This window comes from Myotis yumanensis, unplaced genomic scaffold (assembly GCF_028538775.1).
Source record: "Myotis yumanensis isolate MYYU_CA2020_CCGP unplaced genomic scaffold, mMyoYum1.0.hap1 SCAF_1, whole genome shotgun sequence".
NCBI classification, from domain to species: Eukaryota; Metazoa; Chordata; class Mammalia; order Chiroptera; family Vespertilionidae; genus Myotis; species Myotis yumanensis.
In genome coordinates this window covers 4,096,633-4,166,692 of record NW_027223752.1, presented here as the reverse complement: position 1 = coordinate 4,166,692, position 70,060 = coordinate 4,096,633, and the positions used below count along the sequence as shown (strand labels likewise).

Below are 70,060 nucleotides of genomic sequence, written 5' to 3'. Positions count from 1 at the left end.
CTCTTGGGCTCAGCACCCACGCGCAGCAGGCCAGCCATAGACATCTGTGGGGCGAAGGAATCCAGGCTGTCACCCCCTTTGGGGTCGGTTGTTTGGGACGATCCTCTCTCTACCCCTTGAGTGTGAGAGAGAGAGAAAGCAGGAGGGATGGAGGGCTGGCTGCGGAACTTCTGGACAAACAGGGGAACCCTAGATGTGTCTTTCTGGGGCGTCCTAGGGCGGGGGAAAGACACACAGCGCCCCGGGGAGGAGGCTGCGTTGAAAGAGGCAGGCCGATGCCTGTGGGTTACCATGGCAACAGCAGCTGGTGGGGAAGGCAGCCAGAGGAGGCCGAGAGCGGCTTTTTTCCTTCTTGTTTTAAAGGACCAGCTTTCTTACTGCATGGGAGAGGGAGAGGGAGGAGGTAGTGGGGAAGAGAGACTAAACAGAAGGGAGGCCCAGGGTGAGGGCAAAACTCCCCTTTAAAACTGTAAAAAAATCATCCCCCTTTAAGCAAACCAGCTGAGCCTGTTTCATGATTTGAGGGCGCAGTACATTTCCACAGCTGCAGTGACTGCCCCGCAGCTCCAGTGGCAGGATTCCTGGAATGTTGGCGCTAGAAGGAGCCTCCAGGCTCCAGGGTCAGGTCAGGAGGGAGGGCTACCGAGGAGGAGTGGGGCCCTTGGGAGCCTCCAGCAGAGAGAGGGGGAGTCAGGTAACAAGTGTGGCTCAGTGGATAGAGCGTCGGCCTGAGGACGAAAGGGTCCCAGGCTTGATTCTGGCCAAGGGCACATGCCTGGGTTGCAGGCTCAATCCCCACTGTGGGGCGTGCAGGAGGCAGCCGATCAATGGTTCTCTCTCATCATTGATGTTTCTCTCTCTCTCTCTCTCTATCTCTCTCTCTTCCTCTCTGAAATCATATTTAAAAAAAAAAGAAAAAAAAGAGAATGTACTGTATTTAAAAATACAGTGGCTTAAAAAAAAGGGAAGTTCCCCTCCCTGAGGACCTACTAAGTGCTGGCACTGGCTAGGAGTTTCTGTACATAATCACTTGCTAATTCTTTGTGGCTAACTCTTTTTAATCCTTGTTTTGCAGGATCAGGAAACCGAGTCTGGGAAAGAGTGTCGGAAGCTCGTCCACCGTCAAACACGCATTTCGGTGCGAACTCCTCTGCTCCACCACGGGCTGGGCCTGGGGGGGCCTAGGAAGGCTGCGCCCTCGTCCCGAAGTGGGAATGGAGCAGTGAGTCTTCGTGATCTCTCCCTCAAAGACTGGGCGTGGGTTTCCCAGGGTGAGAGATAAAAGGTCACGCCTTTCACTGGAGCCAGTGTGGACCTGGTGGAGGTGGGCAGAGTGTGGTGTTGTACACGGGCTGGCAGGGGCCAGGACTGACAGAGCTGGCACCCTGGCATCCTGGGAAGACAGGAGAGGAGTCCGCTGGGCAGCTGCCTTCCACTGGTCCATGGCACGTCTCTGGCGGAAAGATTGTTGCATTAGAAGGTGTTGTTGCCGTTGCTGGTTTGTCTCAGTAGATAGAGTGTCGGCCCATGAACTGAAGGGTCCCGGGTTTGATTTCGGCCAAGGGCACCTACCTCTGCTGTAGGCTCAATTCCTGGCCCTGGTCAAGGTGCATGCGGGAGGCAACCAATCGATGTTTCTCTCTCTGTGTCTCTCCCCCTCCCTTCCATTCTCTCTAAAAATCAACGGAAAAATATCCCCAGGTGAGGGTTAACAACAACAGAACAGCAAAAGAAGGTGTTGTTGCCATGGTACTGTGTTTGCAAACAGGTCTCGGTCACTCTGAACTTGGGGTGTATTTAGTGCACGTTCACTAGTGCCGAGCGTGAGGCGTCTTGGGGACACCACTGAACGGGGACTTACTGCGACAGAACAGAGATGCTCTGGAGAGTTATGACGTGACAATATTTCTTTTAAAGGGTGTGGAGCTCGGCCGGTGTGGCTCAGTGGTTGAGTGTCAGCCCATGAACCAAGACGTCCCTGGTTCGATTCCAGATCAGGGCACATGCCCGGGTTTTGGGCTTGATCCCCAGGATGGGGTGTGCAGGAGGCAGTTGATCTATGGTTCTCTCTCATCAATGTTTCTATCTCTCTCGCTCTCCATTCCCCTCTCTCTAAAATCAATAAACACATATTTTCTAAAAGGATGTGGACACTGAGACCCAAGAAGGTTCTGTGACGTTCTTAAGGTCATCCAGACAACTGGTGGCCAAGCCCAGACTGAACCCCAGCTCCCCGACTCTGAGCCGGGTCAGGAAGCAGGAGGCCCTGGGGTTCCGAGGCAGAAGGCTGACTCCTATGAGTCCCGGGGGAGCTCCCTGGGTCACCGTGAATGGTCCAGAAGTTACTTGGTCCCAGCTGCGTAGTGATGGAGCCAGGATATCGACCTGGGTCTTCAGATTTCCAGTCAGGGGACCCAACCACTTACTATCCCTGAAGTTGGCATATAAGTCCCCCCCCCCCCCCCCCGACTGTCAGCTCATCCAGAGGGAGTATTCCAGCTAAATCAAAGTTCTGAGTAAATGGTATAGGGCACCTTGGTCCTATAAGCCAACATGTCAGAGCACTTTTTCTGTATTTGCAGTACTAATTGCCATATTTTGAGTCTATTCCCCAAGTAGAAGCCAGACGTCAATTTCCTAGATATTATTAGTTTTTAAATAATGATGACTAGCACTTGCATTTATTTATTTATTTATTTTTCATCCTTACCCACGGATATCTTTTCCATTGATTTTTAGAGAAAGTGGGAGAGAGGGGGAAAGACAGAGAAATATCGATGTGAGAGAAACACACCGATTGGTAGCCTCCTGCATGTACCCTGACCAGGGCCCAGGCAGGGGAGGAGCCTGCAACCAAGGTACGTGCCCTTGACTGGAATCGAACCGGACCCTTTGGTCCGCAGGCCGACGCTCTGTCCACTGAGCCAAACTGGCCAGGGCCCCACCTATTCTTGAAGCTGAGAATGTTGCCTGGATGGGACCACCAGAGGCATCCCTGCAAGGTTTCGATTGGGAAGGAAGAAGCCTAGGAAACAGACCCCACACGGAATCCTTTCCTGGCGAGGATGGCGAAGGGCAGGGGCAGAGGGAGCAGCCGGATCTCAGAGCCAGCAGAGCCCAAGGACACAGCAGCTGCGTCCTGCTCGCAGCATCTGCGAGGCCTGCCCCAGCGGCCATGCGGCCTCAGTGCAGGGGGCGGATGTGCATTCTGTTGCTGGACATGTGGCCTCCAGACCCCAGGCTCTGGCTCTCTGGGGCTCCTAGGAGCTCCTATCGGCCTATGAGCTCCACTCCCACTTAAACTGGACAGAGCGGGCCGTCTGGTCTGCAACTCAGGGCCCTAACCAGCTCAGATATCCTCATCATGGTTGCATTTTGTGTTTTGGATTTAAAATAACTTGAGAAGAAAAATGTCCTGGTATCTTTTTAAAAATATATTTATATAACATTGTTGACCCCGAGACGGCTAGCTATGCAGGCCTAGGTGGTGTTCAAAAGCAATTTGCTGGCTGCTGGCTCGTGGGTAGAGAGAGGGATGAGATTCCCATGATAAATTACGGCACGAGCCTGCTCTCCCATTCTTGGTGGGTGTTCTCATTAAGAAATCTCGGCTGCCTATGATAGATGACCCCATCAAGAGTGCGCACACAACAAGGGTCACGAGTCATTTCACATAACCAGGCGTTAGAGCCGAGCCAGAACTCGGGAGGAGTCAGCATTGCTGGAGTCAGAGGCTCATGACATGCTCGGGCCTTTTCCCTCCTTCTCCTCCAGCATCTACTCCATCATCTCTGCTGGTCTTGTTCTCGAGCGTAGCCCTCATGGTCACAAGATGGCTGAGCACCCGCGGACATCGCAGGAAGACACCAACACCCAGTAATACGAACACCTCTGCATTCATACACTCCCTCTGCGGTGTCCACTTGGCCTTTGGACAACCTGATGGGTTGACCTTGCTTGGGGTCCTTTGAGCTGAAGGTATTTAAATGTTCATATCCCTCCCAAGATTTGAGAAGTTTACAGCCATTATTTTTTAAAACCTTTTTCTTTTTTAAATCCTCACCTGAGGATATTTTTCCATTGATTTTTAGGGAGAGTAGAAGAGAGAGAGAAAGACAGAGAAATATCAATGTGAGAGAAACATAGTGATTGGTTGCCTCCTGACCAGGGCCTGGACCAGGGAGGAGCCTGCAACTGAAGTACATGCCCTTGACCTGGAATTGAACCCGGGACCCTTCGGTCCTCAGGCCGATGCTCTATCCACTGAGCCAAACCAGCTAGGGCCATGATCTCATTAAATAAGCTCTCTGTCCCTTTCTCCCATCTCCTCTGGGATTCCCGTAATGTGTATTAATTGGCTCATTTGATGGTGTCCCACAGGTTCCATATGCTTTCTTCTCTCTCACTCACTGTCGAGAGTTCAGCTGTCTCAGCATCCACTTTGTTCGGCCAAGCCGCTTGTGGGCCTTTAAACGGACACTGGCCCCTCGCATGAGCTCTCGTCCTAGAAAACAGCCTGCAGAGTCACATGCAAATGACGTGACTTCCCAACAGCCCTGTGGTCAGCAGTCCCCCCTGCTCCCCAGCACCTCCCCCCTGCGTGCCCCTTAGGTAGCACCCGATGGAGTTGACCCAAACCTGCTCTTTTTGTTTGAATTGACTGATCTGAACTTAGCATAGGACCCTCCTCCCACACATACACACCACTGCCACCGAGAAAAAACAAACAAAAAACTCCACCCACAGTTCCTAATGAAGGCTGTGCCCAGGTCCTATTGCTCTCTCTTTGGCTGAACCCTGCCTTGGCCTTGACCTTTCTGTGTGGCCCTGTGAGGGGTACCATGTATTTCCCCAGGATCTGTGAGTAATGCACTTCTTTACCTCAGTTTCCCTTGTGGTCTCTTGTTGAACTGTGGCTCCCCTTCTGGCACCCTGGGCTCTACTTAACAAATGTCACTTTAACGAAGTCATAACCATTACTCTAGCACAGGGGTGGGCAAACTTTTTGACTCGAGGGCCACAATGGGTTCTTAAACTGGACCAGAAGGCCGGAACAAAAGCATGGATGGAGTGTTTGTGTGAACTAATATAAATTCAAAGTAAGCATCATTACATAAAAGGGTTCGGTCTTTTTTTTTTTTTTCAGTTTTATTCATTTCAAACGGGCCGTAGTTTGCCCACAGCTGCTCTAGCAGCTGGTTTCAGATGGCTTGTCTTTGAGTTCTCTGATTCTTTCTTCTGCCTGTTTAAGTCTGCTGTTGAAGCTCTCTGTTGAATGTAGCTCTGTCATTGTGTGCTTCAGCACCGGATCTCTCCCCTCCCCTCTCCTCCCCTCCTCTCCTCTCCTCTCCTCTCCTCTCCTCTCCTCTCCTGTCCTCTCCCCTCCTTTCTGTCTCTCTCCCCCCCCCCCCCCCATGTGTGTGTGTGGTTTCTATTTCTTTGTTAAACTTCTCCTTTTGTTCATGCATTGTTTTCTTGATTTCATTTCATTGTCTATTTATGGTCTCTTGCATCTCATTGGGCTCCTTTAAGATGGTTATTTTGAATTCTTTGTCAGGCTGTTTGTAGATCTCCATTTCTTTGGGGTTGGCCACCGCAGCTCTGTTCATTCCCTTTGCTGTGTTACGTTTGCCTGATTCTTCACCATCCATGTAGGCTTGTATTGGTGTTCATGCATTTGAGGATCAACAATCTCTTCCAGTCTTTATAGACCGAGTTTGGCAGGTAAAGCCCTGTCCTGTCAGACCCCCAGCTGATGGATTGTCTCCAGGATTGCGGTGGTGAGGCTGTTCCAGGTTCCGCAGTGGGGCCCTGGTTGGTGGGTGTGTCTCCTGCCTGGTCACTGAGGGGACGGGACTGGTGCATTACAGGGCATGGAGCCAGGTCCTGGCCACTTTAGGGACCACAGTGGGAACTGAGGTCAGCAGACCCGTTACACGGGGCACAGGTGGGCGTGACTCCTGTAGGATCCTTTGTGGGATGATGTTAATCACAGAACCAGGGCCCATTGGAGCTGTCGTTGAGTCCACAAGGGGATGAGGTTGTTTCTAGGTCTGTAGTCAGGGCCAAGGTCAGCAATTCTGCTCCCCAGGCCTTGGTCCTGGGTCCACCAGGATATCACAGTCTCCTGCTGGACCCCAAGCTCCTGCAGAGGCACTCCTGTCATGGATGGCTAATGATTGTGGCTGAGGAGGCACACAGGTGGGGGACCCCCTGACACCATCTTGCTGATGTCACCCCCTGAGGTATCCCTTTTGGACGTGAGGTTATCTTTCCCAGAGCCCCTCCACGCCACCCTAGGCTGTTTCTCTCATGTCTCGTTGGCCAGTGCTCTTTCCTGAACCAGTCACGAAAGGGGAATGGGGTGACCAGGATGGTGTGTACCAATCAGGAGTCGTGTCTGGGCTGGGAAGACCAGGTCTTTTATCTACGAGCACCCAGAGCCAGGGAGCAGGCTGCGGAGAGGAAGTGGGTGACGACTTTGGGTGGCCTTCAGCATGGCAGCCCTGGAGCTGGCTACTTCCTTGTTCTTTCAGTCACCAAAGCCTCTCCCCCTTTTCCTGAACTTGAAGCCCAGAGAGTCGAACAGTGCTTTGCCTAAGGCCACACGGCTGGTTGCTGGGAGAGCTGGGACTTAACTCTGATTTCAAGTCAGGAACCTCCTAGGTCCCTTCAAGGTGGTGGTGGTGGTGGGGGGGGGGGGGAGCGCTCTGCCCCAGGTTCACGGTTTATGCAGAGGCCTTGCTAAAGCAAGGAAAATCCCTCCGCGTTGACATAGCTCATTGCAGGAGGCAGGGGGTTGGGGTGGGGAGGAAGCCGACCCCACTGGAGTTGACCACGTATTGTAATCACCAGTTTAAGGGAAAGAGAAGCGGCTTCCGTGGGCTGTGGAGAAGCCTGGCTCTGGGCTCTGAAATATTTCCTCTCCCGTCATTGCTGGCCACCCCGCAGGCTGGGCCAACGGCTGTGCGGAGGGAGGAATTCAGTGGGACTCTCATGGGCAGGAACCCCTGTCGGTGGTTCACTAATGGGCTCCTTGGGGTGCTCATTGGTGACTTATTGCTGCAGAATTAATTTCTGTTTAGAGGAAAGATTCTCAGCTGCCTATTCTGGAGGGAGTCGGTGGATCTTGCGAACCTTGTTTCTGTGTGGCTGGCGGAGGTCCCCCCGGCCCTGGGCTGGGCGGGCAAGTAGCTTTGGATTGTAAGGCCGTTTTGTTTCTGATTCAGGTGAGTTCTGTTGATTTTAGCTCCCACATACTGCGAGCATCCTGGGCCGGCACTCTCGGGGAGGGCCTGTCTGTCCCAAGGGCTCCCCCATTAGCCGAGGAAAGATGCTGATGGCCCAGACACGTGTGGTCCAGTACAGTGTGGAGGCGGGGCTGTGGGTGTCCTCAGAGGTCACCACTCCTAACTCCGGGGTCTAGGGGCATGAAAGGAAGGCTTCCTAGACGAGATGATACCCCGCATCAAAGGAAGTGTAGGGAAGGGTAGTGTCTGGGGTCAGTGCTCCCTGGGACTCCAGGTCGCCCTTGACTTCCCTCATCTCTGCAGTTCTTACTACTCCACAACGCAACGTTCAGCATCCTTGCCTGCATCCCACCAAAGAGATGGGGTGGGGAGGATGAGGGTCCCTGACAGGCTCTCTGTTGTATTTCCATGGTGCCTGGCAGCCACAGAGCAGGCACTCACTGGCTACCTAACTGAACAGCTAAAAGGGAACGTATGCATGGACTTTCTAAGCAACAGAAGACGACATGCACACATGTCGTTCCCATTCTTCTCCCTGAGGACTGCGGAGGCTCTCCTCTTCCTGCCCAGAGAGCTGGCCCTCGAGTCCCGAGTCCATTCTCCTGACTCTTCTTTTTTTTTTTTTTTTTTTTAATATATTTTATTGATTTTTTACAGAGAGGAAGGGAGAGAGATAGTTAGAAACATCGATGAGAGAGAGACATCGATCAGCTGCCTCCTGCACATCTCCCACTGGGGATGTGCCCGCAACCAAGGTACATGCCCTTGACCGGAATCGAACCTGGGACCTTTCAGTCCGCAGGCCAACGCTCTATCCGCTGAGCCAAACCGGTTTCGGCATCTGACTCTTCTGTATCACATGAATGGTAGCCCTTCCCCCAGTGTCTACGGAGCCCATGGTACTTGTCAGGTACCCTTTTAGCACCTTGTACACATGAGCTCATTGCATCCCTAGAACAATCCTCTGAAGTGGGAGCTGTCACTAGCATCATCTTCATCTTCTCGGGAAGGAGAGGGAGGCACAGGAAGAGAAGGAGCCAGGGCAAAGTCATCCATCTTCTGTATCAGCCAAGGTTGTGGTAGGAGGCCACATACACAAACTGGCAAATAAAGCCCTAGTTTGTTAGGTTCAAACACGTGAGACTGCCGATGTTTGGTCATTGTTGACCTTCACGACGGCCATTTTATAAGATGGAACTGAATACAAATGTAAGGGCAAGGGTCAGGGAAAGCAACTGGTGATGATGCATTAAGTGCCCTGGGGCGAGTAGCCAAGGGAGCTGTGGCCACCACTCGGGCAGAGGAGGGAGTAGGTACCCAAGCCCAGAGGGACAGCTGGGCATCTGAGAGATGTGGCCTTCGGATGAGCCCATCGTGGTCCATCAGGGAGGGGTCTGGGGTCTGGGTAAACTCCTCAGCCTGCCGCCTGTCCACTCCTTCCCTCTCTCCCGGGGCTCCCCGTTAGCTGAGCCCAGCTGGAAATGAGAGGTCAGGGTGCCTGTGGCTGTGGCCCACAGCGGTCAGCCTCTTGGAGCACAAAGCCGAGTGGGAAAGGTTAGAGAGTGACCTGGAGAGACAGCCAGAGCCATTCAGCGCAGCTAGTGGTGATGGAGCTGGCGGGCAGCCCCCGACAGCCTGGCTCCCGGGCCCGTGCTGGGAGCCAGCACCTCCCACTGTGGCCTTGGTGGAAGAGCAGGGTCTACAGAGCACCTGGTGCTCCGAGAGCTCCTCTCAGGGGGGCCGCTGAGCTTCTCGGGCACTCGGCCTCATCAGCGGATTATTCGCCGCTCCTATTCGTATTTGATTTTTAACGGAAGGGCCGGTTTTAAGAGTGCCCCGGGGCTGCAGCTCTTTGCAGGTCTGGCTCACCCTTGGAAGTTAAATATTTCAGAGGGCATACAGGGGCCCATGCCACGTGTCATAAACTTTGTAGAAGCTGAGGCTGGCTGTCAGGATGATGCTACATGTGTGAACATCGATGGCATCCAACCAGTTGAAGGGAGTTCACCCGGACCACAAAACGTTGACCCTGCAAAGAATCATGGAGCCAGGAATTGAAAAGCCCACGCTTTGAGGAAATTTTGAGATAAAAAACACCAGGTTCTGGGCCAGCCCAGTGTCATTAGACAGTGGCAGAAAGAGACGAGTATGTGTGACGGCACTGTGTCTCCTGACTGCCTGTCCTCACAGCCGGAGACCCCGTCACAACCCTCTCGGGAGCCTCTGAGCTCCCACGTGGCCTGGGACGCAGGAGGCACCCCGAACGTGCTGAGTGAATGAATAACCGGGTCCATAGATCCTGCCGTTCAGAGGAAGGGCTCACTGGAGGTCTGGAAGCTTCCACTGAACACTGCTGTGTCCATTCTGTGGGTGCAGTGGGGGGTGCCAGCTGGAATTCTGAGGGCCGGATGAAGGCAAGCAGTAATGGGAGAGATTTGTGCTCTGGGACCCCAGGTTCTTGCCTGGGAGGCGTGTGTGATTCTAGTCTCATGGGGTCAGTCGACCCCTCTTTTCCGTCCTGGGGAACAGCTGTGGGATTCCTCAGCAACATGACGCCAACATCCAAAGCCTTTGGTGTCGGACAATCCTGCTTCAGGTTCCAGCTTCGTCGCTCACTTGGCAGATGACCCTCCATGTGCCTCAGTCTCCCTGTCTATAGCAGGAAGATGACCATCCCTAGTCCCCTGAGCAACTGAACGTTTTCAGAGCTAATACGTGCACTTGCTGGGCACATCTTCAATGAGGATTGGTGTTGCCTCTCTCCCTCTTTAGGCTGTTTGACCCAAAATCAGCCTCATCGAGTGCAGAACTGTATGTGGCATTGGCGTTCAGACAAGAACTTGGGTTTTGTCTGTTACCGCAGCTAGCATCACTTACCCTAACAGACCAGAGGTGGGGAAGAGAGCAGAGTTTGGATTCTGGCTCTGCCGCTGCTCAGTGACATGCCTGGTCAGGTTGCATAGCCTCTCTTTTCTCCCTCTGTGGGACTGGGGAGGGGGACGGGGCGATGAAGGCACCCGCCTCCCAGGGAGCTTGCGTTTTGAACGAGGGCCCTCCAGGTGCCTCCAGAGGCTGGGCTGCCCAGGGTGTGCTCGTGGGCTCCACTCGAGAGAAGGGAAATAAGAGGCGAGCTCGAGCGGGGACAGAGGCGGCCTTCGGTGGGCAGCTCGAACCGGCAGCTTTATTACCAGCCCGTGGGCGCGGACAATCAGAACCACCGGGGAGCCGTTCAGACCACTGCACACGCGGTCTTCCCCTCAGTATTTTCAAATGAGCATCCTAGCAAAGTCACGGGGCTCCTCCCGTCTAATGAAAGTCTCCGTTCAACAGTCGCATTCAGGGGTTTCTTTAATAAAGTAAGAAGTGTATGGCCACGCGAAGGAATGAGACAGAAGTGTGAAAGCACCACGAGGCTGAAGGAAAAGGGCTTCGAGACTTTTTCCATGGCACCTTTATTGTTCACTGTCACTGTTCAGCATTTCCATACAGTCGTTCTAGAACCACACAGACCGGCAGAGCGAGCCCACCCCGGCACCCCGTTCCATCGCCAACCAGCAGCCTCCCTTCCGGCGTCCTCACCGGGGTGCTCTTCTGCCCGGCCCATGGAGTTCCCGGGGCTGTTTAGTCTCACGGGGAGGGGAGGGGAGAGGGGTGTGCAGAGCTGGCCCTCAGCAAAGCCATCCTGACCCCAGGGCCCTGTCCTGCGACGGCCCCTCCCCCTCTCTCCCCAGCAGCCTCCAGGCCCCGCGGCTAAGGCATCAGGCCAACCGAGGTCTGCGCCCTGACTCACTATTGGGAGCCACGTGCTCTCGGGGACTCTTCCTGGCCTCTGGGCCTCCCTGCTCCAGTGGGAGGGAGAGACACTCCCTCAGGGTCACTGCGGGATCCAGCGACTTAAGGACTATGAAGTGCTGGCGGGCGGGCGGCGTGCCCTGCCTGGGCCTCAGCTTCCTTCCTTCTACAGGGACGCCTGATGAGTCGCCGGCAGGGCCAGGGGCACGGGGGCCTTTGCTTTATAAAGGAGTCTGGGCCCTTAGAAGAGCCCAGGAAATGACTCTCTAAGAGTGGCATTTCAGACCGCACACACGGCAGGGACACGTCTGGCAGCAGAGACCTCTGGGCATCCCTTAAACCAACGGGGCAGGCGGCTGCTGCTTTCGCCCACGGGCAAGGCTGGCGCTGGCTGACTCTCCTGCCAGGCCACGCGGCTGCGGCCGGGCCAGGCTGCCTCGGGGAGAATCGGGCCCCTTCACTTTACTCAGCCGCCCCTGCCAGGGAGAAAGTAGCTTGGTGTGGGTGGCAACCAGGGTGCCCAGCGGCGGTCGCTATGTCCCTCCTAGTGCCCTTGGAAAGCCCCTGTCCCAGGGGTGTCCTCACAGCCTGAAGCGAGCTCTCACAGGGGAGTCAGGGTCATTTATCCCCCACCTACTCTGAAAAGGACCCCAGGCGGCTCGCTAAGGAAGGGGCCACCCACCTACCGCTGAGCTCCCCCCACCCCCTGCTCTGTCCACCTCTCACGCACACGGCCCTTAAAACCACCATCTCATCCAGAAGGTCCGAGAGTGGACCCAGACGCGGCCAGCGAGCCGCCCTGCGAACCAGCTGCGCTTCCTCAGCGGAGTCCTTCGCAGGGTCCTGGCGGGCCTGTCCCTCAGCCTCTGTTCATGCATGAATCCCGGGAAGGACACGGTGCGCCCGAGTCCGCATGCCCACAATCAGTTATATCCAAGCAAACAGAGCCGCTCCACGGACACTCTTAGACATGCACCAGCCAAGGCATGGCCGGTATTACGGGAAAATGTCCTCCAGACCAAAAAGAGAGAGAGAGAGAGAAGGTAAAAGACTCAAGGTCAGAGGAATAGGATGAGAATGACTACACAACAGGGTGTCCGCGCTCTAGGGGGCGAAGCGGACAAAACTGGAGAAAGCGCGGCGAATCCGGGAGCGCCTCTCCGAATGTGTGGTTCATGCTAAAAACAGAGCACATTTATTAAAAATAGATATTTATAAACCCCGATATGAACAGACACACACGTCAGGCCAACGCCAAGGAGAAAAGTCAGTTATCTCCCCTGTATCCAAGGGACACTTGTGACAAACAGAATGCCGGCCAACGGCCCTGTGGCTCTCCGTTCTCAACAGCTCCCGGAGCAAAGATGAAACGCGGGCCCCGGGAGACCCACCATGAGCTGCGGTCCACGCCCTGTTCCTCTTTCTGAGGACGTGGTTCCGGTCAGTGATCTGGGGCGATGAATTCCGGCGCCCATCCGCTCACCGACGGGGCCAAAGGCTGGTCTTCCGTCCCTCCGGGCCCCCAGCCAAAGACACGGAGTTCCTTGCTGTGTGAAGGAGTTGTTTTGGATTCATTGTGCTTTAGTGGCCACTCCTGGCAGCAGGACCGGTTCAGTATGGCGACCTTCTATGAAGTTCGAAGGTGCATCTGACCGAGTGGCGTGGGTAGGTCGAGCCTGCTTATTGGCGCCATGTCCGCTCACCGGTGGGTCCACACCGGGGCCGCCCCGAGGCCCGCTCACAGAGTGGTGTATATGTACACGAAGATGATCACGATCAGGTTCAGGATGGTCCCCACGATCCCCAGCATCGCCAGGACGCTCTCCTCCTTGCTCTCTTTCTCTTGGCCTCCTCTGTCTTCATCATTGCCGCTCGTGATGACCATCTTGGTTGCCAATGTCTTTATCTTCCTCCCCAGGCTAACCTGCAATTGGAAAGAGGCAGCAGAGAGATTACGGTTTATGGACACCCTCCCCACAGCCGGGCCCATCTGGTGGGGGTGGGGGTTTCATGCCCAGGGTCTCGATCACGGGTGGGAGGAACAACAGCCTATGGGTCCAATCTTGGGACTCGCTGCTCTTGGCCGTGGAGAAAGAGCGGAGTGTGGCTTAGCCATGTCAAGGATGAATGTCCGGCACGGGCAGAGAGAGATCAGCCCTGGAGTCTGGCCTGGGCACCTCCCACTCTATTGAGAGCTGACTCATTCCTTTTCCTTGAAGCCGAAATGGAGTCACATGACAGTCACACTAACACATGGCACACACCACACACTGGATCACACCTGCATGTGCACCGAGTGTGTAAGGGGCATCACTGTTGTGGCCCCTCTGAGCGCTGGCTGCCATGTGGGCAGGGGTGGATGGGACCTCCAGAAGGCAACTTACTGAGACCAGATAGGTCAGGGTAGAGGAGCATAAATTGGCACAATCATTCTGGAAAGTTCCTTGGCATTACCGGGAAAAGTGAAGGGCATATTCTACCACAGGGCTGGGCACCTGTTCTCCTAGGTGTATACCCTAGCGCCGTGGTCGGCAAACTGCGGCTCACGAGCCACATGCGTCTCTTTGGCCCCTTGAGTGTGGCTCTTCCTAAGCCTTAGGAGTACCCTAATTAAGTTAATAACAATGTACCTACCTATTTAGTTTAAGTTTAAAAAATTTGGCTCTCAAAAGAAATTTCAATCGTTGTACTGTTGCTATTTGGCTCTGTTGACTAATGAGTTTGCCGACCACTGCCCTAGAGGAATACTGCACCTGTGCCCCTGGAGACAGGGGTAGGGGAGCTCCTAGGACAGTGGTTCTCAACCTTCTGGCCCTTTAAATACAGTTCCTCATGTTGTGACCCAACCATAAAATTATTTTCGTTGCTACTTCATAACTGTCACGTTGCTACTGTTATGAATCGTCATGTAACTATCTGATATGCAGGATGGTCTTAAGCGACCCCTGTGAAAGGGTCGTTTGATCGCCAAAGGGGTCGCGACCCACAGGTTGAGAACCGCTGCCCTAGGAGCTCTGTGATAGCGGAGGACTGGAAGCCACCCAAACATGCACCAAGCGTGAGACAGATGGACACATGGTGGTCCGGACAACGGCCACGTCCACACGATGGAACGGTGAACTGCAGGAAGAGGAAGGGGCTATCTTACTGCCGTGGGGCACTGCGATGCTTCTGGTTTGAGGCCACTATCCTGTTATGACCATTCTTGTCCACAGGCCTTTCCTCCCACTTTTTATAGGACTTTTTTTACAGCAAAGTTGAAAAGATTTCACAGGGAGCACCCACACACTCACCATCTAATTTCCATAATGAACACGTCCACTATACTTGCTTTATCAGGTCTCTGCCCAGGTGTCTGCCTGTCCACCTTCCGTTTTGGGTGTATTTCAAGGGAAACTGCAAATGTTATTGCTTCCCCTTACATGCGGAGCATGCACATAAAGGAGCGAGCATGCGGAGCTCTACATCTGCTTGCAATGTTTTCCTTTTGAAGTAAAATGCATATGGGTGCAATGTCCCATTGGCTACATGCCCCGGGAGAGGGACGGCCCGGGTGCGGGGGCCGCAGGCGGTCACGTGTTGGGCGTTAGTGGGTTCTGTATGTGGCTTTTCCGAGTGGCTGCATCCGCTCCCTTTCCCTTGGGTGACGCCATGGCCCAGGGTTTGCACGAAGGCACCAGGAGAAAGTACGAAAGAAAGCCACTCCCTTCTCTGCTCTGCACAGAGTCTCCCTCCAGGCACCCCCTGTCTCTCTCTCTTTTTTAAAATCCTCACCCGAAAATGTTTCCATTGATTTTTAGAGAGAGTGGATGGGAGGGAGAGACAGAGAGAAACGCTGATATGAGAGAAACACATGGATTGGGTGCCTCCTGCAGGAGCCCTGGCCAGAGCCCAAGGCAACCAAGGCACATACCCTTGATGGAATCGAACCCGGGACCCTTGGGTCGGCAGACAGACGCTCTATCCTCAACCAAACCGGCCAGGGCTGCTTATCTCTTTAACGGGTGTTTTGTTTCTTGTTCTCTTTCCGAGGGAGCAAGCTTTTGGTACCTCCAAGCAGGGTACCCGGCACGGACCAGGCACTCAGGGAAGGTGGGGTGAGGAGTGATGCGGCATCGCCCGGGGCAGCAGGGCCGGGAATAGATCTCCCAGGTTGGTCTGAAGAGATGCAATGAGTGCTGCCCTTAAAGCAGAAGACCGTCATTGCGGGCACTCAGGCAGAACAGAGCCCCCGCCAGAGGCTGCCAGTTTCTAGGCTTAATTAGCCTCTTCCCTGGGTTAACTCGAGGCAGCGCCCACTTGGGAGGAAGTGCAAGGGGAAGAGGGGGAGAACAAGAATGAGGTCAGCTCTGTGTGCTGTCCGGGGACTCTGCACGCACTGCGGGCCCAGAAGAGGACTTAGCCTACGCACAGACCACAGACCCGCTGCCTTCCAGAAGCGTGTTCCTACGGGGCCTGAGGCCACTGGAGCTTCTCCACAGAAACCCTGTGGGCCGCTGAACTGCGAGGGGCTCCCACACCTAGCGGTGCCCAGGAGAGCCGCGGGGGGCACACGGTTGTCTTTAGGAACAGGGTCTAGCCAGGGTGTGCAGGAGGAGAAGGAAAGCGGCTGGGATGCTGGCATGAAAAACAGTAATAGAAACAGGAAGGGCCGAAACCGGTTTGGCTCAGTGGATAGAGCGTCAGCCTGCGGACTGAGGGGTCCCAGGTTTGATTCCGGTCAAGGGCATGTACCTGGGTTGCGGGCACATCCCCAGTAGGAGATGTGCAGGAGGCAGCTGATCGATGTTTCTCTCTCATCGATGTTTCTAACTCTCTATCTCTCTCCCTTCCTCTCTGTAAAAAATCAATAAAAATATATTAAAAAAAAAAAGAAAAGAAACAGGAGGGGAGAACAGACCCAACGTAAGTCAGAAAAGCAGAGGCGGGGCGGGCAATGCCAGACGAAAAGCCTGCTGCACAGGTATGCGCCTTCACTCCCCCCTCACCCACTCACTCCTCCCTTCCTGCCAGGGGGTGGGGAGTGACCGCTGAGGGCCATGGGGTTTCTCTGGGGGTGATCAAGTGGCCTACACTTAGGTTTTGGTGATGGTTGCACAACTCTGTGAATATACACTACTGTTGAACCCTTTAAAGTAAGTGAATCGTGTGGTTTGTAGGTTGTATCTCAATAAAGATATTTACTTCACAAGATAGCCTTTGCAATCGCTTCTGAAATATAAAGTGCAATACATCTAACAAAAGTGTGTGAAAGCTTTATGAAGACTATTAGAAAACTTGACTAACAGACATAAGAGTAGGCCTACATAAGGAGGGAGATATACCATCTTCATGGAGTGCAAGATTCAACATCCTAAAAACCACCAGTTCTTCCTGAAGTGGTCTGCTGAGTCGCTGCAGTTCCAGTCACGGCTTCCACAGGCTGATTCTAACGTGTATATCCGGGAGTCAAATTTATGCTGACAGAGGGGACTGGACTTTGGGTGGTGAGCATACAATGCAATATGCAGGTTATAAAACCAAACACCTGAAGCTTGGTAATGTCCTTAACCCATGTCACCCCTTTAACCCTAAAAAATAAAAAGTAAAATGTATGTCAAAGTGTAAAGGGATCAATCATAGCCGAGATATTTACTGTTGAAGAACAAGGCAGGGGACTTGCCTTACAAGACGTCAAGAATTGTTATGCAGCTTTAGTCAAACCTCAGACAATGATGCCAAAAGGACAGACAGAGAGCTACACGTGCATGGCCCCTGATGGTCAATGGGGGGAAATGGGTCTTTGGATAAACGGCGCTGGAATAACTGGGTCCATAGGGAAACAAGTGAAATCCGACCAGTGTTCCATCAATTCCAGATGGACTGGAAACAGCTGTGAAAGGGAGAACTTAAGAACTGTTAGAAGACACTAAAAGTGAATCCTATAAAATAAAAGCCTAATATGCTAAGTGTCCGGTTATCCATTCAACCAATAAAAGCGTAATATGTTAATGATATGCTAAGGCTGCTCAACCACTTGCTATGACATGCACTGACCACCAGGGGGCAGTCGACCAGTCAACTAGTCACTATGATGTGCACTGACCACCAGGGAACCAGGGGGCAGACGCTCCAACCAGAAGGTTAACTTGCTGCTGGGGTCCAGCTGATTGGGACTGAGCGAGACAGGCCGGACATGCCCTGGAGCCCTCCCATGGTCCCTCCCCAGATGGCCAACCTCCTGCGTCACTCCCCAGTCCCAATAGTGCACCGGTGTGGTCCCTCGGCCTGGCCTGTGCCCTCTCGTAATCCCGGCTGAGGGCCCCCCTGAGTGCACAAATTTCATGCACCAGGCCTCTAGTATCTTTATAAGATTGGGGCAGAGGCTATCTGAATTAGACATAATAGCTCACTCAACTACAGGGAAAATACTAATAATGTTAATAACATTAAATTTATACTTCTTTTATAAAAAATATTTAAAAAGTAAATGAAGAGTTAGGCCAGAAACTGGGACACACACACACACACTCTCACACTCTATGTATCATACAATCATGTTAGTATCAAGTCAATAAGAAAATAAACTTCCAGTACAAAACTGGGCAAAACCTATGCCCACGAACTTCTCAAAAGAGTAAACAACCACAAAGAAGGTAAATCTCAGTAATCACAGAAAAACACAACGTGTGTCGGATCGGCAAGAGCTAGAAAATTCCACAAGACCGAACACTGGCAAAGGCGGTGAAGCAACAGGGACTCAAGACACCTGCTGAGGGCCAACAGCGTCGTTCCTGTCGCTTTGGCGGACAGGGTGACATCACCTTGTAAAGGGGAGCATGCTCAGACCCCGGTGACCCGCCACCCACTTCTAGGGACAATCCCTAAGTCCACCTGCCCCTGTGAACCGAGGCGCACAGCCAGGAGTGTTCGCAGGCCGCAGGATCATCTCAGCGACAGGCGGGAAACGGCACTCCTGTCCCTCCATGCGGCCGGGATCCACTGCCTGTACACAGACACTGACACTGCAGACGTCGGTGGGAAGGCGGACGTCTACAGCCGGCACGATACATCGCTAGCTCAACGTCAAGTGGCAAAGCAGGCAGAATGGGCCGAGGGCGATTCCATCTACATGGACTTCGGAAACACAAAAAGCTCACATTGTTCAGAGATAGAAACGTGATGAAGTCACACAGAAAAGCAGGCGAATAAGAAACCCAGAGGCCAGGGGAGCGACTACTACTGATGGGGCGGGAGAGTGGATGAGATCGGGGAGGGGCGCTCAGGGGACCCCAGAAGCACTGATGGTATTTCTTAGGCTGGAGGGTGGGTACATGGGGGCTTGTTATTTAGACGTTCCGTTTTCTAAACAGGCTTCTGTTATCTGTCCAGTAATGATGCAGTGAAGGAATTAATCATCATTATGTGTGGTTTCCTTTGCTGGGCAAGAGCTTTTGGTGACCCGCGCCCATGCCCTCCTTTGGGGATCAGTGTCTTGACTTCCTCCGAAGATTACCCTGCACAATGGACACTGTCAATCAAGGTGCTAAGAGATGGCCCGGGTCCTGGGCTAAGCCCGTCAGATGCTCACTCCGCAGCTCAGCCTTGGGTGGGGATGGGGAGTGAGCGCTGGCTCACCCCGGCCGTGGTGCTGCAGTGGGATCAGCAGCGCCACCTGGATGCCTGGAGCCAGCCTGGCTTCTGTGCTTTTAAAAATTCAACCCCTCAGTCGGTGGAGCCTTGACATTCATGGGAAGAAATGGCAACGCTGGCCTCTACTCCATTACAGGATGCCTGAAACACAGCGTCCCCAGGGAACCGAGGGAGGCCCGGGTTCCAGTGAACCCCCCCCCCCGCCGGGCACCCTGAGCTGAGCCCACTGTGCACTGAGCAGACCAGGCCTTCAGTCCTCACGGACCTCGGGGCCCAGCAAAGGGAAAAGGCACACAGGGCACTGTGGTGATGTGAGCCCAGGGCATTGTGGGAGTCCGGACCTCCTGGGAGGCCATGCAGGGACCTGTCCCTGGAGGAGGGGGGAGGGGATGATGTAAGCTGAGACCTTTAGGCTAGCAGGATTCGTGCGGCCGATGGTGACAGAGGAAGGGCACCCTGATGGGTGACAGGTGCAGAGACAGTGCGTGTGCAGAAGGCAGTCTGGGCCAGGAAGCAGTGCTGAGTATGGGAAGCGCTGAGGCTGCAGGCGGCGGAGGAGACCAGAGCAGGGGCTCATGGAAACCAGGCAAGGGGATTCTGGGATTTATTCACATTTATTCAGAAGAGGCAACGGGGATGCAGGTGTTTGTTTCATATTTATTTCCCCACTGTGCACACACACTATTTATACTCTCTTATATGCGTGAGATTCGTCGTCAGACTTTTAAAAACCCACTTCACTCCTCAAATCAGACCACAGCGAGTAAACGCTGATCACCTTCTCTCCAAGGTGAGTGCTTGGACAGGGTGTCCCCCGGCTCTGCCAGCGTCCCACAGCAAGGCCTCAGGAAGCCCGCCGGGGCCTCTCCCCCAGGGACAGGCACCTGGCACCCAGGGGCTCCTCGGCAGGGGCTGGGCAAGAGGTCCCCAGGGGACACACTCCTCCACGTATGCCCGTGCCCCACCTGGTGGCCACAGCATGGCCCAGCTGTCACTAGATGGCGGCTCATGGGAGATGGTAGCCAGGGCAGCGCTGGGCCTGGAATTTACTCCCAGAGCCTCTAAGAGAGAACACCAGTGAACAGCCTGCTTGACAGAGGCTCACAGTTACTATCCTATATAATAAAAGCCTAATATGCAAATAGACCGAACGCGGAATGACTGGTGGAATGACCCGTTGCTATGATGCACACTGATCACCAGGGGGCAGACACGCAACACAGGAGCTGCCCCCAGGCCGCAGGCCCCAGGCCAGCCAAGGCATGTGCCAGTGGGGGGCTGGGCCAGCGAGCGGGTGGTGCCAGGCCGGCCAAAGCTGGTGCCAGTCACCCCAATTGCCCCGCCAGTCACCCCACAGATTGGCCCTGATCGCCGATCAGGCCTAGGGACCCTAGCCGTGCATGAATTTCGTGCACCGGGTCTCTAGTTATTAATAACAAACAGCTGTCTCTCACCAACCGCTGCCATGTGCTGGATGCGGCTCCGCACACGCCTGTTGCCATGTGACCAGGAGCTACTTTCCCAGCTACACCTGCTGGGGACCATCCAGCAGCTCATGAGCAAGTGCAGGGTGTGGCCCAGCACTGCATCGCCAGCCAGCCAGCCCCTCGGGTCACATTCACTGAGCACCTACTGTGACAGGCTCTATTCTAGAACACTGGGACACAGCAGCAGCAGCACAGACAGAAGTGCTATTTCCATTTCAGAGACCAGGAATTGAGACTCAAGATAATTACCGCACACCCACACATACCAGGCACCCACACGAACACCCACAGGTACCAGGGATAGAGCAGTGACTAGAACCAAGGACTCATCACAAATTGGGTCAGGATTGAACCCCGTAGCCGATTCTGCTTGCTGACACTGCTGGTCTCCTGGCCATTGCCTACTCACGCCCATGCCACCCCCCACTATCCCATGTGCACCCCGCCCCCATGCTCCCTAACCACACTGCATTTGCTCACTCTCTCTTCCTGGCTTGGACGCCTACTGCTCCTCCTTCCAGCCTCTGCCTGGTTGGCAGCACCTCCAGGGACCCCAGTTTCTGGATGTCAGAGGCCTGCGGCAGATCACCTCTGAGCAACTCCTGGCCTGTCCCGTCACCACCCATTACCTGGGCCTTTCCCCACAAAGCCGTGAGCTCTTGAGGAGGGACGGGCCTGGTCCAATTCATCGGCATGTCCCCCAGGCCCTGTGTCTGGCTTGGGGCACTGGGTGAGTGAATGAATGGAGGTGCCTGCCGCTGAGATTGCTTGGTGCCCGGGTGTTGGGGAGCTAACAGCTGGGCCCGCGAGCTGTGGATGCACAGCCCGTGCTTCATGAATATTCTCCTCTGGAGGCGGTACCCGCCGATATGTCACGTGGGAGCACTTGCATTTTAACATGCCTTTTGCACCCGGACCAGACAGCTGGGTGGGTGTGACCATCTACCGAGACGCAAAAACCTCATCGCCGCGTGCGGGTCTGTCCCGGGCGCCCGTGGCCGGGCTGGAAGCAGCATCTGTCTGAGGATGGCTCTTTTGGAGAATCTGCTACTGACAGCGCAGCGAAAAGCCAGCGTGACAATTTTGATCTCATACTTGTCCAAAACGAATGGGGACATTTTAAAATGGATGTTGCTGTAAGGTATCACCCCTAAGAAACAGAGGGTGCAGCCCCCGCTGAGCTGCCCAGTTCCCTCTTCTCTCCCTCTCAGTCACTCCTGTACCAACGATGCCGACGCGCTTTTTGAAAATACCACCTCAGAGCCTTTGCACTTCCTGTCTCCTCTCATGGGACACACTTTGCCCAGGTTTTTGTGCCGATCTGCTCTCGCATAGTGTTCAGGCTTTGCTCAGATCCTGTATCATCAGAGAAGTCTGTGGGGCGCAGCTACAGTGTTTGGCCAGGTTCAAGCCTTGGACTGAGGAGAGGGCACAGTCCTCTCATTGCCACGTGCAAGTCCCAGCTGGAGGGCAGAGCTTTCCCAGCACAATTATAGCCAACAGCTGTAGCTGTAAGCGCAAACCTGTGGTCCGAACACGTGGCCCCACGTGCCTGAGTGATAGAGTTCAGGTGCATGTAGTTGAGTAGGATTGAAACCAACGAGAGTGTTATAAACATTTTGATCACGCCCTTACTTTGCCTCGTGACGTCCGCTATAAAATAAAGACACGGCTGGTGGGCGCTGGCGCTGTCCATCAAAAGGGCAGCGTCCCACCGAGACCCAGGTTTCATTCTCTTGTCAGTCTTTTCTAAGACTTTCATTGCCCCCACTCAGGGTCACTGAACCAGGCTGAGCTGGCAGGAGTGTGCCATGGCCGTGCCGGCTCCCCACAGAAGTCCTCCGGGCCCCCCGTCCAGCAGGTCCCCTCTTGTCCGCGTGCCCCCCTTTGTTTTCCTCAAAGTACCGATTATTACTTGAAAGTATTGCTTTTTCATTCTTCCTCCCCACCTTGACGAGAAGCCACGTGACGGGATCTTGTCCTCGCCGCAGCCCCCGTGGCAAGAGCAACACCGGGGGTGCTGCAGACACGGTAAGATCCTTTGGAATGGGTGCCCGTTTCCCAAAGAGGAAGTCGGGGCTCACTGGGGGCGATCAGTGAGAAGCCAGGGGCACCCACCCTCCGGTTGTCAGGAGTCCAAGTCCATCGGATGAAGGCCTCCGTGCTACATTTGCACGATTGACATCCACAGACGCAACCCCAGCACGCGGGCTCCCCTGACATCTCCGAGACCATCCACAGCTACGCTGGGCCAAGGCTGCGGGAGGAGGGCTGAATGCAGGAGCCACGCCCTGCCCACCTCAGCGGGAACGGAGCCTTGAGGCTCTCCCCCGTGACCTCCCACTCAGGGAACACGCGATCCCTCCGCCCACTTCACCGCGTGCCGGCCTGATCCCGGTGGGAGCTCCCAGGTCTGCAGGGACCCCCACCTCCCACCAGCGATCGCTCTGGTCAGCGCCCACGGCTGGGAAGTTCTCACGCTGAGCCAGACACGGACGACACGGACGGGCTTACTTCTCTGCTAAGCACATGCCTCCCAGAGCTATTTCTTGGGTCGCCGCCTGCCCGTCTCAAACATCATGTTAAAACATTAAGGACAGAATCAATCAATGGTCTCTGAGGATAAAAAGCAAAGAAAAATATGATCTTAAAACACCAGTAGAGAAGGCCCCAAAAGAAGGAATCAAAAAGCACTTTAAAAGCAAACGTCCTCAGGCTGGCCTCACCGCACGTAATGGCCAGACGTTCCCTCCACAAGCCTGTTTGCCTGTCCGTACAACGGGAACTTGGGCCAGGTGGGGTCACCCCTTTTAAGGGCATAGAGCTCCCCGCTTCTCTTACTATCTCTGAACGCCGACAGTACTCAGTATGCCAACACCACTCACCCGCCCAACTGCTGGCTGCCTGGAACCCGCAGCCACCGTGGCCCACGTGGATTAGCGCTGTGTACCGGGCACTGTGCCCGCTATCTGTGCAGGCTGCCTCAGTCACTCCCCAGCGCAGCTCTGGCACGGGGTGGGTACGGTGTGGCGAGCCGGCACGGCCATGGCATACTCAGCCCCACGTGGGCGCCATACGTGCCGAGCCGGCTCAGCCAGGCTCAGTGAGCCTGAGAGGGGGCGGTGAAGGATTGAGAAAAGACAGACAAGAGAAGAAAGCTGGGTCTGGGTGGGACGCTGTCCTCTCTGATGGAGAGACTGCACCACAGCCTGCAAGTCGTGTCTTTATTTTATAGCAGATTCCACGAGGCACAGTAAGGGTGTGATTACAACATTCTCGCGGGTTTCAAATCTACTCAATTACATGCACCTGATCAAGCTTTGTTTACTTGCTGCACCTCCCGCAGCCCACATCACTCAGCCACGGGGGACCACAGGTTCCGACCATAGGTTCAAGCTTACAACTATAGGTAATGGGGTGAACTCTGTTCCCCTATAATTGTGCTGGGAGGGCTCTGCCCTCCAAGCTGGGACTTGCACATGGCCATGAGAGGACTGTGCCCTCTCATTAGTCCGAGGCTTGAACCTGTCCAAACCCTGTAGCCGCTCTCCACAGTACGGTGCCTTCCTCGAACAAGAACCAAACCTGGGAGGGGCCCTCTGCGGCCCGGGCTCCTGCCCGCCCTGCCGCAGCCCCGTGGCCCCGGGACGTCTGTGCGTCTGGGCCCTGCCCTGGCCTCAGCCCGGGAGCCGCTCACAGGCTCCTGGGACATTGAAGGCCGGCCGCGTGCAGAGCCCGCGCTGCGCTGAGGTCAGAGACCTCTCCGCGGGCCCCGCACCCCTGGGATGTGGCCATTTCATGCTCACAGAGAGATCCCGTCCACATTCACGGCAGCAACAGAAACACAGGAGTTAACGCAAGCTCCCAGAGGCCTCCGTCCCGGCCAGCGTGATCCGCGGTGCTCCCCACGGCACGGGAGGCCCGGCTTCCTCCACGCATTACTGTTCCCTCCGCGGGTCAGAATGGTCAAAGGGGAGTTCTCAGGAGCAGAGGGTGAGGGCGAGGGCAAGTGACTGACGTACCTGTGGTTGGCGTTCATGCCACCTTGTCCTGAAGGTGCACCCCATCTGGAGTGGAAGCCGCTGGAATTCTTCCCTACGCAGGGGGGAGCCCCAGAGCCCGGAGTCCCTGCAGAGGGCGCTGGTCCCCAGGCACCAGGTGTGCACACAGCACCTGCCCCCCCCACCATGTGACCTCCCCCTTGGAAGGCCTCCTTCCTGAGAGGGAGGGGCCCCGTGTTGGGGGCGAGGGCTGCGAGGAGCCCGGGAGTGGATTCTGCGGGCCTCACCCTTGGCCAGGGAGAAGCAGCCACCCAGGATGGGGCTGCACACCCAGCAGCCACAGAGCTCAGAGGAACCCAGCGCACCCCTCCTGGGGCAGCAGACCCGGCGTAGGAAATGGGGCACCCAGGAGGAAACGGAGAGAAATGGAGAAAAACAAGGGCCGGCCGCTGCCCGGCTCGGGGAGGAAGGCTCGCTGCCGCCCCACGCGGCCTGGTCCCTGGGCAGCTGTGCGGGGTCAGGCAGGCCCCGCCCCTCTGCGGGCTCACTGCCCCCACTTCACATGGGCTTGCGGTGGACAAGATACCAGATGGTCTCGGGGGCTGCATCCCGTTAATCCACAGCCTCAGCTGAGAAATGCGTGTGAGCAGAAGGGGTCCGGAGCCAGGCGCCCATGGAAGCGCCCAGGCCCTGCCTGGGGACTCCGTTCTCCCCGCTCTGCAGAGATGCCAGGCCGAGTTCACCCGGTGCTGCACGGAGCCCTGGCACACACCACTCAGCTCCCATCCTTCGGCAAGACCTCGGCCCCGTGCCGCACTCACGGGGAAGCAACTGGGCCCCGCAGCCTGGCCGTGTGCTGGGGAGAAGTGGCGCCGGATTCAGTGCGACAGTTTTCAGCTTCCACCCGAGAGTGTTGGCAGACATCTGCCAAAGTCCCCCACCCATCGGCAGGCGTCTGTCATGGTGTGCCCACTGTGCCAACCCCGTGCGAGGGGCTGGGCACACAGGAGCAGAGTGTGGCAGGCAGGGCCCAGGGTGGGCAGAGAGTGCCACCGAGATGCTGAGGAGCTGCCTAGGAGTCCCTCCCTGAGCCTCGGTGCTGTCTGCACCCTGCACTTACCGGGCTGCAGCTCTCACCACCGGTCCAGACACTGCGTCTGCTCCAACCACAGCGAGGTCAGGGCCCCCTGACCGCCCCCAGTGCCACCCACGGCCGCAGAGAGGGGCTCGGCAGGGGTATCCACGTGAACGGCCCCGGAACGGGGACTCCACACAGCACGCCACGCCACCGGAACCCTCCGAACGAGGCTGCTTCAGGCCGGGCGCTGCTGCCGCCGTCCACACCCTCCCTGCAGCCAGACCTTCGCAGCACAGGTTGCCAGTCCCACCTGAGGCGCCCGGGGCGGCAGGCTGCTCTCAGACGCCTGATCTCCGGGGCGAGGACACGCAGCTCACGCTGGGCAGGGCCCTGCTGCTTCAGGTGGGCCTCGGGGGTTCGTTACAAATGCAGAGACCCAGCCGTGGAGACCCCCACACGGCTCAGCCCTGCAGGGTCTCGGGTCCATTCCACGTGGGCCACCTGGGTGACTGGGGACAGTTACACGGGCGATTCTCGGCCGTGCGCCACGAGGACTGTTAAAACGTGCAGCACCTGACCGCCCAGCGGCGGCCTGACCTCGACTCCCTTAGGTCGTCAAATAAAAACAAACGACAGCCGATACAACCGCAGCTATCCAGTGTGACTGAATGAGAATTACACCTGTATGTTTGTCAGATCAGCAAAAAATATATTTTTTGGTGTGCTGCAGAATTTTAGTAATTAGTTGTCATGTACACGAGATGCAAAAGGTTAAAAAATTGCTGGTTTAGCCCACCCAGCGTGGTTGAACGTCGACCTATGAACCAGGAGGTCACGGTTCAATTCCCGGTCAGGGCACGTGCCCAGGTTGTGGGCTCGAACCCCAGTGGGGGGCGTGCAGAAGGCAGCGGATCAATGATTCTCTCTCATCATTGATGTTTCTATCTCTCTATCTCCCTCTCTGAAATAAAATTAAAGAATATATATGTTTTAAATTGCTGGTTTGCACACACACAAACAGAACATTTTGATGAGATGCCTGCGGCCAGTGGCCCTCGGGCGCACACCCTGTCCCTGCGCATGTGCCGCTTCCCGGACCTTCAGGGGCCGGGGACGCTCTCCCTCCCTGCTTCCCGCTGCCCGGGGCCCACGCACGCTGGGCTCCCACGGGGCGCCACTCTGTCTCATTTGTCGGACAGACGCCAGGTCGGGTGTGTTCAACGCGAGCTCATTAGCAAGAACCGCACTGCCTTGTCCCCAAGGAGAGGACGTGCGACAAAATGGCATTTGTTTCACCAAAAGGAGATTTCGTGCAAGGAGGTGAGCTTTCCCCTCAAATCCTCAACCTCCCACTGGCCCTTTAACCAGCAATCACAGCCACTGACCCCGCTCGGCCTCGGCACCTGCCGGCGCCCTTCCCGTTCCTAGACCCGCCCTTTCCCTGAGCTAAGAAGGCCGAACACCGCCCTAACCGGTTTGGCTCAGTGGATAGAGCGTTGGCCTGCGGACTTAAGGGTCCCAGGTTCGATTCTGGTCAAGGGCATGTACCTTGGTTGCGAGCACAACCCCAGTAGGGAGTGTGCTGGAGGCAGCTGATCGATGTTTCTAACTCTTGATCCCTCTCCCTTCCTCTCTGTAAAAAAATCAATAAAATATATTTTAAAAAAATAAAAATCATAAAAAAAAGAAGGCCGAACACCCATCGTGGCAAAGCCGCCTCCTACTTGGAACTGAGAGTCCGAGACCGTCTGTGTGCCAGGCGCTGTGCTAGACCCCCCCACGCATCACGTCCACAGGCTGCCCCTTGGGCCACTTGCCCAGCAAGGCGTGGCCCCGGCCCAGGAGGGGAGCCCCCGGCCAGCCCTGGATGCAGTGCCAGTGGGGAGCTTTTCAAAGTACGGGTGCCCGGGCCCCCTCAGACCAGCTGCATCGGAATGCAAGGCGAGGGCCCGGCGTCGGCGTTCCCTACCTGCTCCCACCCGGGGAGCGTTCTCATCTCAGCCGGGTAAGAGCTCCGGCATGCAGCACAGCCTTGCACAGCAGCAGGTCGTGTCCTGCTTTCTGAACTGTGCACCTACTGTGCGCCTGGCACTCTGCCGGCTGCTGGAGGAGCCTGGGGTCGTTCAGCCCTTTTCCTCGGGGAACATGCAGCAGCTTCGGGAATCAGGGCCACACACAGGGCTGAGGACAGATGGAACCCTCAGAGCTGTAAGGAGTCAGCCCAGGATGGCCCCTTCCCTGCTGGCCCTGGGCCACTTCCCATTCTTCTTTGCAGGAATCTTTTCTTAAAGGGCCACAGAACTAACATTTCCTGATGTGCCAGCCCCCACAGCCACCCAGTTTGCCCCAGGTCTGTCTCCTAAGACCCTGACTCCCATCCTTCCCAGGATGCCTTCTGTGCTAGAACAGGACAGACTGCCCCTGTCCAAGCCCTCGCTGCCTCCTGCCCCTTCTTCTGTCCCTGGACCTCCTGGGTCTCCTCTAGCCCTTGGCAGAAGGCCATAACAGAACTCTCTAGAGCAGCGGTTCTCAACCTGTGGGTCGTGACGCCTTTGGCGGTCGAATGACCCTTTCACAGGGGTCGCCTAAGACCATCCTGCATATCAGATATTTACATTACAATTCATAACAGTAGCAACATTACAGTTAAGAAGTAGCAACGAAAATAATTTTATGGTTGGGGGTCACCACAACATGAGGAACTGTATTTAAAGGGCTAGAAGGTTGAGAACCACTGCCCTAGAGGCCCCCACTCCCCTCTCTGGTCCCACCGCATGGGCCACAGCCCGCAGACCTGGCAGAGCTAGCACAGAGCGCATCTTCCTGCTGTCACACGTTTTCCCAGGGGGCGCCTGCCTGGCCCACACCCACCGCCCTTTCCGATAAGCTGCTCCCACGGGGGCCACATCACCTCCAACCCGGCGGCCCGAGAGCGAGGCACCGTCTTCCACTGTGGTCTGTTCTGGAACCAAGTCCACCTGCCTCCTCCGGAGCCACCTCCCAGATTACAACAGGGCTGGCATTTCTCGAGTGCACGGATTAATTCATCCACATGACCTCATCCTCTCTCAGCAGCCCTGCAGGATGCTTAGAAAGTGAGGAGACTCGCCCGGGGCCTCCCGGGTTCGCCACGCACCAGTCACATGGCGGCCGCGTCTCCATGCACCTGCAATAGTGCTGGCTGGAGGCAAGACAGAGGTGGCCAGAGGCCCCTGCCCCAGCCATGTCCGCGATCTGGACGGGACAAGAACAAGATCAGCTCGCGTGTCTGAGCTCTGTGCCACCTCCCTCAACACAGCTGCCCAGGGTGGTCCTGGGGTCAGAGCGATGCCCCGACCGAGCGATGCACCAGGTGCTGCCTGGAGCCCCGAGAAAGGATGTCACGGCCGCCAGGGGCAGCCTGCTCCCCAGAACATGTGATGTGCCCAAGCCGCCACCCACTCGCTGCACCTGGGCATTGGCAGGAGCCCAAACAGATGCCACGGCGAGCGGCACAGCCTGTCCCCACAGCTCCGAGCTGCAGCAGCTGACATCCTGGCAGAGGAGTGGAGGACACAGGGGCCACTGGGGGCAGGTGAAGGGACAGGTGAGACTCCATGGCCGACAGCACTGAGGACCCATAAGCCTCTGACTGAGGGACTGGCCACGACGGAGCCGCCCCTGCCCCGAATCTCTAGTGTAATGGGGTGAACTGTGTTCCCCTAAAAGATATGTTCTAGTCCTCACCACTGGTACCTGCAACTTTCTCTGAGTCTGTGTAGATGGTCATCGAGTTAAGACGAGGTCATACTGGATTAGGGTGGTCCCAAATCCAATGACTGGTGTCCTTATAAGAGAACAGAGCAGGGGGTTTGGGGACAGAGACACAGAGGAGGCATGCAGGGAGAAGGCCACGTAACAACAGGCAGAGACGGGGGTGATGCAGCCACAAGCCGAGGAGCACCGAGGGTTGCCAGCTGTGCCGCGCCAGCACGGCCATGGGTGAGCCTCGGGGGGGGGGGGGGGGTGTGCGGTGAAGGATTAGAAAAGACAGACAAGGGACTGGACGGGATGCTGCTTCTCTGATGGAGAGACAGCGCCACAGCCCGCAAGCCCGAGTCTTTATTTTACAGCCTGAGTCCAGGAGGCAAAGTAAGGGCGTGGTCACGATGTTTACAACGTTCCCGCGGGTTTCGAATCTACTCAATTGCATGCACCTGATCAAGCTTTGTTTCCTTGCTGCACCCCCCACAGCCCATATCACTCAGCCACAGCCATGCGGGACCACAGGTTCGGACCATAAGGTCAGGCTTACAACCGTAGCTCATTGGTTCGAGGCATGAACCGTCCAAACACTGTAGTCGCTCTCCGCAGACAGCCACCCTCAGAAACTGGAAGGGGCGAGGCAGGATCCCACCCCAGAACCTCCCGAGGGAGCAGGGCCCTCTGACTTGATTTTGGCCTCCTGGCCTCCAGAGTACGTCTTTGCTGTGGCCCCAGGGTGCTAAGCAAGGACACATGACGACAGAGCCTAGACCAGCATCCTCCTCACCTGCGTGGGTTGTGCCGAATGGGGCTGGGAACTGGGCATGAACTCCTTGGGGTGAGGATGTGGCAGCAGAGGGACCCAAACTCCCATCCACCTACATGACCCGGGCGGGGCTCCCCAGGCAGCCTGAGCCTCTTCCTCACCTGTCATTCGGGCCATGAAGCCCCGCTCCCCTCCCCACAGGGCGCCCCCCCCTGGCTGGGCAGCGGAAGGGCTTTCCGAAGGAAACGCCACGTGTGCATCAGTCTGTGGACGAGGGTGAAAGTCATTCTAAAAGCCTGGGATTTTCTCGGAGACCGGAATCAGCATTCCAAGTCGCGGTCACTCTCGCGGCCGCCCCAGGCGGGTGGGGCCTTGGTGCGGCGAGCTCCCTGACCGAGATGCGTGCTCAGAAACCAGCCAGTGTGGGTGCATCTGCACAGCCAGGCATTCGCTCTGCTGAAAAGTGTCTGCCGGCACAGATGTCTAATTTGCAAATGTTGGTCCACCCTTCACGTTGGCAGGAGGGCTGTCTTTCTAAGTCACAGGCTGGGCCCCGCTGCTTCCCTGCACCCCAACCTTGCCTGGCTCCCCCTGCTCCCAGACTCCGTCTCGGCCTCTGGCCGATGCCCGCCGCCCTGTGCTTCCAGGCCTGGCTGAGCCAACGCCCCTCCCTCACAGATGGAACACCTGTTCATTCCGCAGTCAGCGCGCCCCTATCACGGGCTTGCCTCTGCCAGAGATGGAACCCCCGCGTCCCTCACCAGAAAGGACCCTTTTTTAGGGCTCAACAACCTGGAATGAACCCCTCCCTTCCCCTGGCTCTCTGTGCCACCTTGGGCAGGGCCCAGTGCCCCCGAGCCTCCTGTCCTCTTCACAAGGTAGGGCTGTGATGGGGCCCCTAGGAGATTGGGGACTGGACTGTGCCAGGCAGGGCGGCTCTCCCTGCAGCCGGCCTGTGGCCACTGAGCCACTGGTGCCCACACACCCTGCGTCCCCAGTGTGGGCCCGCACACCAGGTCAGGGCACCGATCAAAGCCCTAGTTGTCTCTGGCAAAATGAAAAGTCCAAGAATAATACACGTGATTGTATATACATGTCAATTAATTAAACTTAACTAATTAAATGGAACTTAAAGATAATTTATTTTTGAAAATCCTGGTAGTAAGGGCTTCCTATTTTTCTCAGTACGTATCCTATGATGATGGTGACGGAGGGCAGGTTAAAATTTGACTCTCACTCTCCGTCAGGAAGCCCCTGGCTCTGCTCTGGTCTCCACGGGATGCTGATTCGGGGTCAGACACTGCCCGTTCCTGTGCGCGTTTCCTGTCTTTTCTGCCCGAGTCCCAGGAGGACAGAGGCGGTGCATCCTGTTGGCACAGCGATTGCGGAATGATAAGTTTCTAGACGGATGAGAGTTTGATCATAATCCCGGTCGGAGGGTGTGTGTCGGATTCTTGCCGCCCCACATGCCAGTCAGGGCGCACGCATGGCCTCCTCAGGCAGCAGCCGGGAGGAGAGAGAAGCCGGCCTCTGAGCTGCCGCCTCCCAAGGCTCTGAACGAGCAGAGGACCTCCCAGGGCTCTGTGTTCTGAGAGGAGTAGAAACCAGACGGGCCAGTCTGGACTCAGGTCCCTCAGCCAAGCTCGGCCCTTCCCTGCAGGCCCAGGGGAGAGAGGAGGCCCAGGACACGGGGACATGCTGTTCCAGTTCCTGGACTGGCCCAGGGGACAGAGACAAGACCGGGTTCTGTGCAGGAGAGGAGAGTGGACTGCGAAGGATGCAGAGTGAAGCAGTGTGGGCAGGGAGCAGAGGAGAGGGAGGGAAGATGGGGGGGGGGGAGGGGTGGGAAGGGAGGGGAGGGAGCAGGAAGGACAGGGAGGGGAGGGGAGAGGAAGGCAGGCCCCATGTCTCCATTAGCTGGCAGCAGGCACAGTGCCCAGGGCCCATGAAAATGTTTCCATTTCTTTTAAAATCAGAAGGAAAAAATATGAACTTTTACTTAGAAGAGACTTTTGATGCGTTTTCATGGAAGAAGTGGTCCCTGGAGGCAAAGTGCCCAAGGCCCCAGAAAGTGAGGCCCTGGCCCCAGTGAAGGGAAGGGAGGCCAGGGGAGGAAGCGGGGTGCGGAGGGGTGGCTACCCTGCGGCTGCATCAAAGTCCCCTTGAACGAAACACACAGACCCTGGGCTCACACAGCTGTGCTTGCTTCTTGGGGGGACCTCTGCACGGTGAGGGGGAGCCCTGCACGGTGAGGGGGAGGGGTGCACGGTGAGGGGGAGGAGCCCTGCACGGTGAGGGGGAGGGGTGCACGGTGAGGGGGAACCCTGCACGGTGAGGGGGAGGAGTGCAGGGGTTGACAGAGCTCGGGTTCCTGCAGCCAAGGTGGTCAGGACCTGACTGTCGGAGTCACACCCCCTCTGCTCCTGCTAAGGCCTCCATCTCCGTGGTGCGATGCCCTGAGCTCTGCGGTGGCGGAAAACATGCCGCACATTGTTCACGCTCCTCTCGCCAACACGGGCTCCCGGATGGTGGCCTTGGTGACTTGCTTCCGTGGAACAGACATGCCGGGAGCGAGCTTTCCTGTTTTCTGAGGCTCGGCCACAAAAGGAGACACCGACACCTGCTCCCTGCTCCCCTTTCCTTAGGACACCGACACCTGCTCCCCGCTCCCCTTTCCTTAGGACACAGACACGGAGCCGCAGTGTGGGACAGCCAGCAGGCCTGGCCCCCTGCCGGAGGGACCACACGGAGATCCCGGGAGCCCCCGCTGGGCCCGCCTCCCCGTGCTCCCGGGCTGTGTGCACGTTCCCAGCCGGGTGCCAGGGGTGTGAGTGAGGAAGCCTTCCAGATGCTTCCAGCCCTAGCCACGTCTGACTGCGACCTCAAGGGAGGCCTCAACCAGAACAACCTCGCTGAGCCCAGCGGCCCTCGGACTCGGGAGCAAAATGAAGGACCACTAGGTAGAAAGCCACTGTGTGGAGGTGTTTCATATGCACAATCAATAGTCTCTGTGCCTTAGTTTCCTCATCTGTAAAATGGGAATAACAGTGACTTTTTTATCAAGCTGTTGCTCAGATTAAATGAAAAGGTCTATGGCAAGGACTTCTGCCCAGAGTAAGCACCAAGTCGATAAAAACTGTGGTTACCATCAATTGTTCTTATGGCCAAAGCAGGGCTTGGAAACACGAGAGCAAACTGTCCAAGAATCACACAGGGAATTAGATGCTCCATGGTTTGACCCCGAGAACAGCTTCAAATAAAGCACGCAGGCCCCCTGGACGCGGCTGTGACAGCCACCAAAATCCCATGGAGTAAACGGCCTCTCCACCTGGGGGGCGCTGGGTCCCTCCCAGGGAAGCCAGAAGGACTGGGGTCAGGCGCTCACCATGTCTTCCCAGTGATCCCCACCGGCACCCACACCTTTTCCAAGCAGTTAGCACCCCACCCACCGAGGGTCCTTTTCCTCTTTCCTGCAGACACGAGTAAACAGGGCGGGGGGGTGGCTGTGACATTTGCCGGCAGGGAGATCGCGTCTGTTCCGACCTGCAATAATGCAGGAGCCTCTCCGGACGGCTTATCGAACACACAGGCTCACCAGGTGGGGGAGTCATAACCTGGGGAAGTTCATCCTATCCCCACACGCGGCGCAGGGCTGTGACGTGCGTTTTATGAACGGGACCGGTAGGTATTCCTGCCTGATAGAGCCTTGACGGTTTTACTGCTTTGAAGTGAGCCAGCAGGGCTGCCGGCAGCTTCTCACGCATTAAAGAGAACCCACTTACGGAGGCAAACATACAGCCAGGAGAGCCAGGTCCCTCCAGAGCAGTGGTTCTCAGCCTTCCTCATGCCGCGACCCTTTAATACAGTTCCTCATGTTGTGGTGACCCCCAACCATAAAATTATTTTCGTTGCTACTTCATAACTGTAATTTTGCTACTGTTATGAATCGTCATGTAAATACCTGATATGCAGGATGTATTTTCATTGTTACAAATTGAACACAATTAAAGCATAGTGATTAATCACAAGAACAATATGTAATTATATATGTGTTTCCCGATGGTCTTAGGCGACCCCTGTGAAAGGGTCGTTCGAAACCTAGAGGGGTCACGACCCACAGGTTGAGAACCGCTGCTCCAGAGGCTGGGCCGGGTTACCTTGCACCCTGCACCCTCACTGGCCTGAGAGCCTGGGCGCCCGTGGGCTAAGTGAGCTCTGTCCATGGTGCTGAGATCCAGGGACAGGGCAGTTCACAGGAGAGGCACCGATGCTGACGCCACAGGGCAGTTTGGGCTAAACTCCGGGCACTACACGGAGCTCCGGGCACTCACTACACGGAGCTCTGAAAGCCAGGGTGGCAGGCTTTCCAGGGACAATTTATGGGGCTTTATGCTACCCAGGCCTCCAAGCAGGGCCCTCAGCCTCACCCCTCTCCATGTCTAGATCCTGAGAACACGTTTGGGCCGACACTGCTCCCTCCTGGCATTAAGCAGCCACGAGAGCTTCAGCAATCAAACCAACCGCAAAGGGCCAGAGAGCGCATCCCTGGGGGTGAAGCCCAGCCCCCTCAGCTCCCGTGTCCCAGGACCCTGGCTCTGGGCTGGTTTCCGAGAGGAAAGGCGGTGGGACAAGGAGAAAGCCACAGCCCCATGCGGGGCTGGTGGCAAGGCGGTGCGTACACCCTGTCCATCTCCACGGGGATGCCCGCCAGCATGGCCGCGGCCAGCTTCAGGGACCGGAACCGCCTCTGGAGGGAGGTGATGCCCAGTTCCCAGCCCCCCGGGTGACCTTGGCCAGTCGCTTCACCTCTCTGGGCCTCCTTGGTGTGTTGACCTAGAAAAGGGGTGGGAGAGAGAGGGGAGCTGCGTGTCTTTCTCTGGCCCACATTCTGGGGCGGGAACTCTCCCGCAGGCACCGCTCTTCAAACCGCCTGGCTGCCTTGCTCTGGGCACAACTTGGCCGTCAGCCTGGCCTGGGAAGGCTCATCGCCAGGACAAACGCCCCAGAAGTGGCTCAGGATTTGCCCACTGGCCTGTAGAACAGGTCTCTCTCTCTCTCTCTCTCTCTCTCTCTCTCTTCCCGAGCAATGGGAAGGTGGAGGTCAAGGATGGAGGTGGCCTAACCACTAGTGACCCCGGGAACACTCTTCCCCATGTCCCATGTGCCCCCCAGCTCTGCAGGAGTCACCCCCCCCCCCCAGCTTGTTGATTTCCAAGCAAATGGCCACACGCTCTGGTTCCCGACAGACACTGACCCCCTTTTCCGCCCATTAAGCCGGCGCTGGGGGCCGCGCAAGGAAACCAGCCGGCGGGCGCGTGCCCTGGATTCTCCGCTGTGGATGTAGGTCTGGGAGCACCGCTCTGAGGCCAGGAGCAGCCCGAATGCGCTTGCAGAGGTGCAGGAGCCCCGGCTCGGTGCATCAAGCTGGGGCACTGCCCGCTCCATTTCCTCCTGGCCGGAGTCCACGGCGGCCCGGCAACAGGTGCCAGAGCGGCACCGCCTCGCTTCCCCGCCGGCCCCAGCGGGTTGGTGGAGTGGGGGTCTGGGCAGCAGCCCCGGAGGAACACTCAGTAGGTACAGACCAGCGGAGCCAGCGCGGCCAGTGAAACAGGGCGGGAGTCACACCCAGACAGGCAAGCTCGTCCCTCACAGCGCACCGTCTTCGACCTTTTACACTTCTTCCCTGCCACACAGAGGCTGCAGGGGACCACGGACAGGACCATCTTTCTAGAACCCGCACTCACTCCAACACCTCCCATGCTCCCCATCACCTGTAAGACCCCTTACCTGGCATTCACGACCCCTCCCGTGGGGGCAGGACGGACGCACCTGCGCTTCCCCAGCTGGATGCCGCAGCCAGGCACCACCTGCTCCCCCGGCCCCAGCGGTCCAGACGCTGCATCTCTGCTTGACAAACTCCTTCCTCATCTCTCAAGGCTCATGTCAGATGCCTCCAACCTCCCCATTCCACGCCCATCTCTCCCTCCTCTGCCTTCTTAGCTTCCACCCTAATTAGCTACAGGTAGTTACATAACACGCTCCCCCCGCCACCGGAGTCCGCTGCAGACCAGGAACATCTTGTTTACCGCCGTCCCCCACACCACCCGCCCTGGCCTCTTGGTAGGGGCTGGGTCGCGTCCACTGCAGCACCTGCAGGAAGGCTGATGCTCAGAGCGAAAACCGTCCTCCCTAAGGTTCAGGGAGGGTCATCCACTACGGGCAGGACCAGAGGGTGAGAAGTCCTCACGGCCTCTCAGGCCGATGCACTGCGGGGCGGGCTGGCTGTGAACTACGCCATGTCCTGACCTCGTATCCCGTCTACCACCTCCTTGTCACAGAGCTGCACCCATATGGCCTCGGCTGGCCTCAGCGGTGAAGCCGACCAGACGGCCCCTCTCTCCCTCCTACTCACCAGGAGGCCGACAGTCCTAAGCGCCCTCTGCCTGGCCCAGGCCGCAGGAGGGCCCCTCCTGAGAAACTGGCCAGAGCCCCTCTCCCTCATGGGGCCGGGAGAGACCAGAGGACCACTGTCCAGGTGCTACGGCTCCCTCTGCATGGGAGCAAGAGCTGGAGCCAGAGACGAGGCCACCAACTCCCCAGAAGGGCACGTCTCCCGTGTCCTGAGGGGCCTGGGACGGTGCCTGGGCGTGGCCGGCGCTCTGCGGACGTCTGTGGAGGAAGAGAGAGGAGGGAGGGATGGCAGGGCCCCTGGATTAACAGCAGCTGAAGGAACTGTACAGGGAAAGGAGTGGGGGTGGGGTGGGGGGAGGTTCAGCCTACTTCTAGAAACTTCCTCTAAGAGATTTCTAGAGTGACGGGGACAATCTGGTCCAGAGGGAAGTCACCATATAAAATGGCGCCCGGAGTTAAGGGCTGCCTGAAACCACCTGTAGTAGGTGCAGGGGCTGAAGCTCGGCCCCGTGAGCTAGAGCATCGCCGCCTGTCTGTGAGGGTGGTCCAGGCGGCGTGGGACAGAACGGCAGCTCCTCGCCGCCCCCCGCCCAGCACCTGCCTGGTCAGTCCTGGGTCCCACGGAGCTCACGGATGGACGCCTGGTAGCCGTGTGGGGTTAGGACCAGCACGAGGCCAGTGTGGCTCGCAGGGGGGACGCAAGGGGCAGGTAGCACAAAGGTGGTCAGAGCCAGGCCAGATGGTGCAGGCCCCAGGGCTTCCGAGAGGCCCTGCCCCTGCTCTTGGGGTTCGGGGAGCTCTGAGCAGAGGGGTGGCCTTTTGGAAGGCCTCCTCTCACTCCCACCTGAAAGCAAACGGCAGAGGGGAGCGAGAGTGGGTGGGGAGATGCGGGTGGCCTGGCTGGGAGTGGGGGTGCAGTGGCCGCCTGGAGGGGCCTCCTTTTCGGTGTTTTGGGGCAGGAAGGGCATCCTCAGCCTCCTGTGGGGACCGTGGTTCTCGGGTTTCAGGAATGAGAATGACCCAGAGGGTGTGAGAAGCACAGGTGCTTGGCCCGCCTGAGGTTCCGAGTCTACGGGTCTGCACCAGGAGCCGGAACCTGTGTCAGTAAGCTCCCCGCGCTCTCACGGACTCACCCTAGGTCACCCTTGTCAAACGCTGCAGGGGCCCCGTCCCTGCACTTGACAGCCTGGGAACCAGTGAGGGGGAGTGGGGGGTGCAGCTTGTCCCCTGGCACCCAGGTGAGAGGAGGGAGAAGGCCCGGTGACGAGCAGGGCGCCTGGCTCTCCCTGCTCCACCGCAGTAGCCAAGTCTGCGGGACCAGGAGCCGCAGCCGCCTCCTGTCCACACGGGGCCCAGTGCCCAGCGCCTAGAGCAGAGCTGGCGGCCGGCACCTCTTTGTGAATCTGTTGACAACCAACACCTGTGATGGGAGGCCGGTGGGAGTGGATCCCAGTGAGGAGGTGGGACCGGGGGTGGCACAGCCGAGGGCGGAGGCGGCACCGCACCTGCACAGGTAGACAGCGCCGCTCCCAGGCTGCCGGGCTGTCCCGGAGCAGGTCAGAGGCAGCCAGCCCTCGCGTGGACGTGGCATCGGCATCCACAGGTTTCCCCGAGGCAACGGGGATCTTGTCGGTTAAACCGACGGAGAAAAGTCTCCAGGCTCCCCTTTAGAAACCAGGTGTATCTTTCTGCTCCCACGTTCTGCACGGAGAACACGGTGCGGGCTCCCATGTCCACCTTGGGCCTGAGCCTTGCACAGCTGGGCTTCCTTTTCCAGAAGTCCATTCACCGCTCCCTCTCAGCCGCCGGCGGGCACTGTGTGCATCCATTCGTCACAGAGCACTGGGCTCCTGAGGCGCTTTCACTTTCTTTAAAAAACGTAAGACTTGCCGTTGCTCATTAACAGGTGATTGTCAGCCTGGCCGGTTTGCTCGGTGGTTAGAGTGTCGGCCCACAAACCAAAAGGTTGGGGGTTCAGTTCCTAGTCCAGGGCACATACCTCCATTGCAGGCTTGATCCCTGGCCTGGAGCAGGCGGGAGGCAACCAATCAGTGTGTCTCTCTCACACTGACGTTTCTCTCTCCCACCACCTCCCTTCCACTCTATCTAAAAGCAATGGGAAAATGTCCTCAGGTGAGGATAAAAAAAAGAGGTGGTTGTCAATATCACCCATTTTCTGTATCAAAAGGCATAAAAAATCTCTAGGGGTCACGTTCAAGGCCAATATGGATGTGAACGGTTTGTCTGTGGCCGAACGGGAGGCGCGTGGTCAGGACCGCAGACGAGGTGAGCATTTAGAGACTGAAAACCCGGGTCACGGAAAGCGAGAGGCACCGGAACGCTCTGCCTGCCACCTCGGGCTGTCACACGAGGCACACTTCACAGTCGCGGCTGATGATCCCGAAACCGAGCGGCCTGGGAGCACCCCACCCACCTGACCCCCACCGGCCACCCGAGGCTTCAGTCGCGCCGCCCGCCCGCGGAAGCACTTCGCTTCGTCAAGTCTGAGACCCGCTGCCGAGTCCACCGGGAGGGCTCGCAAGGCGTGGGCGTCCAACGCCGGGTCCACTGTCATTACACTTGTCCGAAGCCACACAGGAGGACAGCACCGACGCATCGAAAACCCTGCGATTCTCGACGCGGGAAACGGACATCCGTCACTTCTCACCGTGTCCAGGTAACTGCCCGTTGCCCTCGCAAGTCAGAGGCGGGGAGCTCACTGCCCTCCTGCCGCCCAGCCCCACCCGGGCCTCTGCGTGGCCCCGTACGTTGTCTGCCATCCAGTTGCATACGTACTGGAAATCGGGCCCGGGGCGGAAGCGACGGCGCATCTGTTCTCTCTCGATCGGGGGCAAGAGGCGCAGACGCTCTGGGTTTCACTGGGACCCGCGGAGTTATTTCCGATTCACCACATCAGAACACTGAGCTGGCTGCGGGGACGCTGGGGTATTTTCAGAGATGACAGCTCACTCGCAATTGAGTTTTCCAACTCATTCTGTCTGCTTTTCCTCGTTAATCACCATTCACGGAGCGTGAAGCTCCTGGCACATGAGGGCTTAGTAACCCGAGCCAGGTGGCGGGAGGGTCGTGTTGGTTAAGGCATCACTCGCAGGTCGTGAGCAAGGCTGGACTCGGGGCTGAAAGGTGCAGGTCTGATCCCTGACTCCGGGTTGGGGCGCATGTGGGAGGCAACCAATGGGTGTGTCTCTCTCACATCGATGTTTCTCTCTCCCTCGGCCACGCCCTCCCTCCCTCCCTCCCTCCCTTTCACTCTCTCTAAAAAAATCAATGGAAAAAATATCCTGGGGTGAGGATTAACAAAAAACACACATACACACACAAACAAACGCAATCCAGTGTCCTAACAGAAATCCCTGGGATTCGGAAGTCTCTCCGTAGCCAAACCACCCCCATATGTCACCCAAAAGCATCGCCCGTTTACTCTGGGTGCCGAGGTATTACCCGGAAACTCGGGATGAAGGGCCCTCCCTGGTTGCCAGCGGCAGTGGAAACGAGGTGCCGGGGTGCCTGGAACCCCAGCAGAGTGCATCCGAGGTCGTGCGTGGTCCTGCCACTCGGAGATCACAGGAGTCTGGGCAGCCCACTCCGCCCTCTGTCTGGGCTCCTCCCCGAGAGCAGGGGCTGGTGCTCTCTGCTTGGCTGGTGGTGAGGGCAGAGTTTAAAGACCGAGGCTCCGTTCTCCCACTCTGTCCTCTCCGCCGTCTCACCTGGCAGCGGCCGCACCCCAGACCACAGACCTCAGGGCTACAGCAGCTGCACAGAGAACCCAGCAAAACACCAGCGCCAAACGGGAGAACGTGTCCCGGTCCCAGATGCTGCTTAGTGCAGGCTCTCACGAAAGGGCTTTCCATTTCCCAAAACAACCGAAAACAGTCATTACAGGCTTCCCCTCCTTACCTTCCAGGAACAGCCTGAGACAGAGGCGGGAACTCCGGGTCCCCTGGACCGCGAGCCCGCCAGCCCACTGACCCACATTACATAACGGTTCTGGCGGCTCCTGCCTCACCGACCCTCTCGGGTCCCGGCTCATCCCGGCCCTCTCAGACGTGGGCTTCGACTCCCCGTGCGAGGACTTCCTGATGGGGACGCTGGGGTGACCGCCTCTAAGGTGGAAGTTTCACTGTCACACCCCAGAGTCCCCGCTTAGGGTGAGACTAGCCTCTCCCATCGTGACCTGCTCCTCACTGTTTGCGTGGCTGTCTAATTGAACCAGTTACGTAACCTTACAGTTCGGAGCATCCTGGCGCTATTAATAACCAGCTGCACCCACACTCGAGGCCCCGACCAGCTCCCGGTTGGAGGGGATCGCCTGGGGCTAATTTACACACGTGCACGGAGACACAGAGACGCACGCAAACCTACATGCACAGTGCATATGTGTACACCGAGACCCACGGAAGGGGAATAACGTGTCCTCGGTCGCAAAGCCCGTGAACAGCAGTCAGAAACACACGCCGGGCTTCCTGGCCCTGGAGGCTGCTATCTTCCCTGACGCCCCCCACGGGTCCCCAGGCAGATGGCTAACACAGGACGCAGGTCGCAGCACCGACCTGGACGCTCACGGGGCGGGCTCGCCAGCTCCGGCAAAGGAGTTTGCGACCTGGACTCCGAGTTAGAACTGGGCTGCTGACCGGGCGGCATCCTGCTGTTTCTCTTCGTTTGCGATACAGACCCCGCCTGTCCTCCCCCGAGCCATCGAAGGCGCCTACAACTGACTCCCACACAAGGCCTTCTGTGTGTGGCGGGAGGGCTGAGCGTGTGAGCCCTGCCGGGGAGAAGTGGGCTGCAGACAAAGCCGTATTGAAAAGGAGGATGGATTCTCGATTGCACATCTTTACGCCGGAGCGGAGTGGAGAATAAATGGGAGAGAGCGGATTAATTATAAATGAAATTACAGGGCAGGAGGGATGCTCTCCTGCGCAATCCGGTTTGGGGTGTGAGTCGTAGGATCCATGACAGAGAAACCATCCTTCCATAAGTACATCCTCCTTCTCAAAAGTAACTCCAGGGAGATTGTTTCTCTGTAATCATTTCTATTCACAACCTCACCCGCTGGTCAGGAGGGGCTGAGAGGTGAACATGGCCACACAGGATGCATCCCTGGCCGTACTCACACCCTCCGTGCTTGTCCAAAAGGAGAGCTTTGTTCTGCTTTTGTGAATTCCAGTCACAAAACCCACTGAGAGCTTAGTGTCTAGGGGAAAAGCTGAGATGTGTTCATTTCATGTGGGATTCGGTAACAGTTAAAAGCTTCGTTAATCCACGTTTTTAAAAGACCTACCACAGCCCCACGAAAGGCCCACAGGGCAGGTTGATGTATTTAATTGTCATCAACAGGCACAGACTGACATCCTGTGCCCACCCTCCTGGCCACAGTCCCTCTGCCCCTGCCGAGGCCGGCTTCACCTCTCACTGATATCACCAGCGAACGCCAGAGCGGAGAGTCTGAAACTCACGTTCTCACCTGCCCTAACTGCTGAAGCCCAGAAGGTCTGTTCAGCTGTGACGGGTCCTTTCTGGGAGGGGCAGGCCGGCTGGACACCTAGCTGATGCTTTGTACAGCCTCAGTTCTTAGAGGCCAGTGTCCTCTTTCCAAATGAAATGCCGAACCTACTCCACAACCCAATGTGGCACCTGGGGACCTTTCACAGCCACCGCGCTTCAGCCCGATAAACACCCACCGAGCACCGTCCAGGCGGCGCCTCCTCTGGGTGGAACCCGAACCTCGCAGCTCCCTCCCCACCACAGCCTCCTCCGGGAAACCAGCAACCCACTCCATGCGGAGCCATTAGTCCACGGGTGTGTCCGACCAGCGCCCACCCCAGCGCGGGCCGGCAGCCCAGGGTGGCCCACCCTCAGAGTCGCCCAGTTGGAGGCATCTGAGAGGTCCTCGGGTCCGACTCTGCTCCTTGTCCTAACCAGACAACCGAGGCCCCGCGTGGCTCAGCGGCTGTCCCTGCAACACCGACACTGCACACGTGTGCAGACAGCCCAGCCCGATACGTGGTGACTCAACCGATGAGGCCGGCTGCTCAGCCCGGGACCAAGGGGTTCTGCGTGGCTTCCCCCGGCAGGATCCACCTGAAGGCACTCAGCAACCCCTCCAAAGCTGCAGAACGGGGTGGGGGGGGAGACACGCAGAAGGCCTCCCATATCCATTAACAGCCCTGCCCTTTCCCTCTGGGCAGTGGGAGGTCCTGCTGACCAGGAGAGTTGTCAAATGCGGACCCAGATGAAATCCCCACAGGGTGGACTCTTGCCGGTGGCCATGGTGGCCACTGGGGATCGGCCCTGCTCCTGTCAAGTCACCATCTCCACGGCTCACACGGCCAGGGCAGAGCCTCGGTCAGCCCTCACCCGCAGAGGGTTCAGGACACAGGTCTAAGGCAGCATGTGCTGGGCACGCACCAGGCCAGGGGCCCACGGGAGGAAGCGAACACTGCCCTCCCACCCTATAGGTGGCCCGGGAGAAGCAGGGTCCCAGGAGACAGGACGCAGGGAGCATGCTGTCCTCCATCTCAAGGGACGCGGCCCCACACTCAGTCCACAGAAGGAGGGTCAGCAGATGTGAGGGAGGGGTGGACGGAGACCAGGGCTCCCAGCCATTCCCTTCCTCTCAGCAGACGCTCCTCACACAAGTGTTTCCACACATGCGGTGCCTCCGGGAGGAAGCGGTGGGGAGGAGAAGTGGGGCGGCTGTTAGTGACAGAGGGGTCAGGTTGGGGCGCAGTAGAAAGAGAACCCCGGATCCGAGCCTGGTCTCCACTTCATGGCCTTGTGACCTTGATTAAGCCATTCAACCAATCTCTCTGGGCCTCAGTTTCCAAACCTGAGCCATGGAAGAAGGGAGCCTACTTCCTGGGGTGGTTTTGAGGCGCAGGGCCCAGCACAGCCCGGACCCCCATGACAGGGTCACTAGATCTGAGGCGTCCCCCACCCGCTCCAGTGCACACACACACACACACACACACAGGAGTCTGAACCCAGGAGGCATGCACACAGCCTCATCCAGACCAAACAGGTCTCCGCCTGCGCGGCCAGCCTGCCTCTGCTCCCATGGCGGAGGAGGAAGCGCTGGGTCTAGGAGCCTCAGCCGCTCAGCGCCGGGCGGGGTTGGAGAAGGAGACCGAGGGGGTCCATCGGAAGCCCCGCCAGGGTTTCAGGCTCCGGTGGGAGCCGGGCAGGGGACTCCGGGGCGGCCTCTGGCGGGGGAAGGGGCTTTGTTCCCGAGGCGCAGGGCCTGGCTTACCGAGCAGCGCATCCGGAGGCGGGCGGGGGGTGCGCGGGGCACGCAGGAGAGCCACAGCCCGGCCCTGGCCCGGGGCGCGGGAGCCGGAGGAAGGCGAGGACGACGAGGAGGAGCGCGAGGAGGCTGCTGCCGGCTCCCGCCTCATTCTCCCGGGCAGCGCCGGCCCGCTGGCTGCCGCCGGCTGGGGCTGGCCGCGGGGCGCGGGACCCAGAACGCGCAGCTCATGTCGCTGCGCGCGGACGGCGAGCTGGGCGCGAAGCCGGGTGGTCTCCGGGCGGCGCCCCCGGGCTCCTCATGCCCCGCGCGGGGGCTCGGCGGGAGGACCTCGTGGAGGCAGCGCGGAGGCAAAGAGAGAGAGAGACAGACAGACAGACAGACTGTGAGAGCGCGCCGCGCGGCGACCCGGGGGGCCGGGGAGGCCGGGCACCCGGCGGGACCGCGCCGCCCCACCCACCGCGCCGGGCGCGCCCAGGAGGCGCTGGGCCCCAGAAACTTTAGCGCGTGTCCGGTCCCGCGGCCGCAGCCCTGGCCTCCGAGCGCAGCTCACCGGCCGCTGGAGCCGTGCGCACCGGCGGGGAGGAGGACGGGGTGGCGGAGTCCCGTCCCTGCGCGGGAGGGGCTCCCGGGGGGCGGCGGCGGTCGCCGAGCGGGGGGACACCCGGGCAGGGGCTGCGTGCGGCGAGATCTGCAGTCCGGGGGGGAGGGGGTCCGCGTCCCCCGCGCCCGCCCGGCGGCGCCGCAGCTGCTGACGCTGCGCGGGCTTCCCCAGCGCCGGGTCTGCGGAGCCAGCCCGTTACCTAGCGACCCGCGCCGGGAGCCACGCTGACGCGCGAGGAATGGGGCTGCGGCAGCCGAGGGAGGGGAGGGGAGCTCTCGGGCGGAGGGACGGCGACTGCGCTGAGCTCCTCCCTCCGCCGCCTCCGCCGCGCTGAGGAGCCCCCCCCCGCCCCCGTAAAGACATGGTCTCAGTCTGGCCGTGGAGGATGGGGTCCCGCGCTGGGCGGGGCGGGTGTGGGGAGGCACGAAGAGGCTTCTCCCGCTGACGGGGGTGCAGCAGCAGGTGGCGGCGGCGTGGCCGCGGAGGGCCTGCGCCCACAGCAGGGGAGCAGGGGATGGGCCCGGCCTTGGCGGGGGCGCAGGGAAGGTGGCTGTGGGCGTGTGTGTGTGTGTGTGTGTGTGTGTGTGTGAGAGAGAGAGAGAGAGAGAGAGAGAGAGAGAGACACGCTCCCACCCACGTGGCGCACAGGGGGACCAAAGGAAGCAGGTGAGGGAGGGCCGCCTCCTCCTCTGGTTCTCCCTCCCTCCTTCCCCGGCATGTTGCTCCCGCGCTGAGTGTCTCTTCATCAGGGAGCACAGGTCGCTCAGCCCCGGCTCCGAGCTTCCCTACCTCCCTGGCGACTAGGGCAGCGGTGTGGTGATCACCTCCCCCCACCCCCGCGTCCAGGTGCCCACCCAGGGTTCCCTATAACCTGCTTCCAGGAGCCATCCTGCTTCTGGATTTGGAGCCTCCTAGACCAGAATTCAAATCCGCTCCCTTCCAGTTGCCTGCAGTGCATAGAATGTTCCCAAGTTACCTAATAGCCTCGGTAAAATGGACTGTTTGTCCCCAAAGCTCATAGCTAAGTACCGGCACACCAGATGCTCCAAGGATGTGTGCAGGTACCTGCTGCAAGGCGGGAAGCTGTCTCCTCATGGGCTGGGACCTCCCCAAGCACAGACCTCACAGGCCAGGGGGCCAGGGGGCGCGCCTTCCTCACAGCTCTTACCCATGAGCAAGGTACCTGCCCAGGCCCACTGGGGCCTCAAGAAGAACCGGGTCCAGAGCCAGGCCTGCTGGTTCTCAGGCTCCCACACCCCACCACTGCCCACTCTCACTTCTCCGCTCCTCAGAGGCCCCCCACTCCCGCTGTGCAATCAGAACCGCCTGTCTCTGCTCCCTCAGGACTAAGCCCGCACCCTCCCCACCCTGCTCCTCTCGCTCCCCCTCTGGTGGGACTGTGGGGAGAAAGAGGCGGGAGACAGACCCGCAGGAGAAGGGCCCCATGCCTTCCCCAGATACACGCGTTCTTGGTGGGTCTCAACAGGGCAGGGCCCTCCCCGGGGGCTTTGGGAGACATCAGGGCCTGCGGCTGTTGGTGTCCTAGTGAGAGGACACATTCTCCAACTCCGATCACATTTTTGAGATGCCAGTAACTCCTATTGAAAAATCCTGCGAACTCATTCAAACGGAAGCCTGTGTCCCTAAGCAGCCGAGGCCCAAAGACAGCACTCTCCTGGGGAAGATACGTTGCGCCCCAGCCCAGGTGCGGGATTTGAGGCCCAACATCTCGAGAAACTGGGAGCGAAACCTCTGAGTTTCCCGCCCCGTGTCTGTGGGTCCTGGCGGCCAGGCAGCTGGTCCGAGCACCTCTGGGAGGCCCGCGTCCGGGTGCCATGCGGAACCTCAGCGCCTGCATTCCATGCCCAAGTGGGATCTGGGCCCCGATTCCAGGAAGCAAGGCGGCCCGTGGGGCCATGTGATTCGACGGCATAAGCACCTCACTCAGAGTCCACAAAGATCTGAAACGTGCTGGCTGGTGCCACAGCCAGAGGCAGCGCCTTCACCCTTTACTGGGTGTGCCCAGGGGGCAAGAAGGCGGCGGGTACATCGCACGTCATTCCTCTCGCTTTTGTCAGCAGAGTGGGGGTGCACGAGCAGGTTGGGATTAAGGAAACCCGTGAATCGCCAGGGCCGCGCATTTCCAGGATGTCCACCCGCAGAGCGGGGAGGAGCACCTCCCAAATTTGTAAGGCGCATCCACAGAAGTCAGGCGCAGTGCGGGGCTCCCGGGGCGCAGAGAGGAACTGGATAAGCTCCCGGGGCAGGGATGCAGGCGTGACCCTGGCTGGCTATGCCCGGACTAAGGGTTTTATTCAAGAGCTCACCACGGCCGCTGCTCCAAGCCTGTGAGGCAGGGCCATTACCCGTTCCTCGAGGCAAGCTCACGGTGGTACCCACCTTCCCCCAGTCACACAGCTGGCAAACGACGGACTTGGTAGCTGCAGACTGGTCTGTCTCCCTGGCGCCAAAGCCCACGTTCTTCACCAATACTCTCCCCTGTCTGCCAGGATAAAGGAAAACGGAGACCATAATAATATGGAAGTGCCTCCCTGACACTTAGGATAATGGTGAGGCGTGTGTGCAGTCCCCGGGCTAGTTCTGAGCAGAGGGAGCCCTCCACAGCAGGTGGCTGTGATTGTCACCCTAGACTGCGGTTTCATTTTGAATGGATGAGCTCTATCATATGGGGCAGTGACTTTCAACCTTTTTTATCTCATGGCTCACAAACTCATGACTAAAATTCTGCAGCACACCAGAAAATATATATTTTTGCCAATCTGACAAAAAATAGGTATAATTTTTATTGCTTTGCTAAAAAACAAGAGTAGTAATTACCTACTCTTTTTGCTTCAGCATGACTTTTGAAAAAATCAGGTGTTTATACTTATACATAAGGATTTCTGGTACCAAGAATTAACCAATAAGATGCAACTCTATTATAGGACCTGTATATTTATGGTTCAAGACAGGCCATTCACGCTGGACGGCTATTTTTGTGTTGACTGTTGGCATTGTTTAATCTGACAGGCTAGGGCAGCGGTTCTCAACCTGTGGGTCGCGACCCCTTTGGCGGTCGAACGACCCTTTCACAGGGGTCGCCTAAGACCATCCTGCATATCAGATATTTACATGACGATTCATAACAGTAGCAACATTACAGTTAGGAAGTAGCAACGAAAATAATGTTATGGTTGGGTCACAACATGAGGAACTGTATTCAAAGGGCCAGAAGGTTGAGAACCACTGGTCTAGGGGAAAAGGGGTCAGCGGCCTGACAAATAAATGGTCAGGCAGTGCTTGGTTTAGGCTTCTTGCAGCGCACGGTGGAAAGTCAGTGTCCCGGGGAGGACCCAGCGCTGCTCTTGGAGGCACAAGCAAAAGTGACGACTTCTGTCTGCAGGGCTGCGGCGGGCTCCACAGAGGAGGCACTGCTGGAGCTGGGTCTCCTGAGTGGGCGCTGGGTAGGTGGAGGGAGCAGGAGGAGGAGCAGGAGGGTCAGGAAAGATGTTTAGGGAAATGCACAGAGCTGTGACCAACCCTCCTATTTGGGGAGGAAAAGCTGGGGAGACTTCCCATGTACAGAGCTAGACAAACGCCGCTGGCAATCTCAAGGGTGAACATCCGCTGGAAATCTTTTAGGGCCCAAGCCTCTCCCACCGGGAAAGACCCAGTCGCATTTAACCCCTAGAGTGCCGGGGAGCGCTTTATTTTAACATTATGTTTTGTTCAAATTTTTTTTCTACTAGTATTTTATAATACAATCAGCAAACAATATATGTCAAAGATGTAAACAAATGTAGTAAAGGTTTCCTTAAGTTTTTGAATATGTAACTTCATTTACTTGCGGTTCATAATTTTTTTCCTAAACTTGCTGTAAAATCAGCACAAATGCCTTGGCAATTTTAGCATAGTGCCTAGGATATTGGTTGGCACTCAAAGGGTTAAGCTCATTGGTGAGTAGCTGTGAGGCCCCTCTGGGGTGACCCATATGCCCAGAGGCTCACAAGTTCCTGTGTGTCAACAGCGCTGGTCTGGGCTGTTCAGCTTCATGAAGCTTCCATTGGGGTTTCTGGGGACGTCACTGAGGCCTTGAGCTGGACAGAGCACAGCCCTGGGAGAGCTGGTCACCTGAGCCCCAGCGAACCGGGCCAGAATGTGACGGGCCCCGGTAGGTCCCCGGCAGGGAGACACGCAGCCAGGCGCACCTACCGAGCGAAGTGACGTGGCTGCGCTACTGACAGACACTGGCTTTCCCCGAGTGGGATCGCACAGCAAAGCAGATGGTCTGTTGTAAGGAAACAAGAGTCTGTGGCGACGTCACGGTGTTTTTCTCGGCTAGCCTGCACACAAACAGCGTCCGTTTCCCGTCACCACCGGCTCGCAAACACCAGGATGGGAGCACAAGGAAAGGTTCCCGGGGTCTCCACAGCCTGTGCGCAGAAGCAGAGTCTCCGGCCCCAGAAGGAGACGGTCCCGGTGAACAGCACCAGCAGGGCCGCCTCCACCAACCACGTTCCCAGGGGCTGCGCAAAGCAAGGCTGTTTCCGGGCCCCGGCGGCCTCCAGCTCCCACCCACCCCCATTCCCACCGCGGAGAATCCCAGGCTCAAATTTCCTGAGCCACCGTGGCTTTGAGTGTTTATTCCCTTCCCCAATCAAAGTAAAAAGACAGCTGCAGGCTCAGTTCCCATTCTTACATCTCCTGGGTTTCTGGCGGGGCCTTGGCTCTCAGGTGACAGTTAGATAATCAAGGTAGTTGGCTGCAGGTTGCCATGGTCAGGGCAGGACTCGCCCGCGGAGAGACAGACGCCCGAAGGCTCTTCTCCTGAGAAGCGTTCAGATCTGATCCGGGCCCTGCCGCATCCGTTTGCAGACACTTCATCATGCTCAGAGCCTAAGCCATGCTTGCTGTCCACTAGGGGAGACCTTGGTGCCTCTCTGTGTTTACGGAGAAGAATTCTGAAAGACCGCCATGAACGCCGGGGACGCCCAGCTGGCCAGGAACAAAAGGAGGAGCACCATTTCCAAGGCTGCAATGCTCCAAGCTTCTCGGGGTCCCCCAAGACAGGTGCTCCTCCATCTTCTCTTCCCACATGTGTCTGCGACCTGGACTGTCTGGTCTCAGTGCTGCGGCCTCCTGTCTGGCCTCACCTGTCTTCCCAGCCACAAAACACATGACCCCTAACTTGGCTTTATTTTCACGGTCTCCCTTAGTGATAGCATGGACAGTGTTGTATTCTTAAATGAGAGTTAACCCGTGTGTGTGTGTGTTTACAACAACTAACAATGCAGGCAGTGATATAGTGATAGCCTGGTTAATTACAAATAAAATGAGTCCTAGGTATTTTATTGGTAATGACCTGGTGCAAGCATATTTGGTTTCAACTCCAAGATAAAATTGGAAAGTATTGCTAAATTAATCTCTCCCTAAACATATGAGCACACATTACCTTTTTCCAAGGATTAATATTAAATAATATTAATATTATTTACCTCTTCTGGGGAGATCTTCTAATAAAATAGACACTTTCATAAAATTACTCAATATATAAAATTTGGTTGAAGTCCCTCATTCTTCCTTAGTCATAATTATTCCTAACGTTAATTGCTCTATAAGCTGACGAGTATTCTCCAGTGTCAGGAAGCAATGGGAAGGAAGAAGTAACACACCACTGTGCTGATCTATGACCAGAGATGGTGTCTCTAACCTGCGCCTCCCCCACACACATGCAGGTACCCATGTCCTCTGCCAGCGGGGGACACTCCGCCCCACGGTCACCTCAGCCACTCATAGGGAATGAGGCTCTTGACTACAGAAAGGCACAGAATTCCCCACCTTGTCTTTCCAATCAAGGTCCTTGCTAAGACTTTATTTGTTCCAACACATGGGCAAGAGGCAGATTTGGCCTGTGTGAGACTCCGTTAACATCAAGTTCAGTTCGAGGATGCCGGCTTCCTCACACTGGATTCCTCTAAATGAATTAATGAATGCAGAGGAAGGGGCTTTGGGTCAATGATGAGAAGGTAACATCTCATAAAGCATATGGATGTGGCATTGTGAGGGTGATTGCATCAGAAACCCAGCTGGGAAAATGTCCAGTGGCATTTCATTGAGTTAAGAGAACTTTCAATAGGAATAATCGGGATATACAAATCTCAGCTGTGGTTTCTTCATCACAGTCATCATCATTATCCCCATCATCATCACCATCATCAGCATCATCGTCCCCATCATCGTCCCCATCATCATCACCATCATCGTCACCAACATCATCAGCATCATCACCATCATCGTCCCCATCATCATCACCATCATTATCCCCATCATCAGCATCATCGTCCCCATCATCACCACCATCATCATCACCATCATTATCCCCATCATCAGCATCATCGTCCCCATCATCACCACCATCATCATCACCATCATTATCCCCATCATCAGCATCATCACCATCATCGTCCCCATCATCATCACCATCATTATCCCCATCATCAGCATCATCGTCCCCATCATCACCACCATCATCATCACCATCATTATCCCCATCATCAGCATCATCGTCCCCATCATCACCACCATCATCATCACCATCATTATCCCCATCATCAGCATCATCACCATCATCGTCCCCATCATCATCACCATCATCATCACCATCATCAGCATCATCATCGTCACCATCATCATTGCCATCATTGTCAGCATCGCCAGCATCTAACAAACTCTAATATGTACCAGGCACTGCCACATTTCAATGTAAAACTCACAGAAAGGCTACAAGTCCGTATCATCTCCTCCCCCCATTTTACAGGTAAAGGAGCAACAGTCCCAAAAGCCCAAATCTATTTTTGATCTTTAAAAATGCAAACTTAAAAAAAAATCCAAACATAGTTGATGAATATTTCAAATTGTTAGAAGCCATTAATTTAATGGTAACAGTGAAACATTTACAGCTGAGCAGCCCCAGCTATGGCTAACAAATGCAATGCATCTGGTCACACCAAGGAGCACAAAAGCAGAACTTTCAAGAAATAATTTCTCTCTTTCCAGAGTAACAAAATAATCCATGCCAGAAAGACTTACCTCTCTGCCTTCCTCACCGCAAGTATGTTAAACTACTGTTATTTTTAGAGTTTACCCACTCAAAACACTTAGTCTCTGCACCTACTTTTGAACAAAGAAAAAAATGTTCTTCCATCTCTCATCAGTTTTTTTCTAAATCATGAAGGTTTAAGTATCAGCAACCTTGTTAAAGCATCGCTGTCATCCAGTACATTTCCTGCGACCATTGAATACACGAGTCCAGAGCGTACCTCTCTGTTAGCTTCCAACCCCGCCAGTCTTCGCGGTCCGCTTCGGAGCAGTTAGTATGTTAAAAGGGCAAGTCTGCTGCTGGCTCGAGCAGAATGGAAACGGGAAACCAAAGTGTCATCAGTCACAATGAAAATGCGATGTGCGTTCTCCACTTCCCGGGCCAGTTGTTGCCACTGCAGACGAGGATGGCATCCTGCCTGCATGTGTGAGAGAGTGCAGGAGTGAATGGAATGGCCGGAGACGTTCTGAAAGGGGGAGCGACGCCCGTGAGAGCACGGAAAGCAGCAGGCAGCGACGGGGCTCTCGGGATGACTTTGGGTTCAGACTCCTCCAGGGAAGACGTGGCAAAAAAAGGAAACACAAGGACAGCAGAATCCGCCCCACAGAGTTAAAGTCTGGATCAGCCAAGCTTTTCCTGCAAAGCAGCACGGAATATATGTTTACCCTGTTATTTTAGGTATGACCACTGGACAGTGACTAATAGGCGAATGTTACACTCTGCACTGGGGTTAAGTATGATGGAAGGACCGATCAAGAAAATGCAAACTTTTTTGTAGCAACTTGGGAAAACGCTGTCTTGAGAAGCTGCCACTGTTTTGCCCTTCTCCCCCCGACATAAGAGAAATGAATTCCTGTGTGTCACAGATCCAATCACAGTCTGAACCCAGGACTTGCTTCGGTGCAGTGTTACTGAGAAGCACGCACAGTCAGGACCAACCCGAGGAGTTTAAGGCAACTAGAGGTGTGTGTGTGTGCACGTGTGTGTGTGTGTGTGTGTGTGTGTGTGTGTGTGTGTTGCTTTTTCCTTTTTCTGGAGATAAATTTCTGGGAGCAGTTCATGGGGCCATATAGTTTCTTCCACTAAATGGCAAACACGAAGAGCTTGCAAAAATGTACTGAGTGATTTCTCCTTTAAGCGTGGTTGATGGTGATGGGTAGGGCAGCCCAGTGGCGACTCCCTGTTTATTGAAGCCCCATCACTAACCATGCAAACTGCTGGTCGCCCCCTCCTGTTTTATTTGACGGTCATGTACTACCGTCCTTTACAGAGAAGAAAGCTAAGGGTCAGAGGTACTAAGAACAGGCCTAAAGCCACTGCATTCATTATCCATTGCTGTGTAATGAGTGATCACAGCCCTCAATGACTTTCCACAACACCCGTCAATTGTTGAACAGTTACTGTGGGTCAGAACTATGGGCGTGGCTTAGCTGGGTCTCCCTTTGCTTGCTTCTCGTCACCAGATCATTCTTTCCTTGGAGGCTCTGCAGCAGCCACACCTCCCTCCAAGCAACCATCTCTGGAAACTCCAGCCTTCCATTCCTCTCACCCGGGGAATTCCTCTAGCACAGATAGCAGCAGACCCATCACTGTGACCTGGTCCTGTTGAAAAAAAACATCTTTTTTAAGGTGCAAATTGTTTGGTGGGCCTCAAGGCACACGTTCAAAGGGCGCATATCCCGAAACCAGGCCCCAGGCACCATACGCACCAGGGTTCGGCAGAGCTTCTGCGGGAATGATGTTTTCAGGGAGAAGAGGAGGGGAGAATTCTGAACCCAAAGTCCCTCCCCCAACCAAACATCCATCTTTCTCTAATCCATGTCAGATTTTATTTGAAGACAGATTTCATGCTAAATAGATATTGGGGAGCCATTTGTCAGAGAAGAAATGTCACAGTGATAGTTAGGTTCCCCAGATAGCCCATGACTTATAATATTGTTTCTTTGGGAAAATATGTTTAAAAATCCAAATCTGACTCTATTCAAACAGGAGGATCCTCAGTAGTTGCCAAGGCGGGAGGTGGGAAGGGCAGGGTAATGCCTTGAGCATTTCCATCTACAGAAGAGAAAGCATTTCTTTATGTGCCTTCTAAGATCTACCAGGGAAGTTCGCTCCGTTACCATTGCACCAGCATCATTCTAGGCGCTCGGCCCTCCTCACCTGGATGACCACACCAGGCTCCCACCTGGCCTTCTTGCCTCCAATCCACCCTCCATCCCGTAAGTGTCCGAAACATGCCATTCCCCTCCTTACCCCCTTCAATGATACCCCCAGGACTTGGAGAGCTGCCACTCACGGATGTCTGATGTCGTTTAACAACCTTTCTACACGGTGACAGTTCCCACACACCATGGCTGAATGAAAACAACAGCAACAGCAACATTTCCCAGGCTCTTTGCTGGTAGAATGCAGGCGTATGACCTGGGTTCTCCCCATTCGATCCCCGCTGTGAGACTCGGATGTGGGGGTGTTAGATGAGGCAGTGGGTGGGCCCAATCAGAACCTCAAGAAGATGGTCTTCATCAGGCACAACAATGGAGGAACCTGACTCCTCTGGGGCAGCTTCTGGTAGCCAGTCTGGGATTGGTTGGTGCCACGGGATGGGTGTGGACACCCGTGGCATTCTGGGTGCTCAGTATTAGTCATGGCTACCTCGTTTCTGACTGCATGGTTTCTCAACCCTGTGAGCTGACAAGTGGGTGGAATGAGAATCCTGACCAATACAAGGCCTTTTATGCCCCACCCCTGACAAGTGTCTTCAGCCTCCCTCTTGGGACTTCCCCCCACATTCTTCATGCTATGATCTGTCTGCACATGGACAATTTGTGGAGTCCACCATAGTAAACACTTTACTGTGTCTCACATACGTGACATTCAAGTCTGTGTGAAAGGTCCCTCTTTGACCTGTATTTCCAGACTGCGCACATAGACGATTATATTTTCATAGGCTGTTCACTCATCGACAGTTACCTGTAGATTATGGGCATACGTTTTGTTCATGTTGTTCACCCTTTGCAGTGGATACCTACTGTTCTGCCTGCCCATAATGGCACTTTCTGGAAAACATTCTATCTACCTCAGTTAGAACGGGGCTGCTCTCTCCTTGCTGATCCCCACCTCCTAGGCCACAGGGGTTAGGAGGGTGGGAAGCTGGCACAGCTGGCCGATCGGAGATCTTCACTAGGGTTTAGAACACCAGTGCCCGAGCTGGAGATGTAGGCCTGAGGGTTTTATTATTTATCTATGGCATAACAACATACCACATGCCTGGTGGCTTAAAGCAACACACTTATGATCTCGTAGTTCCTGTGGGTCAGGAGTCTGGGCATAACGTTGCTGGATCTCATCTGAAAGCTTAATCGAGGTGCCTGCTGGTGCCCCCATCTTATCTCAAGGGGTAGATAGGAAAGGACCCCCTTCCGAGTTAGTATGGGTGTTGGCAGAACTCAGGTCCCTGTAGCCCGTAGGACTCCGGGTCTTCATTTGCTGGCTGCTTTGGCCTGAGGCCACCTTCTGTTTCCATCTGGTTGTCGGCTGGAGGCTGTCCTTGATTTCTTGCCACACGAGCCTCTCCAGCATGTTCTCTGGCTTCCTCCAAGCCAACGAGAGGACATGTGCCAGCAAGAACGATGCCACAGCCTTCTATAATGTAACCCCAACTGTGACATCCCATCACCTTGGTCAGAAGCAAGTCACAGTTCCTTCCCATGTTTAAGGGGGAGGAGATGATACAAGGTTATGCATGTTAGGAGGTTCAGGTAGTTGAGGTTCATCTCCAACTCTGACTAGCACCCACCTTCTGAGTCGAAGAACTAATTTTGGAATAAAGCAAACAGAATAAAGGAAGGAGATCTGAGGGGTTTGTGGGCCCACATTCCAATCATACCTTAGTCCTGGTTGTAGTCCTACAAGTTACTCCCTTGTTATTGACCTTTTCTCACAAAACCAGTGTGCGTTGTGTCTGTTTCAACCCAAAAGATCCTAACGTATAGACCATTATATTTTCTGTGCCTGGCACAGTCTCTGAAATAGAAGACATGGCCCTTAATAATATTTTGTTGAATCAGACTGAAAACCCTGCCACTCGCTCACGTGTTTTGGCAATTTTAAGTCACAAATCATAGGAGGCTGGGGCATAGAGACATCTTGTTCAACTTGTTCATTTTACACTCTGGAGAAATTGAGATGGAGAGAGAACAGGTGAGTAATCTGTCCCCGATCACACACCCAGTCATATAATAATAGAACCAGAACACGATTCTAAATGCCCTCTGTGAACCTGGGCCTCCCAGGTGAGGAGGAACCAGACCCCAGTGAGAGATTCAGCACCATGGACAGCGGCTCGCGGATGCTGGCCCCTCTATGCATTTTAGCCTTGCCTGTCCAATGGTTTCCTGAGTCCATGAATTGAGCATTGAAATGAAAACATTTGATACACAGACTAAGAACTTAGCTGGGGAAATTATTAGTTTTAATGTAATTGACTCTGTGCGTGTGTGTGTGTGTATGAATCATATACCATATCCCTCTTATGGCTATGGGTACATAATTCTTCTTAATGTTGGTCAGATAAGGAATTAGATTAGTTGCTATTTTAACAGGGTTTCAGTAATTCTTGACAATCATTTTGTTTTAGGGGGAAAAAATCTGCATTCTCACAGTTCAACGATCTAAAAATATGCTGGAGGAAAATTATCTTGTAGCCTCACGCAGGATGGCTGTCTTTTTTCGCTGAACAATGTTCTTTGTTTCTGCAGACTCCTGTGCACCCCTGGCTGGTTTGGCTCTCATGGTCAGAGGGTGGAAATGTTTGGCTTGCTCTTTTGACTACTTGAAGGGTGTCAGCATGCATTTTGGCACAGACGGGAATGGCCTGCCAGAGATTCTCTTTACAGTCCTTGAAAGAGTAATCCTTCCAATTTGTTCATTGTAAAATATTGAACATAAATGCTTTCAACTGAAAAATATTGCCTGGATTGAACGCCTCTGGTTTTCAGGCACATTCAGTGGGGAAGCGTTTTGTAAACTTCAAAGCACAGTTCAGATGCTTATTACCCTGGTTAGAAATCTTTATTGTGGTGAAATTTGTTTTTAGGAGATGTAGGGGGAAGAGATACCTTTTCTATTTGACATACACACAAAAGGGAGCTGCACAGAGGCTTAAAAAGATTGGACTTCAATACAAGAAGCTGGGAGAAGACTGTTCTAGAACTTGCTTGGTGGGGCTCACATTCGAGTTAGCAGGGGTCGTGTCCATCATGCCCAGCAGATGTCGAACTCCTGGAAGTCAAGAACTGTGCTATCCATCTTTCTGTCAGCCCTTTCCTCATGCCAACTGCCAGCCTTCCAGCAGACGGCCCTCGCTTTGAAATGAACCCTCTTGCTAAGCCAAGTCCCTCAACCTGAGCAGGGATGTGTGCCGTCCCTGCTCCTGAGACCGTGATGCTGATGGTGCACATTGGTGCTTGAGGGTATCAGCTCCCTCTCCAATCCCAGGGCAAGCCGAAACCCTGGGCAAGTTCCTCAACCTTGCCGTGCCTCAGTTTACCCATCTGTACTATTGGGTCTCAGTAGCCATAGCACCAACATGTGCACTCTGCTGAGAGGCTGACAGGAAGGAGTGCATCTGAGTCCCTGACACGGTGCCTGGGACGTGGTCAGTGCTCAGTGCTCACTGGTGTTTCTGTTTTGGGGAGGCTCCGGGTCCCTGGTTTTCTGCTCATCTGGTGTGTTTCAGGCTGAACATCTTTGCGAGGTTCCTTCAGCCTCACCACTATGGGTCCCTCCAGAACCCCGGGCCACCCCACAGCCAACGATGGGATTCTTTTCTCCTAAAAGACGCCTGTCCATTTCATGCATTTTGCAGGATCCTCTCCCCTAGAAAGCCGCTTTCTGATAAACACGATTTAGAATGACACGTTTCCCCGCCTCACGGCATTCCCATGGGCCGCACACGGCTGGGCGCGGAATCTGCCAGGGGTTCCCCTTGGGCTATAAATAGCGTGTGTGTGTGTGTGTGCGTGCGTGTGTGTGTGTGTGTGTGTGTGTTGGACTCATTTCCTCTGATCCTAAAGTCCATGGCTTCTATTTATAGCCACAATGCTGCTCACTACTGCTGAGGGATTTTAAATCGAAGCGTCAGGAAATCAGCTGTGCTTGGCCAGCTCTCTGAGGATGGAGGCAGCAGAAGGGTCTTCGCATGAACTCCGTGGGCTCCCAGTCGCCCCCAGTTCCAGGCGCCCTCAGGTCATGTGCTGTCAACATGCGTTACATTTGCTCCAGGGAAGAGGTTCATTAATTCATTCATTCCCTGGGAACCTGCTCGGGGCCAGCCGCTCCGCTGTGCTTTCAGGAAATGAGCAGAGTGTTCCTGGCATCCCAGCCCAGCGGGGGAGAGGCCGGGTGAATCCATGATGAGACTGACGATACCAGAGCACAGGTGTGAGTACAGGCCTGGGGAGCCCAGAGAAGGGACCCTTAGTACTGCGAGGGCAGCGGGAGAGCACGGGATTGGCTCAGGGCTGAGCATGTGGCGTTTGTTGGTGTTGAAAGAGTTCTTTCTGGTCATGAACTAGAAAGCACGTGGCCTGAGAGAGCCGGGGCGATTCTGGAGCCTCGAGGAAGAATCGTCCTGGAAGGATGCAGACTCCGAGCAAGTGGGACCTGGAGATCCGAGGACCAGAGGGTCCCGGCTGTGTCCTCGGAGCCGCTGGGCTTGCCAGCCACACAAGCCACTGCATTTCTGTGATGGTGAGTTTGATGTGTCAACTTGACTGGGTGCCGGATGCCGGCTTAGACACGGTTTCTGCCGTGTCTGTGAGGGCGTTTCCGGGATGGGACAGTATTTGACTTGGTGGACTGAGCAGAGCAGGTGGCCCTCCTCAAGGTGGGTAGGCGTCACCCCGTCCACTGGGGACCTAGGAAAACACCAAGGCCAAGAAGGGATCGTTTGCTCTTTCTGCCTGACAGCCCGGAGCCGGGACGTTAATCTTCAAGGAGTCGTCTCCTGCCTGGACTGGGACTCAGCCTGGAGCTCACGCCCTGGCTCTCCTGGTCTCCAGCTTGTCAGCTGCAGATCTTGGCCTTCTCAGCGTCCATAACCAGGTGAGCCAATCCCTTATGGTAAACCTCCCTAAATAAGTCTCCAGCTTGTTCTGCTTCTCTAGAAAACCCAGACTAATACAATTTTATTATTAAAAATAGTTTGATGCCTGGCTGGCGTGGCTCGGTGGTTGAGTGTTGGCCTATGAACCAGGAGGTCAATGGTTCGATTCCCGGTCTCCCTGCCTGGGCCGCTGGGCTCTGCTCTGCCCAGCTCTGTGGTGGCAGGGGTGGGGGGGGATGGGCAGCCTCGGGCCAGGCCAGCTGGCACATGCAGGTGCCCAGAGCCCCGCCCCCACCCGCCCCAGCAGCCTAAACCCCAGGGTTGCAGGTGGTCCAGGCTCAGAGGGAAATTCTTTGCCTGCTTCCTCTGTGTGGTTCACGGAGGAAGCCAGGCTGCGGGCAGTTTGGTGCATGGCACAGGGCAGGGAGCGTCAGTCAACATTCGGTTCCTCCCTCTATGAGTTCCTGTCCCAGGGAGGTGGGGAGCTGCCCGTGGAAGTCAGCGTGGGGTTCCTGAGTCGCCCCCCAGGCCGGCGCGGGTCAGTCACATGAGCTCCCGGCGTTAGCGCTCGCTGATCTGACCTCAGAGGCCCGTCTTCCCGGCCCCCAGCCTACGCCCGCCCCCACCTGTGCTGTCCCTGCACGTGTCCCGCGGCAGGACAGACACTGAGCCGTGTGCAGAGTCCCTCCAAAGACACACAGATGGCTGACGGGTGTATGAGAAGCTGCCCCGCGTCACCGCCATCAGGGGAACACTTCAAAACCAAGGAGGCAGCCCTCACCCCGGGAGGAGGATGCTGGAGAAAATACAGGTGTCGGCCACAGTGTGGAGGATCGGGACCCTGTGCACGGTGGATGGGAATGTCAACCTGTGGGCGACCATGGGAAACAGTACGAGGCTCCTCAAACACGTAGAACTCGAGTCACCAGATGACCCAGCAGTCCCAGGCCTGGGTGTGTGCCCACCTGGACACTGGGCTGAGACCTGACCCGGGCCCTTGGTAACAGGAATCCCGTCTTGGTTCATCTGTGGAGCTGGGTGTTTTCTGGGAGACTCTAGGGCACATACTCAGCTCTGTGGTGGGGCTTCCCTTTGACCCACCCCTGTGTCCTCGGCTGAGCCAGAACGGGGCGCCGGGACGGCTCTCCAGTGCAGCTTCCAGGCGTTGGCGTTGTAGTGGCGCGGGCTCTCTGAGAGGGGTGCCTGTGGGCTGCTCGGGCACCCTTTGTCCTGTTCATTGCGCTTTGAAATGGCTCTTTGCTTCCAGCACCGCCAGCGTGCTGGAGGAGGAACATGAGGAAGATGCAATGCATGTGAACTTGGGGGTGGTGTACAGGCTCCAGGCCAAGGCCTGGGCCGTGCCTGAGCTGAGAACCCTGCTGTGTGTTTGCAGCTGCAGAGGGAGAGGAGGCCAGCTCTGCTGAGTGTGCATCTCAATAGCACACGGCACCGTGTCCCCCAAGAGCTCTGGACAGCACCGCAGTGTCAAACCAAAGTGGGGAGGGAAAGAAAGGCACTCAATGACACTGTGGGACGGAGGGGCAGCCAGCTGTGTCCTCTGAGCGCAAAGAGGTGCTGCGAGTCGCCCGCTCTGAGACATGGCGGTGCGAAGGCCTTGCTGCACCCCTTCCTCTTGGCCCTTGGCAGTGGTGGCCTTGGAATTCTCTCCTTCCCTGATTTCCGAGTCTCTACTCCCTGGGCCCCCTGCTACTCTCTGACCACTTTCTAATCCCCTAAAAGCCTAGGTTCCCCCAAGGGTCACCCGTGGGACCCCTTTCATGTTCTGCCCGCTCTTCTCTTCTTGGGAATCTGTCATTCTACGCCATATGGCCGCCAGGGCAGCAGATTCTCTCTAAGTCGATTTTGCGGGATTCTTGCTAAAATTCCTTGGCAAGGATGGACCCCGGAGGTCAGTGTCAAGGCCCGTTGAGAAGAGGGCTCAGAGGAACCACGCTAACGTTTGGTCAAGGAGAGGGTCCTTGTCATTGCTTGGCATGGCCTGATGCATGGCAGCCTTGCTTGGTACCATGAGCACCAGTCACCCAGCCCCGGGAAAGGGCCATTGGACCTTGCGTGTGTTTGCAGCTGCGGAGGGAGTGGAGGCCGGCCAGGTTCCATGTGCTCAGCACCTCCCATAGTCATAGGACAGAGTGCCAGGTCTTTCTCTCTGGGCCCCACAGCCCCAGAGCTGACGGGACATGGAGCCCATCCACTGAACCTTGCAGATAAGGACCCTGAGGTTCGGAGGGGAAGACACTTGCTTGAGCATCCGGCAGGGCCCTGCTGCTGACTGGTGGTTGGGTTCCCCTAATCACGAGTCCCCTACGTGGCTCAAATCCACGGGATCAGTGACCTCCCCACTCCCCCCAAAGCTGGCAGACACAGCAGGATGCTGTGAGGTCACTGAGGTTTGGGGTTCACAGGAGGGAGTATGATCTCCCCACAGAGAGTACTGATGCTTGTGGAGAGATGACCGGGTAGAGCTGTCGGCTGAGTCAGGGCCTGAGAGCGGCCCTAGAATATCCACCCGGTACAGGCGGCCTAGACCTGGGGATCCAAGCCATGCGGCCGCCGTCGCACCAAACATTCAACCACTCAGTGGGTCCCTTTTACATCTCCCTGCTCGGCACCCACTCTCTCCTCTTTGGTGTCAGCATCCTTAAAAGTCCTTGGGAAACTGACCTCCATTCTCAATCCTTGGTTGAGGTATCTGGATCCAACTCCATTCCCCATCTTCCATCCCAAGGGGTGGGCATAGCACCATGCCTGACAGGCCAATCAGAGCACTGCATGCTGCTCTGGCCATCGTGATTGGTTTAGGAAGGAGCACATGACTCAGACCAGACCCATCAGGGTGAAGGAACTTAGCGAGTGGACCCCCTGTACAGACACCCTCTCTCGGTGCTGGTGGAAGAATGGGGTGTAGGCTGCGGCTGCCACCACCAGGGAGAGCTGCCTGAGGAAGGAGCCCGCCTGGGACAGAGGCTGAGGGGGTCCACGTGGATGCGGCCTCCCCCCACCCAGCTTGGGAACCAAAGCTTTGGGGAGGAGCCCCGCCGACCTCCCAGCTCTGGTGGCTCTGGACTCTGTGGGGAAGATGTTTGCTTTGCTCCAGAAGGTCCCACACCGGGCAGTCCTTTGCCCTGGTTGGTGGAGTAGCCCTGAGCAATCCCAGCGCAGCCACTTCACCGGAGATGGGGTGCTCCGTGGACCCACACTGAAGGCTGTTCCTACCGCAGACCGGGGACCTGTGCTGGGCATGCTTTCCAGGTTCCTCCGTGAGAGCAGCCTGCGCGGTCAGCCCCTCAGGGATGCCTCAGCTGCCTGTGGCCTGCACCCCAGCCTCCTCCCTCTGCTCCCCCTTCCTTACCCAGGAGCTGATTCAGGGGCACCTTACTGACCACCCTGCATGCTCACCTCTGAGACGGCTCCCCCGAGAATCCAGTTGCTGCCACGAATGAATGTTTCCTCTCGTGGCATCTAGTGGGGAACAGGAAAGCTTGGGGTGGGAGTAGGGGGGTACAGGGGGGTAGGGGGGTAAGCACCCACCTAGTGTTGGGGTTCTGGAAGGGAGATATCAGGAGGTACAGGACCTCCCTCTTTCCCTCCAGGGGGAGAAGGCCGGGACCTCGGCAGCAGCAGAATTGGAAACCGCTGCTTACATGGCCGTCTTTTAATAACTCCCGTGGGCTCCCTCAGACCTCAGAAAAGTCTCTGAAAGCCACAGCTTCAGTTGACTGCGCTTCTCATCCATATTTGGCCAGAAATTGGAGGCGCAGCTCCCCAGGGAGGCGGTTCAAAGCTGACCAGAGGTGAGGAAAAAGGTCCGAGCAGCGGCTGCATGAGAGGTGGGGACTCACAGCGGGCAGCCAGCACGCCAGCCCCTGGCTGCGACTAGCTTCCGGGGCCTGAAGCTGGAGAGTCTGCGGCTAAGGAAGTGGGCCTTCGGGGAGGAGTAATTTCCCTGACAGCCGGAGCTCGGGTCATTTGAGTGACCTTAGGCTTAGGCACTTTGCTGACATGCACAGGGAAGATGGCCAAGGGCCCAGGGAGACAATGAACTACCTGGCAGGTGTGTGGGGGAGGGGTCTGCTGTGAGGGGCACGGAGAGAGGGCAGGAGAGGCCTCACCATGTCTCCTCTCCAGGGCAGGGCAGGGCTGGGCTGGCCTGTGTTGGGGACCATTCTGCCTTGGGGTATCTGCACTAGGGGGGTGAAGAACTAGGCTACCCCAAAAGGACAGGGAGGGGATGAACCATCCCAGAAGCTCAATGCTCATCAAAGGCTGCAGGCCGGGGGGCAGGGGTTGGAGAGGTGGCAAACCCAGGCTTCCTGGCTCCCACTCTTTTGGGGACCCTGGGCCTGGGGCAGCTCCGTCACGGTCGGGACAGAGGAGCTTGCTGGACGCTGAGGGTTTCTGTGGCGTAAACTGAGGATTCGTCAGGCACGTGGTGCAGACCTCACGTCAGCCCAGCGGAGGGGACGTGAGTGTCCGCTTCCCAGAGGGGACGCTGAGACGCAGAGGCGTGAGGTGGCCAAGGTCACACACGCAGCCCAGCACGGCCCCTGCCGGCCGGTCTGCCCAAAGCCCTGCCCGCTCGGTTTCCTGCTCTTTCTCCTGCTGTCTCCGATGAGGGCAGCTAGCGGAGCCCAAGCCCATTTGCTAAATCCAGCTGCTGCCGGTGAGTGATGAGAACTCCAGCCCGGCCCTAATGCACATTTTCTTATTTGGGGACTGTTCCCTCTCCAGGGAGCTCGCGGGCCATTAGGGCTTTCATTGCAGCGTTTACAAGATGAAGGGCCCATCGGAGCCTGCAGAGTGGGAGGAAGGGCCTGACGCAGGGAGGGCAGGGGCCGGCCTGGGGCCTGGGCCAGAGGTGGAGGGGTCCAGATGGGAGGAGGGCTCGGGGGCAAGTCCATGGCTTTGCTTCGTCTCTGGGGAGGGAGTGGGGGGAGGAATGGCTGGGTGTGGGAGGCGCACAGCCCCCCTGGCAGCATGTCTCCTGTTTGCATCTCCGCAGCCACACAGGGAGGCTCCTATCACCGTCTTCCTTCTGGCGATGAGAAACCTGGGGCTCGGAGAGGTCAAGGAACTTGTCCCGGGCACACAGTCTGCCTGGAGTAAGAGCACCTGCTTCCCTGTTCCAGGAACTGAAAGCCAGGCCTCTGTCCTCTTGGTCCCAGCCTCCCTACCAGCGACCAGGCAGGTGGCCGAGGAGGCCCTCTGGGCCCCCCCATCTTCCGCTAACAGGGAAGGTTTGCACTCTGACCTGGGGACTGAGCCACCTTCTCCAAGAAAGCCCCGCACTCGACCAAGTTTGACTCATTGGACTCCGTGCCCTGCGCACAAACTCCCCTGGCAGGAGTCTCAGCAGGGAAAGAGCTGAATGAAAGAGTCCAAGCGAACCACCCCAACCCCCACCCCCACCCCACCCCCAGTGCCCACACTGTCATTACCCTGATTGTACCGATGTGAACTCGAGGGCTGTCACGGCAGAACTAAGCTCTAACCCAACGTGTGACGCCAGAGCCTGCACTGACCACTGCCCTGCGTGGCCTCCACTGGCTCAGTCCTCAGCACAGAAGAGACGCGCCAGGCATGTTTGATGAATGACTGAATGAGAGCTTGGCTGACACCCTCCTGACCCAGGGCTCCCGGGGCAGGAACAGTCCTCTGCAGCTGTGTCCCCACCGCTGGCCTCAGGCAGCGGACGCTCAGTAATGACAGAGGGATGACTCAGGTGAGCAGCTCACTTTCCTGGGGCCTCTTCCCTTCACTAGGGACCGGGTGGTCTGGCCCAGCGGGAGTTGTCTGCTATGGCTGCCTCTCTCGGGCTTCTGTCATCGTCATGGAAGGATATGCCGGGGTTGGCCTGCTGGTCCCAGGAGGGAGGAGAGACGCCTGGAGCAGAGCCAGCCCAGCTGGCCATGGGCTCACGGATACCAACAGCAGAACCCCCTGCTGAGCCCAGCCGACAGCCCACAGCTCCTCTACAGCAGTAAATGGTGGTGTGAAGCCACCGGCTTCGGCAGTGACTTATTATGTAGCTGTCGCTGTCTCAGGTGACCGTGGGCAAGTTATTAATACATCTGCGCCTCCCTTTTCCATTTGTAAAATGAGGAATGAATACCTGCCTGGTGATATTTTTCTTAGGATCCGATGAGTTAACATTTGCAAAGCACTTAGAAAGGTGCCTGGCTCATAGCAAGCCCCCACATAAGGGTTTGTCTAGTAAAATACACACCTTCGCATGTGTTTGAATAATGCTTGTCGCCCCCATGTGACTGCAAGAGCCTTGAGGTCAGAACCCACACCTCTGCGCTCACAACGTCCCAAGGACTGACTAGCACAATGCTTGGCCGTAGGAGGCAATTCATGTTTGTTGAATTGATAAAGGATTTTTCTATCCACAGCACACATAATAATTGTAAGACAAACTTCCTTTTTTATTTTTTAAAAACACCACACCTACCATTTAATGAGCACTTACTAAATGCCAGGCACCATATGACACAACTTTTAGACATGCCAGTCGGCTAGGACTCACTGTAACACACGGCAGCAGCGTTTAAACAACTGAGGACTAAACAACCGAGATGAATGTTCTCATAGTTCTGGAGGCTGAGCTCCAAGGTCAAGTGGCAGCATGAGCTGGTTCTGGTGAAGGCTCTTTTCTTGGCTTGATGACGGCAGAGAGAGAGAGAGAGAGAGAGCGCAAGGGAGCTTTCTGCTGCCTCTTCTTATTCAGACAGTAATCTCACCATGAGACCCCGCGCTCATGACCTCATCTCACCCTAGTTCACCCCCAAAGGCCCTCCTCCCAACACCATCACATTAGTGGTTGGATTTCAACACATAATGTGTGGCAGGCGGGTAGTGAAGGGGGAACGCAGTCCAGTCCACAGAACATCCGAAGTGGGCAGACTCTCTACCCTCACTGTAGGGATGAGGGAACAGGCTCAGGGAGGTTCAGTAATTTGCCTAAAGCCCCAGGGCTGGGAAGTAGCAGATTTGACCCCAAACCCGAGACTGAATCCCCATTTGCTTTTCCACCTGCACGCCTCGGGGTTCGGTGTGTGTAGACGGCGACTCTGAGCTAAGAGTGGAGGGCAAGGGGGCGCAGGTATCAAGAGGGGGTCGAGTCTGAAAGTGCAGACTCAGCCCCACAGGGAAGCAGCCTGGGAGGGAAACTTTAATTAGAGGAGATGAGCGCCCCTGGCAGGAGTGTCCGGCTGGCGTTCTCCCTGCCCCCTGCCGGAGGAAGCCCCGTGTCAGCATGTCCTCCCGGGCACAGCGCCTCTCCCGTCCCCAGCAACACTTTCCAGAGGCGGTTTACTGGCCGTGGCTCCCCAAGGGCCACTTCCGCAGCAGAGCACGGAGGCAGCAGCAAGATGCTCTGGGAGGTGTTCTTCCCTGGGCGGGGGCGGGGAGGTGGGGGGGGCTGGGACTTCGGAGGCTGAGATGCTGTAAGCTGCTAGGCCAGGTGCTTGGCGTGTGTGTCTGCCTCGCTGGAGCCCCACGGGATCAAAACAGGAAATGGCATCCCCGCGGCTTCTCTGCCTCCCACCTTTCGCTGGCCTCACCCTCCCTTCTGGGGTCCTTGGCAGAAGGCGGAGCTGGAGGGGGTAGATCCTGTCACCAAGAGGCAGGAGTCTGGGAGTTTGGTGTCACCTGCGTCCTACCCGCCGTGGAGCCTACGCACAGTCCCTCCGAGCCCTGAGCCTTGATTTCCCCACATGGAGACCCAGGAGCTCTAAGTGCTCCGGGAGCTGTCACTCAGCGCCTAAGTAATAACGGAAACATCTGCGCCTTTATGTCCCACCTTCTACATCCGAGGTCCACGGCAAAGTGCTTTATGCACATAATCTCATGTGATCATTACAAACCCCCGTGAGAAACTGTCCAATCGATTCGCTCTTTGTTTCACAAATTAGAAAAGTGAATATCAGGGGAAAGGAACCAAAGTTACTCGCAGTGACAGTTGCTTAAACTGTGAGGCATCCGCTCAGCATCCATTTCTACCCTCTTCCTTCTGAGAAGGACCCTGATCGTGTCCAGGTCAACCCTCAGGGGAAGTGGCCACATTCCGCATCCAGATCTCAGTTCCGTTGTCTCTAAGCAAAGCAGCACCTTGGGGTTCGAGGGCGAGACCAGAGTCCCATCGGGTCACAGTGGGGGTCTCCTGAGCAGATGCTGGTGCCCAGCCTGTGGCCCCCGTGCCTGCGGGCAGCCCTCTGATGGGCCCGAGGGAGCCCCCACAGGGTGGGCCCGTGTTTGGCGGAGGGACAGAAGAGGATGGGCCTCTGACGACATTGGTGGCTGTTGAACCACCCCCTCCAAGGCCTGCCCTCCCTCTAGACTTCCTGTTTTGTCCGATAATCCATTTTCTTTCTTTTCAATTCAATGGAAACCATTCAAGTCATCCTGGTGGACACAGTCACTAAATGGCCGATATGATAGAAATTCAGGTCACTCCAACTCCAAACCCAGGCTCCTTCTAGTCGGTACCTAAAGGATAAAGACGCCTTGTCTGCTTCATTAAGTGATTTAACAAGCATTTACCAAATGGCGACTAAGTCTGCAAATTTTTTCCATAAAGGAAATTATTTAATTTGCATCAGAGCCTGAGAAGGAAGGTTAAAGTGATGTGCTTATTTACCCAGAAAAGCAAGCAGACACGCGGAGGCCTTTCACAGCCTGCAGACCCAGGTTGGCATAAAGAAGGTCATTGTGCAGTGGGTGATGGCTCCGGGGGCACAGGAGACCCAGGACACAGCGACAGTCCCCATCACCTGGGCCCCATTCACCGCCGCAGCCGGAGGTGATCATCTCGGGGGCCTGGAGTGCTCCGCCATTTGGTTCAGAATCGCTCCCAAGTGCACAGAGGCTCTTTCCTCTTCCAACGGCCCCGGCGCTGGGAGCTGGCCTTGCTCGTCTCCCATCAGCCGCCTGTCTTGCCTTCCATCAGCTCACCCAGACCTGCACCAGCAGGAGCGTGGCACACGCTGTGGCTTTGACTGCCCTCCCAGAGGCCTGGGGGTGAGGTGCCCAATCTCTAGAAATGGTTCCTGGGGCTAAATGGGCACAGGTTTTCTCCTTCTGCAAAGCCACTGCAACCAACCTCTCTCAGGAGTGCTCACCGTGCACCAGGCGCTCACGGTGGATGCTGGCTCGGAGAGGTCAAGGAACTTGTCCCGGGCACACAGTCTGCCTGGAGTAAGAGCAACTGCTTCCCTGTTCCAGCCCTGTGGGCTGAGAAAGACAGATGTGGGCTGAGAAGGACAGGTGTGGGCTGAGAAGGACAGATGTGGGCTGAGAAGGACAGGTGTGGGCTGAGAAGTACAGATGTGGGCTGAGCAGGATGGATGTGGGCTGAGCAGGATGGATGTGGGCTGAGCAGGATGGATGTGGGCTGAGAAGGACAGATGTGGGCTGAGAAGGACAGATGTGGGCTGAGAAGGACAGGTGTGGGCTGAGAAGGACAGATGTGGGCTGAGAAGGACAGGTGTGGGCTGAGAAGGACGGATGTGGGCTGAGCAGGATGGATGTGGGCTGAGCAGGATGGATGTGGGCTGAGAAGGACAGGTGTGGTCTGAGAAGGACAGATGTGGGCTGAGAAGGACAGGTGTGGGCTGAGAAGTACAGATGTGGGCTGAGCAGGATGGATGTGGGCTGAGAAGGACAGGTGTGGGCTGAGCAGGATGGATGTGGGCTGAGCAGGATGGATGTGGGCTGAGCAGGATGGATGTGGGCTGAGAAGGACAGATGTGGGTTGAGAAGAACAGATGTGGGCTGAGAAGGACGGATGTGGGCTGAGCAGGATGGATGTGGGCTGAGAAGGACGGATGTGGGCTGAGAAGGACAGGTGTGGGCTGAGAAGGACAGGTGTGGGCTGAGAAGGACAGATGTGGGCTGAGAAGGACAGGTGTGGGCTGAGAAGGACAGGTGTGGGCTGAGAAGGACAGATGTGGGCTGAGAAGGACGGATGTGGGCTGAGCAGGATGGATGTGGGCTGAGAAGGACGGATGTGGGCTGAGAAGAACAGATGTGGGCTGAGAAGGACAGATGTGGGTTGAGAAGAACAGATGTGGGCTGAGAAGGACAGATGTGGGCTGAGAAGGACAGGTGTGGGCTGAGAAGGACAGGTGTGGGCTGAGAAGGACAGATGTGGGTTGAGAAGAACAGATGTGGGCTGAGAAGGACAGATGTGGGCTGAGAAGAACAGATGTGGGCTGAGAAGGACAGATGTGGGCTGAGAAGGACAGATGTGGGTTGAGAAGAACAGATGTGGGCTGAGCAGGACGGATGTGGGCTGAGCAGGACGGATGTCGGCTGAGAAGGACAGATGTGGGCTGAGAAGGACAGATGTGGTCCAGGCCGTTCAGGGGAGAGGGAGCCAGTGGTGGTCGGCGGCCCCCGTGACTGGACCCTGGAGGGACATTTTCTCTGGTCCTCACAGCAATCTCGTGAGGCACGGAATCCTGTTCACAGACGAGAGACACGGGGAACAGCGAGGCGGGTGGTTTGCTCCAGACGTGCGGCTGCTCAGGTATGGAGCCAGCCTTGGGCTCTCAGGACCTAAGCCTGTGGGCTTCGCTCGGCACTACGTTGGCTCGCAGTCTGAGGAGCGGGGAGGGAGAGCGTTCTGTAATCACATCCGTGATAATAACTGACAATTTCTGCGTATTTATTAGGCGCCAGGCCCTGTGCTAAGTGCTCCACGTGGTCACTCTCTCCCAGCACGCACAGCCCCATGGCGTGGTTTCTATTGGCAGCTCTATTTTACTGACGCGATGACTGAGACACAGAGGTCAACAAAGTGTCCGAGTTTTCACAGAGAACGTGCCAAGCCCAGGGCTCAGATGTGCACAGCCTGGCTCTCGGCTATGCCTTTCCCATCCAACAGCCTTGTCCTGAGGCAGCCCGGGATCAGGCCGAAGAGACGCTAGACAGGAGGCTAGTTTGGGATCTTGGGTCAGACCACGTGACCCAAACCCAAATTCTGCCGTGGGTAAGCTGGGTGACTGGGTCTCCCGGTGCCTCGGTTTGCTCATCTGCAAAATTCAGGTGGTGATGACGCCTGGCTCCTGGGGTTGGTGAGAGGATGGGATGGGATGGCGCCGGGAACACACAAGTGCTCAGAGGTTCGCTGGGTGTGAAAGAGTGAATCCATGAGGACTGAGTGAATGAGTGCGGGGTGGGTGAATGGAGTCTGACACGTAGTGCAAAGTGCTATGGGAACAGGGAGGGTTAGGGGAGCTCTGTGGAGAGAGGAATTTGATGAAAGGGGACGGTCACTAGGCAAAGCTGGGGAAAGGGTGGTCGAGGCAGAGGGCACGGCCCAAGCAGAGGCAGGGAGTGGCAGCACGTAGGCCTGAGGGGGGGGGGGGGCGGTGAGTGGGAACGGGCAGGAGGGGCGGGAAGGAAGCAGCAGGAGGTGATTCTTGAAGAGGAAGGTTGGGCCTGGGCACTGGGTCCCTGGCTGCCAGGCTGGGAGCTTGACAAAGGGGAACTCTGCCCGGGGGGAGGGGAGATAAGGCCGAGGGCACGAAGCTCATGGAGCCTCAGAGGGAGCCCGAAGTTGCCCCACCCCCTCTGCTTTCCCGGATCTTATTCAAGCAAAGCCGCTCTGATGAGGGTGGGCCAGGGACGTGGAGGGGGAACCCTCAGAGTCCTCGGTGCTTGTGCATCAGGAAGCATTCCTGGGCCTCCTGGCTTCTAGAATAGCCACAAGTCGCCGGGCTACAGGTCAGCCTCCGCCTCTCCCCTCCGTAGATGAGGGGCGGCAGGCGCCCTGGGGAGGAACTCTCGGACCACTGTCCCTGGG

The 70,060-nt window shown here is 56.5% G+C and overlaps 1 protein-coding gene across 5 annotated transcripts; it reads right to left on the bottom strand.

Moving 5' to 3' along the window:
• Positions 1 to 10,696: 10,696 nt before the first annotated feature.
• On the bottom strand, positions 10,697 to 44,919 carry TUNAR (transmembrane neural differentiation associated intracellular calcium regulator). 5 transcript variants are annotated; one of them, XM_070402909.1, is made up of 2 exons: positions 44,901 to 44,919; positions 10,697 to 12,966 (listed from the first exon to the last, which is right to left on the bottom strand). In XM_070402909.1, exon 2 carries the CDS (start codon positions 12,925 to 12,927, stop codon positions 12,781 to 12,783), a length of 147 nt encoding a protein of 48 aa, XP_070259010.1. In that variant the 5' UTR covers positions 12,928 to 12,966; positions 44,901 to 44,919; the 3' UTR covers positions 10,697 to 12,780. The 5 variants fall into 5 exon arrangements, with proteins under 5 accessions (XP_070259010.1, XP_070258945.1, XP_070258918.1 ...); XM_070402844.1 differs by lacking the exon at positions 44,901 to 44,919 and adding an exon at positions 43,432 to 44,157; XM_070402817.1 differs by lacking the exon at positions 44,901 to 44,919 and adding an exon at positions 40,080 to 40,231.
• Positions 44,920 to 70,060: the final 25,141 nt, after the last annotated feature.

What these genes read in the sequence shown, in the direction of transcription:
- TUNAR (XM_070402817.1), bottom strand. Translation starts at nt 40,157, where the DNA reads ATGTGGGTCAGTGGGCTGGCGGGCTCGCGGTCCAGGGGACCCGGAGTT. An exon ending in TCTCAGGCTGTTCCTGGAAG is followed by an intron (nt 12,967 to 40,079) that starts GTAAGGAGGGGA and finishes TTCCAATTGCAG; the next exon opens with GTTAGCCTGGGGAGGAAGAT.